The sequence below is a fragment of the Helobdella robusta genome (genome assembly GCF_000326865.2).
Source record: "Helobdella robusta unplaced genomic scaffold HELROscaffold_8, whole genome shotgun sequence".
Classification (NCBI taxonomy): Eukaryota; Metazoa; Annelida; class Clitellata; order Rhynchobdellida; family Glossiphoniidae; genus Helobdella; species Helobdella robusta.
The window spans coordinates 119612-191700 of record NW_008705459.1 but is presented as its reverse complement, the minus strand read 5'-3'; the positions used below and the strand labels follow the sequence as shown (position 1 = coordinate 191700).

At 32.2% G+C, this 72089-nt stretch overlaps 8 protein-coding genes across 8 annotated transcripts; 1 reads left to right on the top strand and 7 right to left on the bottom strand.

The window, feature by feature from the left end:
• Positions 1 to 821: 821 nt before the first annotated feature.
• HELRODRAFT_151217 (hypothetical protein) lies at positions 822 to 1616 on the bottom strand (the record flags this gene model as incomplete). The annotated part of the gene is made up of 2 exons (XM_009031920.1): positions 822 to 940; positions 1082 to 1616. Coding segments are annotated over 2 exons (654 nt in total), but the record flags the coding sequence as incomplete, so codon positions are not given.
• Positions 1617 to 4234: 2618 nt separating this feature from the next.
• HELRODRAFT_70342 (hypothetical protein) lies at positions 4235 to 4507 on the bottom strand (the record flags this gene model as incomplete). The annotated part of the gene is made up of 1 exon (XM_009031872.1): positions 4235 to 4507. A coding segment is annotated over one exon (273 nt), but the record flags the coding sequence as incomplete, so codon positions are not given.
• A 4813-nt stretch (positions 4508 to 9320) lies between these two features.
• HELRODRAFT_70514 (hypothetical protein) lies at positions 9321 to 9557 on the bottom strand (the record flags this gene model as incomplete). Its single annotated transcript, XM_009031896.1, has 1 exon — positions 9321 to 9557. A coding segment is annotated over one exon (237 nt), but the record flags the coding sequence as incomplete, so codon positions are not given.
• Positions 9558 to 37535: 27978 nt separating this feature from the next.
• On the bottom strand, positions 37536 to 38375 carry HELRODRAFT_165288 (hypothetical protein; the record flags this gene model as incomplete). Its single annotated transcript, XM_009031919.1, has 3 exons — positions 37536 to 37635; positions 37830 to 37926; positions 38021 to 38375. 3 exons carry the CDS (start codon positions 38373 to 38375, stop codon positions 37536 to 37538), a joined length of 552 nt encoding a protein of 183 aa, XP_009030167.1.
• Positions 38376 to 45055: 6680 nt separating this feature from the next.
• On the bottom strand, positions 45056 to 48110 carry HELRODRAFT_165287 (hypothetical protein; the record flags this gene model as incomplete). The annotated part of the gene is made up of 6 exons (XM_009031918.1): positions 45056 to 45118; positions 45229 to 45401; positions 45478 to 45539; positions 45600 to 46290; positions 46365 to 46607; positions 48092 to 48110. 6 exons carry the CDS (start codon positions 48108 to 48110, stop codon positions 45056 to 45058), a joined length of 1251 nt encoding a protein of 416 aa, XP_009030166.1.
• Positions 48111 to 59423: 11313 nt separating this feature from the next.
• On the top strand, positions 59424 to 59849 carry HELRODRAFT_165286 (hypothetical protein; the record flags this gene model as incomplete). Its single annotated transcript, XM_009031917.1, has 1 exon — positions 59424 to 59849. The coding sequence occupies one exon, from the start codon at positions 59424 to 59426 to the stop codon at positions 59847 to 59849; it is 426 nt and encodes a 141-aa protein (XP_009030165.1).
• A 3765-nt stretch (positions 59850 to 63614) lies between these two features.
• HELRODRAFT_70002 (hypothetical protein) lies at positions 63615 to 63950 on the bottom strand (the record flags this gene model as incomplete). Its single annotated transcript, XM_009031834.1, has 1 exon — positions 63615 to 63950. One exon carries the CDS (start codon positions 63948 to 63950, stop codon positions 63615 to 63617), a length of 336 nt encoding a protein of 111 aa, XP_009030082.1.
• Positions 63951 to 64817: 867 nt separating this feature from the next.
• Positions 64818 to 68809, bottom strand: HELRODRAFT_165284 (hypothetical protein; the record flags this gene model as incomplete). The annotated part of the gene is made up of 5 exons (XM_009031916.1): positions 64818 to 64894; positions 65041 to 65137; positions 65517 to 65969; positions 66767 to 66846; positions 68698 to 68809. 5 exons carry the CDS (start codon positions 68807 to 68809, stop codon positions 64818 to 64820), a joined length of 819 nt encoding a protein of 272 aa, XP_009030164.1.
• Positions 68810 to 72089: the final 3280 nt, after the last annotated feature.

Here is a 72089-nt window from a genome sequence, read left to right as displayed (position 1 = left end):
AGGGAGTGTTCTAACAGACGTATACCCCGATATGACGAACAGTTCAGTGGATCACCTTTGCCTTTGTATAGCGGGACTGTCATGCTATAGTTCCATTCAGCCGGCATTGAGCAATTTCTCCAAATTTCACGGCAAAGTTGTAGTAACGTTTGGATACCTGCAGTACCAGATGCTTTGATAATGTCATTTGTGAGTCCAAAGGGCCCTGCTGCCTTTCCATCCTTCATAGCTTTCAGACCTTCTGTAAGCTCCTCTACAGTGATGTCTGAAATCGGACCTTCGATGGGTGGAGCGTCAAAGTTAACATTGATGGGATTTGTTTCGTTTAACAGACGGTTGAAGTATTCTCTCCACTGTAGCTTGATCTCATCTTGTTAAAGAACCATCTCATTTTTGTCATTTTTGATAGCACCAACTATGTCTTTTTTCGTACGCTTTGCTTGTTTTGCTATACGATACAGAGATTTCATTTGTTCACCTTTGCTTTTAGTGAGCCACTCTCTGCACTGATCTGTCCGAGCCAGTGCAACTTGACGTCTTACATAGTTGTTCTTCTCACTGAAAATTTTATGGTCATCAACAGACTTTGATTTTTGCCATTGCTTGTATGCAGCTTTCTTTTCAGCTATTGCATTTTGTACACTGTCATTCCACCACCAAGTGTCCCGTTCATGCTGACGTTTTGTACCAGTTTTCCCACAAACTGTAGTTGCAGCGTTTATCAAAACGGTTTTGTATTTACTCCAATCTGTACTAGCTTGCGATTGGTGGTCTAACTGTGTGGCGACAATCTGTTGAAATTTTTCTCGATGAACATTGCTTTTCAGCTTCCACGTTTTGATTCTCCGAGGCATTTGTTTAGACTTATGTTTTGACAGGTCGACAACCAGGTCTGCCACAAGAAGTCTATGTTGTGCGACACATGATTCGCCAGGTATAACTTTGACGTTTTTGAATAGCCTTTGGTGTTGTTGCTTGACAACGAAGAAATCAATTTGCGTGGCTGATGGTCCACTTTTGTATGTTATGAGATGTTCCAACCTCTTTCTAAAATATGTATTCAGTAAACAAAACCCGTGACTTTCAGCAAATTCAAGGATTCGGTTGCCATCTTCATTCCGTTTTCCATAGCCAAAACCGCCATGTACGTTGTCAAAACCATCTGTTTTCTCTCGAACGTGGCCATTGAGATCGCCTCCAATCAGGATTGTTTCAGATTTTGGTATTGTTGAGATGGTGTCAGAGAATGCAGTCCAGAAGTCATTTTTCATCTCTTCTGATTCGCCTGTCTGTGGTGCGTATGCAGAAAAAATAATCATTGTTTGCTTTTTTATGTGAAGCTTGATCCACATGAGACGTGAATTAATCCTTTTAATATTCAGTACTTCTTGGGCTAGCGGTTCTCTGACAAAAATTCCAACACCATTTTTGGCCGTCTTTTGACCATTCCAGAATTGTTTATATTTTTCTTTGTCTGAGTTGACATGACTGACACCATTCGATTTCCATCGGGTTCCCTGAAAGCAGCAGATGTCAATCCTTCTACGCTCGAGCATTTCTGCGATTTCCATGCTGCGGCCAGTCAGTGATCCAACATTGAGCGTTCCAAGTCTAAGTACCATAGAGGGGCCATTCTGAATTTTTCTGCAACATCCCTCCGCTATTGCATACTTCCCAGGGATTCTTGGCACCCCTTGACCACTTAAGGCCTGCTGGGGACTAGGGGCCGTTGTTTTTCTTTGTGATGGCATAGAAATAATTTGGGGAAAAGTTTTTACATCCGGACACCTATCCTGACGACAACCACCAGTTATAAGCGGTGGGCCTAGCCTTTCGCTCAAAAGCACGCAAGGCAGCGTGGATGCAGTTTTATGTCATACTCAGGACCATAAAATCAACAAAATAAAAAGCAAAAATCATACTAAAATATTCATTTTTTCAAGTTTTAATTATTATCATTGTTATTGTTATTATCATTATTATTTATATTATTACTATTGTTGTTGTTGCTGCTGTTGTTATTGTTGTTGTTGCTGTTGTTATTGTTGTTGTTATTAAAATGATAATGTTGTTGTTGTTAACATTAGTATTGTTTTTGTTGCTGCAATTATTAACATTATTGTTGGTGTTGTTGTCATGGTCGTTGGCATCTCTAACATGGTTAACATTGTTGTTGGTAGTAACATGGTTGTTGGTGGGGGTGGTGGTAACGTGGTTGTTATTGTTGTTATTGGTGGTGAGAGAATTATTAATTAGTTTAGATAAATGTTTGTGTATCGGAAGTACTGTTATACTATGTAGCTGAACATTTAATTTTGGATTTTTTTTTCTATCTTTAGGGTGAAAAAATCCGAGTTTTTGTAAAGAACATTTGTGTTATTGTCGAGAATTGAACGTGTTAATGTTGTATTATGTGTTGTTTCTTTATGAGATTTGATCGCACCCTCTCTTTTGTGCATGGTAAGTCGACGAGAAAGTTGTGTGGTGGTCATTCCTATATATGAAGAAGTTTGGTGCACACAATTACCAATGGGACAGGAAAATTCATATATAAGATGACTATTTTTCATGAGGGAATTGTTGTTAGGTTGACAGTTTTTTTTGATTATCATGTGTGATGTTTTGGCGTTTTTATAATTTATTCTTAACTTAACTTTGCAATTGGGATATGCATATGTATATATATACATATACATATACATATAAATAGTATATAAATATAATGGGTAAATAGATTCGTAATAATCATGGCGTCGTTAGAGGGATGGGAAATGAACAGCCGAAAGTAATGAAAATAATCGGATAAGAAAAAACTTTTTTTGTGAAAGTAAAATTTTAGAAAATTTTGTTTTTATTTTTTAATTAAATGCATATTGAAATTCGAAGAAGAAAGTACAATTTTTAAAAATAAAAAAATTAAATTAAAAAAAGATGCACTTTTAATCTACAAAGTTCTTTGCGAAAAATTCACGCTGAAATAAACAATGCAAATTTTTTAAATCATTATAATTTAATTGAATTGTTTATAAACATATTGTTAATGTTTAGAAAAAAACATTGAACATTAATTTTATTTTGATTTAATTATAAAATTAATCTTAACAATTTTTAAAAAATTAATATCCATGGGCAAGTCACTGACTTTAAAATTATGAATTTAACTACTACATTGCGAGATCAATAGTAATGAAATGAGCTTTCTATAAATTTCAAACATTTTACCAATATTTGTATGTTGTATGCAAAATTTTTTCATTTACATTACCTGTGAAACAATGTATAGCATGTTTATATTTGATGATATGTCATAATTAACATATTTTTCAATATCTAATATTTTTGAACTAAGACGAAAATAAAAAAGGTGTGACTGAATTTATGCATCCTTGGCAAGACAGTTTACATATTCTTTTTAATGAAACATTAAAATGTGATGTTTGATATAAGATGTCAATAACTGCTATAACCTTAATTTGGAGTGAAATAAGTTAAAAATATGGTTTTACATGTAACTAATGAGATGAATACATTTAAGATTGAATAAATAAAATAATAAAAATTCACACTAGTTATAAAAGAAGAAAAATGTAAGCATAGAGCTCCATCCAATCTATTCTAGTCGTTATAAATTCTTAAAAATTATAGAATTGTTCCATGTCTGTCGTTGACCTATTCTGTTATGTTCATAATTTGTCAATCTGCACACAATTATGTTATAATAAGTTTTTGCAATTAAAGAAATTAATGAATAACCATGGCTATATAACCCATGACTTGAATCAATGTTATGCTTACTTATTATTATTATTAAAAAACATTTATTAAGCGCTAATTAAACAATTTCATAAGCGTTCTCTCAAAAACAAAACAAAATGACTTCATAAAACGAAAATCAAAGAAACAAATTTTACAATTTCACAGAAACTAAAAATGTCTTTAGTTCTTTTTTAAATAAATCCAGAAAAATTCCCATCTTCTTAACATAGGTGGAAGGTTATTCCAAACAGAGGGATAAGCCACGGCAATGTCCCTAGAACCGATTTGCAAACGCGTGGCCAGTGGCGGATTTAGGTTTTGAAGCGCGGGGGAGCGGCGTAATATTTACAGGGGCGATTTTTTGAAATTTTAATGGGTAACACATTTATCGGAATAAAAATGAATTAAGTTTTTTTTATTGCTTTTTTTCAAAATAAAAACCTATATTAAGAAATAATTAATTAAAACAAAAGTCAGTTCAAATAAATGGTCTTCTTCTTGATTTTATTGTAGCAAAACGATTTATGGTTGAATCAAAGTCAATATTTTCAGCAAGTTGTCGTTCAATTGCAATTAATGATAACCCAGATAGTCTCTCATTGGTCATCGTTGATAATAAATAATTTTTAATAATTTTTAATTTACTAAAACTTCTTTCGGCTGTAGAAAATGTTACTGGCAGTGTCAAGAATATTTTATACAAAATGGAAAGATTAGGAAGAGCTGGAGCCATTTGTAGAAAAAACATCAGAAAAACAAAAGAATAGTTAGTCAACAAACTAAAAAGTCCAGCAGCTTCTGCTCGGACACTTCCTGTATAATCTTTTTCTCCATAATTAATATCTTCTAATATATTCTAGAGTTTCCAACATAGCAGAAAATGATTCCACAACTGCATCAACAGCATGTTTTCTACTTGCCCATCTGGTTTCAGAAGTCGTTTTCAAAATATTTACTGCTGATTCATATTTAACTTTTTGATTCTCTGAAAGAATAGGTAGGCGTGGTAACCTTAAGTTATAAATGTATATAACTTTTCTTGAGTCCCCGAAAACAAACTGTACATCAGGACTGCTTGCCATGGCTTCAACAGTCCTAAATTTCAAGCCATGAGCACACCATTGAAATAAATAGCACCTAGTAAAAATTGTTTTAATTCGAGTTAAAGGCCACTTTTAATTTCCGAAGCCCATTATTAACCTGTCCTCTTCCGGGATGTGATGCCTTGTTTCGGTTTTTCTAATTTCCTTAGAATTATTTCAGCAAATGTTACGGCATTATTGTTTTCAAAGCTTTGAAATCTTAAAAATCTTTCTACTACATGACCAGTTTTTTGAACAAATCGTAAAGAAACAGACATCGGATCGATTCTGGATAAATCTATAGTTGAATCAATGATTGAAGAAATTTTTTTTGCAGATTTAACTTCTTCATCAATAGCAGATAGTATTTCTGATGCAAGAGATTGAATTAGATCATTTTGTGCATTATGACTTAAGTACAGCTCATTTCTTTTTCCATTTTTCAAATGATTGTCCAAGGTAGAATCATACTTTGCTAGCAAAACCAATAATTCCCTAAAATTACCAGTGTTTGAAAAATTCTTATCATCTATACATTGTTCTCGTGTCCTCTGAATGGCAAGCATTGCTTTGATAAAAACAATGTTACATCTTTAATCCTTTTTAAAATTTTTTATATTTTTATCTATTCTTTGACGTTCCTGACTGACCAAACCAGAAATCACACTTTTGTCATTTGATATTCTAAATTTACTAGTAAATACTGTCGTACAGCAGTTTGAGGCTGATAAGAAATTTCATGTTTAATAATATTTTTTGGTCTTTTTTTCCAATTAAATGCCCCTGATTCTGGCTCTAACCATTCTTTACTATAGTTTTCTGATTTAAATTAAATCTGCATAATGACAAGACACAAGTTATAAGGATTTTTCATAAAACAAATAATGATTAAAACAAATACTGCAGGATGTTGTATCATACTCTGACTGCTCAAATGATTTTGTTTCGGTCCATCATCAATATACAGCGAAGGCATAGCATAAAAATATTTCTCATCTGGTATAACTCCTTTACCTGTATTTTAGAAGTAAGCATTGAATATCAGCCACGATATTACATACGAATCCAAGTATAAATGTTGACCTATTAAAAACCATATTTAATAACACATTATTTGGTAGGTTTAAAATATGCTAACTTTTTCGTTTGATAAAAAAGTTTTCTATCCAAGGTTTTTGCAGACAAAAGATATTGCTTCCAATAATTTAATCTTTTAATTATTTCATTTTTGTTGTTGATATTTATTGCCTGTTTCAGTCCTTTTGTATATGGATTTTTTTAATTAAATTGGTCAAAAATTTTATTGGAGGCTAGTATAAATTCCACTGTCGTATCCACATTTTGAATTTCTGTACGTCCCGCATCCTTAAAGGTCTGCAAGGCCAATGCTGCAGAGCGACTTAGGGTCTGAGTAGCTAGATTAACCTATCAAGATAATTAATTTATTACACATTAATTTTCATACATTTTATTTTTAGCCAACAAATACCATACTTTCATTTTCAGTTTATGGAAATTTATGTGCTTTCCTGTTAGTTTGAGCTTGTTAGCAAGCTTTAGGCCTGCTAGAGACTGCAGTTCATTTAACTGGCTTATGTAATTCCAATCAAAAACACCTGAATGGGTTAGTAATTTTCATTATAATATACATATATGTTTTAAAGATTATAAAGACATACAGAAACGACATAAGTGTTTTTTTTTTATCCAAGCCCTCAAGAGCTATGCATGGGGCGCTATTCAAATTAATAATAATACGCAACCAAACCTGCACAAGTTTTGAAACATTTTAAACTTTCAAAAGCATTTCTCAGCAACTTTATCATGTGGCAGGAATCAAGTGAAATAAAGATTTGTTGTCCATTAACAAAGAAAAATGGAAGTGGATAGGGTAACGTCATTATGCATCCTAACAATCGGCTCATCGAAATGTTTGTTGTCAAACCGTCCATCACCAAAGACAACACCTAAATGTCCAAAAGAATTTTGTCCATTAACATAAATTAAAACATATTTATTAACAATAAAAAAAAATCATAAACATTCTGACTTCTACGCTAATTTCTTGCAATTCTTGAACGACTGACATCACAATATTTTTTTGACAGACCTCTATCAATCAATCAATCATCGTTTAGCGTGCAGAGACCCAGTTCTCCCGAGGTAGGACGTTGTTTTCTTTGCCATCAATTTTTTTGCGCCAAATTAGGCGATCAGTTTTATCCATTTCATTTAAATTTAGAGCTATCACTACCACTACGATCAAAACTTTATAAATCTGTAATACGTCCGGTCTTGTTATATGGTGCAGAAACATGGCCAATGACAGCCAAACTGGAACAACAACTTCAACGAACCGACATGAAAATGCTCCGATGAATGCAACGAATTAGTCTGAAGGACCACATCAAATCTATCGAAATCTTGCGTCGTGCTGGTTTAGATGATATAAAAGACGAATGCCGGCAACACCGTCTGCGGTGGTTTGGTCATGTCAAACGAAGTGAAAACAGTGCTATAACTTATCTTGCAGATGTTGAAGTACCTGGCACACGTCCCAAAGGCCGTCCAAAGAAGTCCCGGTCGCAAACAATCGGGCAAGACATAAAAGCTTTAAATTTAAATGAAATAGATACAACTGATCATCTAATTTGGCGCAAAAGGTTGATGACAAAGAAAACAACTTCCTATCTCGGGAAACGGGGTCTCTGGACGCTAAACGAAGATTGATTGATTATTATTCATTGTCATATTTAATTCTACACTATTTCTCAAAATAATTCTATATATTGACTAGTATTTTCAATTTTTTAGTTTTCAACTTATGGAATTATCATTATTGTTAATAATAATTTTAGCAATGGCCATGGTAATATTTATTTTTATTTGTTTATGTTGCTAAATTTTTTGAGATCCTAAAACTGACACCAAATAATTAAGATATTATTATGTTAGAAGGAAATTTTTTGAAAATTTTAAATTGTTATTTTCACTTTGCTCACAAGTTTTTTAAATATTTTTAAAGTCATTATTTTTAACAAAATTTGCAAATTGTCAAAATTTTAATAATAAAGAATTTACAAAATACAATATTAAAAATCAAAATGATATACTAAAATCAATTTCATTTAAACAGGATACCGCGTTTTATCTCTAACTTTTTATGAAGTACTGCCGATCCAACTCTCATTGCGGCAATTATTATCTTAATAGGTGACAAATTTTTCTTTTACGAATTTTACAGTATTGAAATTTTTTGCCATGCTGGTTAATATTGTTTATACAATAATAATAATAATTAGTAAATATACTCTTCTAGTACCGTAGAGACATTAAGACCAAAGATTCTTGAGGTCTTTGGTCTTCTGACGCGGTGATAGAAGCCAATTATAGTTACAACGCTTGCCCAGAATCTAATGGAAAGCCATTGCCATAAGTGCACCAACCGTTATTGGCCTGTAATCGCGCGGACCTTCGGCAGGAATGTAGTGATTCCAGATCTAAACGAGCTAGTAGGTGGTACCAGTTTACAAACTTTAGTTAAAGTGAGAGGCTAAGTCATTTGCAGGGATTTTAGCATGTGAAACTTTGCATATACCATCTTTGCCCGGGCCCTATATTTGATGTTTATCACTGACCACTCTCTAGGACTAGTTCTTTCCGACCAGGGAGCGAGATTCCAAAGATAGATCTTTTATCGAAGGTTTAGAACCTAAATTCATTACCTTGCGTGGCTGCGTAGTTTGTTTGGATTTTCCACTCACCTGATAGCACAAGTTGTTCTATCTAGCTTATCTAGCTACGCTTTTTCTATAAGCCATCTAGATATCTCGATACTGTTTTTTTCTTGTCTCTTTTTTCTCATTTCCCCTTCTCAGTAAGGAACCAATCATGTCCTTTTTCTGAAACCACTTACTGGTTTCTCTTGACTTATTTTTAGAGTCGGAGAGTCTATTAATCCTGAAAGCAGTCTTGTATAGCAACGTGTAAGAATTACAACCAATCATTGTGCTCTATCGATAGTTTTCTGTGTTTTGTTGATGCCAAGAGGGGGTGAACCCAGGTCCATCAATATGAACCGTTAATCGATTGATTCAAACAATATCTAATGATTTTTTGATTGGTGCTCCGTGGACCATCTCAATCCACCTTAGCTGCATCATTGGCAACGGTTTGTCCAAAAGCACGCAAGGCAGCGTGGATGCAGTTTAGTGGCACTCGACAAAAGTTTGAAGAGTGTGCCTCAAGAAGGGTGTTGTGCACCGAGGCCTTAGGCCCTGGAAAAGTCCTAAATGGGGAGTGACTCCTGTAAACGCTGATGATGGTGATGATATACATATTGAATTATTTTTACAAATGTTCAATGGCCAAAAATATTTATAAATTTTAAAGTTTTTACAATTAAATGTTCGGCAATAATAAAATTAAAAAAGGAGATTACAAGAAATCATTTAAAAATAATATCCGACAAACAAATTTTTTTCAAATAAATTTCTTTCTTGTTTTACTTATTGCGAATTCATCAATAATTATTGCAGTGTCGACACGATTCAATGTTTCTTGTTCTATGTACATAATTGCTAAATTACTTAATTTTTGATCTCCCATTGTACTCTTGGAATAATTTTTAATTCTCTTCAAAACAGAAAAATAACTTTCACCAGATGCATTAGATAAAGGAATAGTTAGAAAAATTTTCAATAATATTTCAATATTTGGAAGTATTTCTTTGGCGGCTTTATAGATATTTTTAAATGCTAAATCTTTGAATTATCTGGCTCGTTCTTTAATGGCGTCCTCATTTTTCTTAAAAAAAATGATTTAGTTCATCTTCGAAATTACAAACATTGATCAATGTCATTTCTTAACATATACATGTACATATTTTTTAATTCTTTCAATGATTCAACTTATTTTTCTTCCGACAAATTCCATTCAAGAAAAATGCGAAAAGTTTCCAAAACAACTTCATATTTTTGTACTCTCTGTAACGAATGTGTTTTAATGCTATCGCTTATGACATAAAATGTATTGATATTAAAATTCTCTCTAGTTGTAAATTTATATTCTTTTTTATTTTCATAAATAAACGAAATTCTCTTTCTTCTGTTGAAAGTTATTTCATCTTCCTCACTAAAAGATTGTTATCCTGATAGTTCAGTTACCTCTTTCAATACTTTTTCATAATCATTTCTGAAATTATCGATAAAACTGCCTAATGATTATATTTGGATTGTTCCTTTAAATAATTCACATTCTATTGATTGCAGTGATTTACTGGAAGAATTTATTTTTTGCAGAATACAATTGCAAATAATAGTCACAAGTGCGGTTTCGTATTTATTCACTTTTTAAGTAGTGATGTTGCTTCAACTATTGTGATAGGTTACTAAACGTTTTCTTTATTATTGTATATTTTAGTTTTAAAGCAAAAACAGCGTCAGCTCTTGCTGACCATTTTATATCAGACACCCTTGTTAACGAAATAGACTGTTTATCCTCTACAATATCTATTTTGTTATTTAGCAAATTCCAGCGATGAGTTGATAATGAGAAAACGTAAATAGCTTCTGCAGAAACATAAAATATTGAGCAGGAGTGTTACAGCGCTCTGCAGCAAAATTTCCAACTAAATTCAATGAATGGTTAGGTTAGTACAAGGAATAACAACCGCACTTGGACTATGCTCTTTAATAAATGCTTGTAAACCTGAGCACTTTCCTGACATATTTGAAGCTGTTGTCAAAAGATTGACCTCGAAAGTTTTTAATATCCAGGTCTGATTTTGTTAGGGTTTCCAAAATTTTTCATTCCATGTACGAAGGAACGAACTCCAAAAACTCCATTTATGTCACCGGTTAATATCAATAAAACATATCTAATCATAAAAGTTGCTCAATATGAGCAATATCCGGAGTGGAGTCAATAATAATACGGTAGTAAGTTGCAGGTTTAATTTCTTCAGTTATATCAGCCCTTACTTGATTGCCGATGAAGCATACAAATTCGTCACAAATATGACAAAGATAAATAATTTGCATGACCCAGACCTTGGTTTGCATATTTTTGTAAATGTAATTTTTAAAATTTATCATATTCACTTAAATATTCCAGACAGGTCAAATAATTTCATTTTCTACTAGAATTTTTTATTGGACCGCGAAATCCTAGTCCTAAGCGGTTTAATGACTGTACTGTTGAAACAATTATTTTTAAAACTTCTCTCTAATTCTCTTCTTTCTCTTTTTCCTATAAAAGCTGAGCATCAATTCTACTCAATGCAGTCGATCTTTTGTACAGAGTGCACATGGATGACGTGTGTTCTTTTGAAATTTCATGGTCTGATAAAATAACTGCCACTGATCTCAAATTTTGAAAGCCAGTAATTCATTTAGCCTTTTTTTGGAAAGATTGCTAGGGTAACAATAAGCACACTTACTAGTTTCGAAAAATACCAACCATGTTTTCTAAAATTCAATTTCCTATAAAAGAGGAGAGAGCCCTCTGCCGTAATAGACATCATCCTTTTCTTTAAATACCAATTTTAAATTTTCTATATTTTTTATATTTTCTGGATTATTCTTTACAATGTACTCAATAAATGAATCTGACAAATTGGTCGGCCGTAAAGCTGTATCATTAATTTCTTCAATTTTTTATTAAACAATTTATCCGTATTATCTCTATCTTCTGTTTTCTCACTTTTTTTTCTTCAACCTGATGTTCAATTCTACTTCATTATATTCAACATTGATTTATTTAAATCATCTTCAATTAAAAATTCTATAGAGCTTTTAATAAAGACCGCCACACCTCCTCCGATTTTTTCAGCTCTATTTCTGTTGACAAAATCATAACCATCAAAGAATACAGCTGATTCATTTTTGTCATTTTACCAAATGTCACACAGTCACAACATCAAAAAAACTTCAGTGTCATCTTTAAGCATATCAGCTCATTTAATTTTTTTATAAGGCCGCGACAATTAAGATTCAAAATTTTGAAGAAAGAAAATTTCAATGATTCCGATATTTTAAGTCATGTGGATCAAAAAGTTTGCAATTAAATCAACAAAAACATTTCAGAGTCTTTAAAAATATCTGACATAAAAGATTTTATGAATAAATTATTTGTATATTTGTATTTGCAATTATAATAATCTTCACTTACAGATATTTTTTCTGTTTGCTAATTTCGTGAATTAAGGGTGACGACGTGTGATCTGGTTGATCTTCATTCGAAATGATTACTGTTGATGATGTTCTGACTACGTTGATTGGTTGGCCCGATTGTACATTGTTAGCGAACCTGGACGTTGGATTGTAACATGGACTGATTAAACAGCAATCTCTTATGACCGTCTCTTCTGACAAGAGCATTTGATCGCCAGTAACTTTGTTATGGTCCGTATTTTTAATGATGTTTCTAAATGATTTTGATTTAAGATTATTATAAGTTTCATTAATTGTTGGATAAGGCACGAGAAAGTGAAAATAAAAACATATATATATTAGGCTTGTTCTAACATACAATAGTAGTTTGTCCCATTTTAAATTCTATGAAAACAAATATTTACATTAAATATTGTATTTATAAATAATTTGCTTTTTAATAAAAAATCTGCGAAAGAATTGGTGGTAGGTATGAGCTTTTTTCGGTAGTATATATTTTGTGTAAAGATTTCTATAAAATAAATAAAAGCATAATTAAAAGATAATAAAATTTTATCTGTTAACTGATATTAATTTTGTTAATTATTCTAATTTTTAGTTTATTTAAAAAAAACTTCAAAGTTTTTAAAGTCATTTATAACCAATAACCATTCCCAGTAACTAAAATTCAAGTATTTTAAATGTTTTGTCACCAATTTCAATGGTGAATTCATGTAAAAAGATTGATTCAATAGATCATTATCATCTTTCGAATCTAAAATCGTTTCTATTTCCAGACCTAAATCATTAATTTTGTTATCGCAACTTTCTAACAAAGTGGTGAGATGATGTTGTCGGTTAACTTTGGTAGTGAAGTGATGATGACGGCAATGATGAGGAAAGAAATTATATTTGTTGTTTCCCGCTACCCACTTATGCCTATAACTGTTAATATGCTTTGCCATAAAATTATTTTTACGTTCAATTAAAAATGTTTAGTGTTTGTTTGCTTGTTTCATTTAACTTAGGAAGAATGATGTGTTCAATTGGAAACGTGTTTGTATGTGGTTTTATAATTACTTTCCAATTTGAAACATTAATAAACAATACAATATGATGAACAATAAGAAACAACAATAAATTGAAGTTTTTGTTTTTTTTATTCTTTAAAAATCATGATCTGACAGACGCAGAAACTGCTACAGCATGCAAGGCAGTAGTACGAAATTAAACAAATAAGTAAATAAATAAACGGAGAAAGAAAAATGTTTAAACATAAAAAATAAAATAGAATAAAATTAATAATAAATAAATAAAAGAAAATAAATTGGCAATAAAATGAAGTAATGGCATAAAAAGGCAAATTTATAGACTAGATGATAACTTAATGAGTTAGTGAGGTGATCAATAAATAAAATCTAGTTGTGTGAATGATAAAGTTTTATTGAGTGTGAATATGTTTGAGGTGTCTTGTGATGAAGGTCTTTTCCTGATATGTAGATTGGGTGGCGACTTGATAGTTATGTTTGATTAATATGAGATGCTATATTAAGTGTGGAGGTGCCTAATATTTTTAATTGACTTGTGCGAGTGATTGATGGGTGTTCTGGAAGTAATGTTATTTTCTTACGGCTGTTGTGAATGATGAGTTCGAATGATTTATTGAGATTAAGTGACAGATTGCATTGTTCTGACCATGTAGTTAATGAGTCGAGTTCTGATTGGATGGTGTTTGAGTTAGATGATGGCATAATAAAGTAGGTGTCATCAGCGTATTTGATGATGTGATTAGAGCTATGAAAAAATTTTGAGTGTAAAAACATTGATGATAAAGATAGATAGTCGGAGGACAGAAGCTTGAACTACGTTATTAGGTAGAGTAGATGAAAAAGTAGAGCTTAAGAAAGTAGAATGACTCCTATTAGAAAGAAAATTTATTATATTGTAAATGTTGTCAGGTAGAGAAAGAGAGGTTAGCTTATTTGAAAGTGAGAAGTGATTGAGAGTGTCAAAAGCTTTAGAAAAGTCAAGAGCAATGAGATGAGCATAATTATTATTTTTAAGGAAAGATGTTTTTGTGGAAGTAAGAAAAATGATGGCGGATGTAGATGAACGTGTAGGGCGAAATGCAAACTGATCTTGTAATAGTGGTTTGATGGATGGGTAGTTGAAACATGGATAGATGAATGACCTAACGATAAATTTTTTAAAAGTAAGAGTATGTTTTAAGAGTATGTTTTTTAATAATTTATTAATAATTCGTGATTGCTGATTTGACATTATAAGTTATTCAAGAATGCATGTTTGATTGTTTTTAAATGGCTTTAATGATTGTGAGTAAAAAGTGGTTTCCATGTGTCGTGGAATGGATATTTGTTGTGTTGTGTAGAGGTAGATGTTGCGATGTCGTTTGTGTTGTGTTGAATAGAATGAATAATTATCTTTAATGTGCAATGTGGCATTATAGTCAGTAAGAAAATTTATGCCTAAAATAATGCTGTGACTAAGATATTTAATAATGTGCAACTTAACCCTTAAATGCCAACATGGGTCTTTTAGGAATTTTCAAAAGATTGTGTTTTGTTTATTTTTCAACATAAAATTTTGAAATTTTTTGACTTTGACTAATTTTTTATCGGCTTTATATCAGGTAAACTGTTTTGAAAAATTTACATGTTTTGTATATAAAAAATTTTTTTAAAACACGTATACGACGTTCACGACAACATGGGTCTAATTGACCCATGTGATTTTGAATTGAAAAACTTCAATAATATTGAACAGTTTATTGATTTTAAAAGTCAAATTTGCATAGAAATTAACATTCATAGCATGAGTAATTAACTTACATAACGGGCTAGTACCCGCATGTCAATCATCAGCTTTGGCTGATGATTGACATGCGGGTACTGGCTGAGATTGTATTAACTTGGTGTTTCTATTGCTATCAATTTCTTCGCAGCATAATTCTGCCCCCAAACTTTTAAAAAACTGCCTTCTATTATGGTTTTTGTATCCAGTAACTTCTTGCCACAGGATGAATGAGTTATGGGCAGTAACATTCACCAGGTGTTGAAAAACACATTTTGGCCAACGAAGGGTTCGTTTTTTGTGGTATACATTGAACACATTTGATCTAAATGATCAACACCTCTTTTGGCTTTGTTGTACACTAAAATTATTTATTTCAGGTTTTTTACTTTGTTCATCTATTTCAATCGTGCTGTGTTCACTTGACAACAGAACTAATCTCTTATTTTTTTGTGCATAAGAAACCAGGGTTGCTTCTTGTAAAAAGCCAAAAAATGGGGTGCCGCTTTGAGCTTTTTCATTCAATAAATTCTTGTGGTAGTTCTTTTCGATTTTTACGAATAGTTCCAATAAATCCCTGTTTACGATTTTGCATTTCACGCAGTAGGTCCAAAGACGTGAAAAAGTAATCCATAACAACGGTTTTACCAAAGTCTAAATTTTCTGTCAAATCTACTGCTTTCCTAATTTTTTGACTTAAATTCCCATGATCTGTGTCTAAATGTGGTTTCATTTTCAAACAATAACCGGTACTGGCATAACATAAACACCAAAATTTCAAGCCATGTTTTGCCGGTTCTGAAGGCATATATTGTTTTAAGCTAAAACAACCTCTGAATGGTACAAAAGTTTCATCAACAGTTACATACTCGTATGGAATAAATGGTTTTGCAAGGTTTTGTTGCCACATGCCAAAGACCACTCCCATTGGTGAAAATTTTGTATGTTTATGCCTAGCACTTCGGCTGCTAATGATGTCAAATCTTACAAATTTTGTTATTTCTTCAAATATGGTCCTCGACATAAATTGTGATATCTCATCTTGTATCATTTTTCAATCTTCCAATTACGGTTCCAAAATAATGGTTATCATTTTTTTCAAAGTCTGCTATCAAAGCTAACGAATTCATTTGATAAAAATAATCATCAACTGATAGGAAAATACCTTTTTTTGTTGACCAAATGTTTTTTAAATACTTCTATTTAAGGTTGCTAGGGTTGTATCGTTCATGGAAACTTCGTTTCAAATCTCGATATAAGTTCTTCACATGAGGTGGAAGTGAGTTTTATCAATAAAGAACTGGATTCTCAAAAAAATAAATTTAAAAGTGCAACAGTGGTTTTTATATTTCCCGCATAGTACGTGTTGTTCATATATTCATCACTGCTAGTTATCCAATTTTTGAACTTTAACCAATTTTCGAAATACTGCCATCATGATAATGCACTTGCTTTTGACCGTCAAATGGTTATGGATATCATTGATCATTGATGGATGGTACTTGAAACATCGCTTGTCATGCCGGTTGCATTGCTGGTGTTGACGTGTAGTTTGTATCTGGTGGTAACTGCTGTACGTGTTCCACGATCAACTGAATCAATTCGTGTGCGTTGCGTTCATGGTGTGATAACGAAGAAAAACGTTTGGCCACACTCTCGCAAAATTCTCAAAAACGCGGTGATATTTTTTAATATATATATATGTATATATATATATGTATGTATGTATATATATATATATATATATATATATATATAAATCTTTTAGCGTCCAGATATCCAGTTCCCCGAGGTAGGACGTTGCCATCAATTTTTTGCGCATAATTAGACGATAAGTTGTATCCATTTCATTTAAATTTAGATTTAAGACTGTCAGAAATGCAATTATTGATCAAAATCACAGCATGTTCGGCGTTAGTTAACTTCCAATTTAACTTTTTGATTTTTCTAATAGTATAGAAATACACCGAAGATGGTATAGGAATACCGATAAAAAGCTTTTCTGTTCTATCATGCATAAAACAAACAAAAATTTTGGTTTTTAACTATAGAAACTTGAAAATGATTTATGATCAACCCTCAGAAAATCGAAAAGTTAAGTTGGATGTTAACTAACATATATATATATATGTATATATATATATATATATATATATATATATATATATATATATATATATATATATATATATATCTTGGTAATAGACCATAATTTTTACAATATTCTATAAATTCTACCGAATGTTTATATATATTAACGCCAAGCATTCGGTAGAATTTATAGAATATATATATATATAATATATATATATATATATATATATATATATATATATATATATGAAACTTTGTTGAGTAAAGTTGTTTGGAAGGCTGCGCTTGTTATCAAAAGTGTTCTAATAAGTGTTAAAAAACAATAATTGGAAGAATTTGGTTGAGAGTAATAAAGGACAAGCTAAAAAAATTATGGAGTGTTGTAAACAAAGTACTCGGAAGAGTATCTTCGTTGGATTCACCAGGCTCATTTTTTCAACATAGTCCTACTAATTTTGCTAAATACTTTAAACAAAAGATTGAAGAAGTTATAAAGGAAACAAATAAATTTTATTAACTAGAACAGCCCTTTCATGATGTAAAAAATTGTTGGATAATTTTTCATATTGTTCAACTGATGGTATCAAAAGGATCATTTTGGAATTACTAACAACATGTCGTTTGGATTGTATACCAACCAGATTAATTAAGACACATGTGTATCTGTTTTTGCCATTTCTAACCGATTTTGTTAATTTAAGTACTGGCATTTTGCCTTCTTCATATAAACATGCTTTGGCTAAACCAATTTAAAAAAAAACAGTTTCTTGATAAAGATGAAAAAAAATAATTATCGCCCCGTATTTCAAAATTGATTGAACGTGTGGTTGCAATGCAGTTTGTTCAATATTTGAATGTACATAATTTTTGCCACCTTTACAATATAGTTATCGTAAATTTTATTCCACCGAAACAGCACTTATTGATGTGACGTCTTGTTTGAATTCTTGGAATATCATAATGTTTCACTTCTTGCTCTTCCTCATATGAGCGCAGCATTTGATTGTTTTTATCACAAATTACTTGTTTATAAACTTAACTGCTGTGGTATTACAGGAACTGGAAATCTGCCGTGAAATCTGGAGAAATTGCTCAATGCCGACTGAATGGAACTATAGCATGACAGTCCCGCTATACAAAGGCAAAGGTTATCCATTGAACTGTTCATCATATCGGGGTATACGTCTGTTAGAACACTCCCTGAAAATTGTCGAAAAAATCATTGAGAGAAGATTAACTGGGAAATCAACAATTGATGCAATTCACATCCTTCGGCAACTGCAAGAGAAGTACCTCGCAAAGCATCAACAACTATCACACATTTTTGTAGAACTTGAAAAAGCATCTGATCGAGTTCCCGTGAAGCAATCAGGTGGAGTCTACGTCGACAACTCATTCCAGAATATCTTGTTCGACTTGTGATGGAAATGTATACGAATACAATGACTCTTGTCAGCACAACGGTTGGAAACACAGATGCATTTGACATCGGCGTTGGAGTTCACCAAGGCTCGATTCTCAGTCCACTTTTATTTATAACTGTGATGGAAGAAATCACAAAACCGATACGCACTGGTGACATTTGGTGACATCTAGTATATGCTGATGATATCGTTTTAACAGCCACGTCTGAGCAGAATGCAGCACAGATGTTTGAAGATTGGAACACCAGACTCGCCGATCATGGATTCAAAGTCAACATCAGCAAAACCAAAGCAATGAACACTGGTGAACCCATCCAATCCACAGCTACTGGACGATGGCCCTGTTCAGTTTGTAAAGCTGGTGTAGGTAACAATTCAATCAAGTGTCAGCAGTGTAACCAGTGGTGTAACAAACGTTGTTCAAAAATAGTTGGTACTTTATCCAAAGTGTCCAATTTTGTTTGTCCTGCTTGCATCAATCCACAACAACAAATTCAAAATAGCACTGTTTTTGAAGCCATTAAAATAGAGAAAGTCACATCGTTTCAATATCTAGGGGATGTTCTGGATTGTACTGGAACAGCTGAAGCTGCCGTTCGAGCACGCATACGTGCAGCCTGGAATAAATGGCATCTCCTTGCCTCTATATTGATGCGGCGTGACATCCCACTACTACTACGATCAAGACTTTATTAATCTGTGATACGTCCGGTGTTGTTATGTGGTGCAGAAACATGGCCAATGACAACCAAACTGGAACAACAACTTCAACGAACCGACATGAAAATGCTCCGATGGATGCAACGAATTAGTCTGAAGGACCACATCAAATCTACCGAAATTCTGCGTCGTGCTGGTTTAGATGATATAAAGGACGAATGCCGGCAACACCGTCTGCGGTGGTTTGGTCATGCCAAACGAAGTGGAAACAGTGCCATAACCACTCCTGCAGATGTTGAAGTACCTGGCACACGTCCCAAAAGCCGTCCAAAGAATCTGGTCACAAACAATCGAGCAAGACATGAAAGCTCTAAATTTAAATGAAATGGATACAACTGATCGTCTGGATCAGTTGTATCCAGCTATTGTATCCAGATCAGCTATTGCTGGATCGATGATTTGGAATAGTCTGCCACAACATTTACGTGACCCTTGTTATGTTTCAAAAAGTATTAAAAACTTATTTATTTTCTCTGGGCAATTTATGATTTATGATTTGCGTTGTTGAGCAGATTTGAAAACGCGCCATACGAACACCCATAATAATAATAATACCTATATGTGCTGGTAGAAGACCGAATTCTTGACAATATGTAATAAATTCCACCGATTTATTAGTGTTTATCAACTTACATTCGAATTTTTAAATTTGTCTTAGTAAATTTTTATCGAAAAAATTAAATCTTACCATTTTTACGCTGTTGTGTACACCTTGACAACTATTGTTCAAATTTTTAAAATTTTTCAAGTTTTTCGTTGTTTAAATTTTTCATTAGATTTCATGTTCCTTTTTTGAATGTATTTGTTTATATTTTTAATAATATTAAAACTTTAATTCTAAATCAATAAATAATGCACTGACAGTTTGACGTCGAAATAGATCTATCTGCAATAATTTTAATAAAATATTTGTTAATAGAAATAAAGTTTCAATTTTGTACAGACTTATTTTTATCGATAAAAATTCACTAAAACGAATTGAAAAATGTGAATATAAGTTGAAAAGCGATAAAAAAATTGGTGGAATTAATTGGGATAAGAATAATTTTATCGACAAAATTAAGTCAAAATTGAAAGCTTTCAAAATTGAAGCTTTATTTCTACTAAAAAACATTTTATTAAAATTTTTGCAGATAGATCTATTTCGATGTTAAACCGTCTTCGTCAGTGCATTATTTATTGATTTAGAATTATAGTTTTAATATTGTTAAAAATATATACAATAAATTCTAAAATGGAACATAACATTTTGATGAAATTCTAATGAAAAATATATGAATTTTGAGATTCGTGCCTAAATCTGATATTATTGATTTTATCGCTCCCTACCTTGGAATATACTCATTATACTCTTGTGCTGTTTGCGTTCTAAGTGGGTACACTTTAGGAAAGCGACTCAGTGATCCAACATATATCAACGAATACTTGTAACTTTTTGGTAATAGTCCAATGATATCGATGTGTACCCGTTCGAATGGTTCTACAACTTCAAGAGGTTCCAAAGTTGACTACGGTTGTCTTAGAATGGTCTTTGTCTCTTGACATGTTATAAAGTTGCGGACGGACGTAACTGTGACAATTTGTGTGCATGCCTGGCCAATAATATTGCTGTTTCAATGTGAAGTACAATCTGTCTAAACTTGGGTGGTTATTGTAATCATAATAATCTAATAATGAATTGTTTTGCATATTAGCAGGTAAGCATAATTGTTTTGTAGCAGGTTGAATGGCTGCCAAGCGTTTGGAACGTACAGGTTGGAGATGATATTACTTTTCTTCAAGTATTGTGTATTGATCTGGTAATGCAAAGATTTTCTTCATTAACCTGTCATCATCTGGAAATAGGTTGCTCTCAAGATACTCTAAGGTGAATTTAAAATCACCCAAACATGATCTTTGTGAAATCAACATCAAGTTGAATGATGTTGACAGCATCTTTTGTGTGTTCACTTGGAATCGGTTTGCGTGATAAAGTGTCTGCATCGATGTTCTGCTTGACCTTAACATGCTCAATGTCAAATGAAAAATTTTGCAAAAATATCGCCCATCAAAGTAATCTGCTATTTGAAAATTTCAAACTGTTAATGTATTTCAAGAAAATGTGATCAGTGTAAACAGTAAAATGATTGTTTGGCTAATATCATAATTAGAATATGCTCTTCATCCTTCTAATACTCCAAAGCATTTAATTCTGTGGTCGGATGATACTTTAAGAATTTTTAGTTATTTATTTAAAACCAAAAATACTCCACAGTAAAAATAGCAATTAATGGTCTTCTGAGACCAAATAAAAAAAACTTGTATAGGCTTTCTGTTGGAGTATAAGCAAAACGATGTCCAATCAAATGTTTGATCTTCCTTCTGCAAATTTAAAAGTGACGTTGCTTTGATGGAAAAATTCTGAATAAAGCGTCTGATTTAAAATTGCTGGGTACTGGAACATTTTGAATAAGTTTAACTTTATCAGGATCACTTTCTAAACCTTTGTCAGAAGTAAAGTACCTAAGTAAGGTACTTTGTTCTTTGCAAATTGACATTTTTTTGGGTGCAACTTCAAATTAGCGTCGCGAAAACATTCAAAAATTTCATTCCAATGCTTAACACGGTCATTCATTCTGTTAGAAAAACAAATGATATCATTAACATATATGTTGGCTGAATTGTTTGCTTGTGATCTTGCTTTGCTACACCCATCGTTTGTATTAGTGTGTTTTCAATGTGTTCAGTTGTTGCAATGCTCGTGTATGGCTTGACTGTAATTGGTTTGTTTGTTTGTGGATATGTGATTATGCGTGCTACTAAAATTTTGCTTTATGAAGTTCAAAACGTGGTTCGGCAATGAACGTGTTATTATGCCCAGTTGGTTTGTTTGAATGTGCCTTAAATAAATCTTTCACTGCATGGTGGGATATACTTTGAGGATATAAATAATTGTTATTATAATGTTGGTGTGGGCTCAAATTTGAAACAATAAAATCATCATAAAACGAAATAGTATTGTTTTTAATGCTTACTGTAGCTTGATGATCAGTTAAAAAACTGATGCCCAAAATATTATTATGGCTTAAATTTCTAATAACATATAATTTAACGTGTAATTTTAAATGCTGATTTTCTACATATGTTTCTACAATGCCTAACACTGGTTGGCCATCTGTTGCGTTTGAATATGAATGCTGTGAATGAACATATGTTTGAATAAATTTCATCGTTTGCTACGTTTTCATTAACGCATGATACCTGAGCGCCTGTGTCAATTAATGCTTTGAAATTGTGCTGGCGTACACGAAAGTTACCTAATCTTATTGCTGTTATGCGTGTCAAATGATGAACTGTTGTGTGTGTTGCGTCGCGTGTTGAGTGATGTCAAGTTCTGTTGATGTTTGATGCGGGTAACAGCGTAACGTCATTCTGATTTAATCGATCTACACATTGCGGAAAAATGATTCATCTTGTTACATCTAAAGCACTGCTTGTTGTGAGCTGGACATTTTTCTAATGCATGTTTCGTTCCACAGCTGTTACATTTATAGAATGTTTGCCGTTTAGCTGTTTCGTTGTATCTAACACTTCTCTCATTACTCTTGTTTCGTGGAATAAACTGTTGCTGTTTGTTACTATCTCTAGGAGAATTTGAACGTGATCTACTTGATCGCGATCTACTATTACTTAATCTGTTATAACTACGAATTCTTGATTCTTCATCATTATAATGATCTGAGTTGTGGTCTTTGTCGTAATCATGATTGCACCTCATGTTAAACAAGCTTCAACATCATAACCAGCTTCGTGGTCTAGCAAGGGAGTTGATGTCGAATCTATCTAAATAATCGTCACCAATATGTAATCAACAAACATGTTAAATCTAATTTGATACCAATAGGATCCATTTTTATCCACTATTTTTCAACATATTCGTTAATGATCTAGCAAATGTTAGCTCTTCTTTTAAATTCGCTACGTATGCGGACGGAACTACAATAATTGCTAGTAGCAGCTCGATGCAAGAAGTCAAAACTCTTGTGAATAGTGAATATCTTCGTTTGTCTAGCTCTAGGAATTACGAATATTTACGAATTAATTTATCTAACACTAATTCCAAGTTCTTACACGAATTGCATAGTGGTGAAGTTTCTTCAACAAAGAGTCATAAATAAAAAAAAAATCAACTGAATCGAATGCTTTGGAGATATCTATAAATACTCCTTTAGTGGATAACCTTGAATCTAGAATTTGACTGAAATATATAAACATTAGCAATATTTTGGTTTAAGATAAATAAGCTTAGTAAAAACGCCTGCCAAATATCTATGTAGGCACATACGAATGAGTATCTGCAAATGTATATATATTTTTGTGTTCGTTTGTGTATGATTGTATATATGTCTATGTACCTATGTTTAATGTGTATATATGTGTAATGTTTATGCGTTAATGTAATGTGTAATGTAATATACGTAAATATGTGTAAAAGTGAATTTTTATTAATAACGCTAAATAAGTTAGAGTGAATTTTATACTGATAACGCTAAATAAACTAATTGTTCTTTATGTTCAACTTTTTTTATTAATTATTGTTTTAGATAAATATATAAAATAAATAAGAATTTTTTGTTTCAAAAATGTAATGTTAGAACATAACTTTTCAAAATTGATTGGCTTGTTTAATTGATTATATAATAAAATTTTAAAATTTAAATTCAAATTTTAACAATTTCTAAAAAAAATGTTTATAAAAATATAATAACCAAAATAATTTTATCGAACAAAAATGTATTTTTTAAAATATTTGAATTTTCGTCTTTCTAAGATCTATATCGCGACTTCCGAGTCATTTGATTTGGCGCTTTACCTATCATGAATCAAATTGACAGGGTTAATGCGTTGACGGTGGCAGATCTGGTCATGAAGAACGAACGAGAGACAAGGCAATGAACTAAGAACGACGTTGTTGGTTGGGTGCCATTTTGAGCGTATTTCAATTGTTCTGTCTGGTGGTATCAAATTACGTATTGAAAAATAATTAAATATATTATTATGTAACTGTATTAGTTATAAAATAGTTTTAAGATGAAAAAATAAAATAAAAATTAAACTCGAAAAAAAATGACCAATAATGAATTGAACCTAATCAATAAAATTGAAATATTTTGTAGCATGTAACTTTATCGTTTGGGGCACTTGTTATTTCAACAAATTTTGAAACAATTTGCTTTAAGATAAACTGTGTGTCTGTCAGTGGGGCCAAAATTTTCTAAACTTTGTGTGGGAATGTGACGTCCCATATCAGCAAACGGTCTTGTGTTGTACAGTATATATATATTATATATATATTATATATATATTTTATATGTATATATGACGTCATTTGTTTATAAACGGTAATTTTCGTTATAATTTAAAATATTTTGCACTGACGATGATATATTTTATATCGAAAAAGCTTTCTGCAATTATTTATTTTAATAAACATGAACAATAATAATTTTAGTTTTTTACTTAATAAATTAAATATCTATAATAAAATTTTATTTAGAAAACTTGAAAAATTAATGTATAAATATAATAATTGTATTAACGCGGTTGATTTTCTTAAAAATTATATATATATATATATATATATATATATATATTCAAAAATCAATAAATTCATAGATATACTTTATAAAATCAAAAATAAGATTAATTCCACAATATTAAAAGATTTGTATTATAGCTTTATATACCCTTATATTCATTATTGCGTGATCATATGGGGAAATAGTCCTGCTTATCAGCTAGATCCCCTGTTAAAAGTCAAAAACGTTTTATAAGAATTTTGTTCGATTTAAAATTCAATGACCACACCTCTAATTATTTTCAGATTGCAAAACTACTTTCAATAAAACAAATTTATTACACATGTATCTCAATATTTATATTTAAATTTATTAACAACTTAATTCCAAAAAATTTTAATAATTTGTTTATTTATAGTAACGCAATCCAGTTAAAACACACAAGACATACCTCAACATTTTATATTGAAAAAAACAGATTGAAACTTATCAATAGTAGCTTGAGAGTCGTCGGACCTAAGACGTGGAACAAATTACCTGAATATTTGAAAGAAGCAAAATCCGTTGTAAAATTTAAAAAAGACATCAAATCCTACTTTTTAACATTTAAACCCCCTTAACTTTTTGTGTGGGTTTATGTACGTGTGTGTGCGTATATGTGTGTGCGTGTGTGTGTGTGTGTATATATGTGTGTGTGTGTGAATAAGTATGTTTTACGTGGGTCTATATATATATTTGTGTTTCAATAATTACAAACGACATTCTGATAAAAATGTAAGAGTTGATTACTTAATAATTATGATTCCATTATTGGTTTTTTAGGATTTGTAATATGAATGTGAGTTTACATGCACTAAAATATTTAAAATATGCTCTCATTTTTACAATTGTCACTGGTAATCATTACAAGAAAACCATATTTTCTTTCCGATTTCCAGATCATTTCTTTTCATTGATATCATTTCTTTGATTTCTTTGTTTTGATTTGATGAAATAAAAAATGTCAAATGAATATATATGCAATTATTTATGAAAATCACACCATGTTCAGCGTTAGTTTACTTCCAATTTAACTTTTTGATTTTTCTAAAGGTTGATCGTAAATCATTTTCAAGTTTCTTTAGTTCAAAACCAAAATTTTTGTTTATTTCATGCATAATAGAACAGAAAAGCTTTTTTCGGTATTCCTATACCATCTTCCGTGTTCAAATTGATATTATGTGTTTATGCCCAGATGCTCAAATATGTGCCTTTACTCTACTTTGTTGATTTCTTGTTTGTTTAAAGTGAATACTTAGTTTTAAAATTTTCAAAATCGTTAAATTAACACTTTTACGTGTTTTCATTATCGATGATTCCTCTAAATTTATTGGTAGAAAGAATTCCAATTGCCCGTTGTTGAATATTTATTATCGGACGTCTTTGTTCTATGAATATTGTTTTGGCTAGTCGTAAATTATAATGGTTGTTATTATAATGTAAGAATTCAACATTTTGAACCAAGATTTGTCTAGTAATTTTAGTTTTGTGTTTCCTTATAGCGCTAGTGATATTTCTCGATAACTTGGTCGTCGTCATACTAATATATTCAGAATTATGGTGCCCACACTCACCAATATTACATTTGTACAAATATATTAGATGGCTATGATCTATTATCGATTCTGGTTTACTAGTGCAGTTGTTTTTCATCACAAGAGATGACGTTCTTTGGTTGGTGTAGTATATTCGTAGTTTAATATCATTAATATAGTATTTAATACTATAGTATTTTATACTTTTATAATATTAAGACTAGTATTTTCTTTTTTTCTAATTTTTTTGAAAAAATGGCTGTATGGTCGATAAGACTTATTTGACTCTTCATGGTCATCCTTAGTTTTGTTCTTTTTTTAAGAGGTTCTAATAAAAAATTGTATTGCATTATATTGTAATGAGTCGTTCTTTAATCGCCACTTCTGGCGTTGTTTAAAAGTTACTTCGAATTTTAACGGTAACATTGCAGGTTTTACAGTAAAGCCTAACGATAGCATTTTGCCAAATATATTCAACTCAAATTCATTAAATAATTTTTCAATTGATTTCGACAATAATAGTTCAATAACTTGTTGTTGCGGTAAACAACGTAAGAATAGAAAGACCTCAAATTACATCAACCAACTGGCATATTAAGCCTACCCATAAATAAGCTTACCACGACCTTCAATCATTTAACAACAACAATATAAACACTTCCAACAACAGTAACACCACGACGAAAACATCAATTGTTTATGGAGTGCGTCATACAACCGCTACATTAAAATTGACAACATGCTTTTTGATTCCAAAGATGTGAAATTGATACTCCAAGCGTCAAAGAATCGCCAACTGGAATCTGGTTTTATCTAACTCTCACAGCTACCTTGCCAGGAGAGAATAATTCAAGCAGTAGAAGAACATATTCCTGCAAGCCAAGTTGTCTGTTTGTCAAAATTCACTACCAAACTTCCAGGGGTTTTATTCAAATTTTTAGGTAAGGCTTTAATACAACAACTTCCTACAAATGCAAACCTATCCAGATGGGTTAAGTCTTCGTACGCGTTGTGTCCGCTTTGTAACGCGCTCCAAACAAACAAGCAAGTTCTGTCAAATTTCGATTCAGTAGTGACGAATAGTCATGATAAAATATTTTATGATTTGACTACAAACTATCCAAATAATCTCAGAACCTCAATAATAACTTGATTGACAATTTTATTCACTTAAAGAAAATAATTAAAACTTTTGAAATCTTTCCTCTAGGTTTTTTCAAACATTTTCATTTATCAATTTAAATTGGTCGGATCAATACAAAAATTTAATCAACTCGCAATATTTTCGAGCAATATTGACCATAACTGCAACGTAAACTGGCTTTATTTATTCTTGTACTCATTCATTTCAAATTTTATAAATGACGATAATCTCCATTTTATTTGGTATACAATTTAATTGTCATATACCGTGCTCCATGCTCTATTATATTATTTTATATCTTTCTTTGTCTTTTGATCAATGTTCCCTCCACCGCGCAGTAGTTTGAGCACGCTGGCGCAGCTAATTTTCCTTCCGCGCAGTAAATCTAACAACTAACTCGATATTGTAAAAATAAAAGTTTACATATTTTTTTCAATTTTATATCACCAAATTTCGTATTTTCAAATTATTTTAAATTATGCGCTACATCGTTAGTCATATTTCGCTGCATTTATCAATGTGAAAGCTTTATTCCTTTATCAATTGATAATAACGTAAAATATTTTTGTAGAAAGTTCTGATAAATACCGATTAACATTAAACGGTTGTTTTTGCGATCTTATTTAAGTTTTCGTTATGAAGCGACAACGTGAAGATACCGATGGCTCATCAAAAGCTAGCAAGGCTGCAAATGTTTTCAAAAAAGCTTGGTTAATAAAAGAAATGGTAAAAACTGAGACTATTGATTCAAAAGATTTGAAAAACGTGCACTTAGAAAATTTTTTGATTTTTCAGATGTTGGTTTGATTTGCAAAATATGCTCTAAAGCCAAAGGATGCAATGAATTTTCAAGTGGCAAAAATTGGGAAATGTGGAAATTAGATTATTTGAAAAATACCTTATGCATAGAACTCATTTTGAGTCAATTGCAAAATTGTAAAGAACTAAAATTTAGTTAGGTTAATCTTTCTGTTTTGCGTTTGCTTCAGAAGTTTCAACGACAAACACAGCGTATTGAATACGCGTGCAAACCACGCATCATACACATTGCATATGATAGGCGGGGATCTCTTTGCTTTTGAACCCAGTCATTGCAATAGCAAGACCAGGCGCCTTTAACCATTGAGCTATCACGCCGCCCATTTTGCAGTTGTTGGTGTTGTTGCCCCTTCCGGGGGGTCCTCAAGATTCCAATCGAGGTCGGAGCCAATCTGCCACTGCAACAGGGTTGCTCCAGAGGTCTATTGGTTGAAGATCCGTGGCGTTTTGGCACGGATGGCTTGGGTTATGGCATAGGAGGAGGAATTGTGAGGCTATTAGCTTTGATCTTTGCTATCGGATCATTCTCTGTCTCCATTTGATTTTTAAAATATTCGACTGCAACTGTGTAATTTTTGACAAGTGCAAAATCTCGGAATGACATTTTGCAGTATAATGCAGAGAATGATCCGATAGCAAAATATTGCCTAAAAAAATTGCAAAAATCCCAGGTTCATGTTGCTTTATTTATACTTATTATCTGAGCTATCTGATTTATGTGATACATTTCAAAGAAGTCGTATATCAACTATAGAAGCTGTTCAATTTTCTAAGCAAAGATTTTCAAAATAAAATCACAATATTTAGAAAAAAACAAAGCTTCGTGGAGTGATGCAGTTTTAACACTTTTATCAACTACAGGCTACGAAGATACAGATTTGATAGCAATTTTTAGGTTTACTGTATCAGCTTTTGCAGGAAAGGTTTCCATCTGATGAATTAAAAGAATGGGTGGCGTTTGATACTCAAGCAGTCAAAAATCAAAATGATTATGATTTTGGAAAAAGAGAATTAAATGTATTATTTGAGAGATATAAACATTTGCTTTCAGAGATCTCATTTGCAGAAATTCTGTCTGAATATAATGATTTTAAATTTTTTTTTAAAGAGAAACTTGAATTTGGAAATGTGAAAGCATTCAATGATGTGATTGATTTTGTGCTAATGGAAGAAAAGTTTACTACTATGAAAACTTTTATTTATATATGTCGTACTTTTCAAGCTTCAAGTGCTGATGCTGAACGTGGTTTTAGTTTGATGAATTCTATTAAAACTAAATCACGGAACAGACTTGAAATAAATCATCTGGACATGTAAATTCGAATGAAGTTTTATTGATTGAGTGGGCATCAAGTTGACATTGATGAAGTTTATAAATTCTTGATAACCAATAAGTGTTGAAGAGAAACTAGTGAACAACATTGATTTAAAGTAATTTTTGTATATTTTTTGAATTTTAACACTTTTAACTGAATTATACATCTATTTTAATAAATATATAAATAAACCTTATTTATGTGTTCTCATATTTATGTATTTGGTAGCGTTTTGGTACGAATAAAGTTTTTCGACTATCGCAAATTTGCTCAAACTGTTGAATTACTTGCTTAGTGAATTTAATTTTTGAACACAGCTTGTTCTTCTTTAGATGGAACATTGCTTTTGATAGTTTCCATATTTTTGGAAATGAATGGAATAAAGTCCGAAAGCGCTAATTCAGTGGAATAATTTTTTTTTGAAACCCTATTGACCAGGAAAAGTAATGCCACATTCCTCAAAAAGTTTAGTTATCTTAGAATGAATAATTTTTTCAATGATTTTTGAGATTGAGGCGATAATTCAAAACCAGGTCAGTTTATCCACTTTTATGGACAGACAGTTAGAATGTTGGGTGTGGGAGAAATTTCGTAATATTTATTGAAGCTTTCAGCAATTTCAAACAATCCGAAATTTTATTGTCCCCATTTATAATAACATTCATTGATATCTTTTTCCGGTTGTTATTTAATAATTGATTGAATATTTTTCATGTTTATTCTGTGTCACTTCCGTTATTGTTGATATTTTTTTATAATATTTATGTTTTGCTTTACGCTGCCTAGAAAATAAATTTTTTTATTTCACATATTTCATTTTATTCTCTTCACTGAAGATGCAATTGCATTTTTTATATAAGTTGTTTTTATGCTAAAAGATACTTATTAATCCTGTAGAAAATCAAGTTTTGTTTCGTTTAGCTGATAGTTGCTTTACGCTGCCTAGAAAATAAATTTATAAATTTATTTACTGTCCTGGTTATGACCCTCCCTGCCTTGTGAGTGATGTTGGATCATCAAAGGCTAGGCCTACCGCTTATAACTGTGGTTGCGTAAGGAAGGGCGTCCTGCGTAAAAATTAGCCAAATAAATTATTTATGATGACAGAAGTGACAATGGTTTCATCATAGGTAGCCAAACGGCAACCCCCGATCTCGGGGAAAATGTCGTCTAAACGTGTGTTGTTGTGTTGTTAGCTGATAGTTGGCTGATTGAAGTATGGATATAATTTCATTAATAGGATCCATAGGAGCGTTGAAAGCATCATCTACATTTGTTGAGTCATAAATTCCAAGTTGATGTTGAAAAATTCATTTATAGTTAACCAAAACAATTTTGATGTGAACAGGTGTATGACGTAATTTTTTTTTAAATATTTGTTCACTTTTTTTACAGCTGCATCGCTGCTGACTAACACTACATCATTTTATTTTTATTTATGAGATTATTGACTATTTTCCTTTTTTTTTAGTAATATCTAAATTATTAAACTTATTGTGATAGTAATTTTGAAAATTTTAATTTCTCTAGAAGTATATGGAAATAAATTTTTCATCAAATGAATAAGATCATTTTAGAATTGACAAGGCAACAATGTGTCTAATCAAAATTTGTACGGTATTGATAGTTTTTGATTTCCTATTTTCGTAGGTATTCTTTTGCTAAGGTGTGAAGACTAATTGAAGGAGATGTTCTACCATATATGCCCCTAGACGTCTTTTTAAAGACAAACTGATTATCGGTTCTGTTATTCTTAAAGAAGAACCTCTTGTTGCACCATATATCTGACTGCAATATTTTAAGATTGGTCTTAACATTGCTCAATATATTTTTAATTAACATTGTTCATCTGCTCTCTTTTACATGTTTTTAAAAATGTTATATAGTTGACATGCCTTTTATTGTTTGTGCTTTGGATATCATGTTATTAACTTTTAAATAACAAATTAGTCTGTAACTGATGATTTTTTTAAATAATTTGTAAATTTTACGTCTTTATGGAATAATTGTTTGTTGTCTGCGAATGACGTGGATATATAACTTTTGTTATTTTAGTTATTCGTTGATTTTACTATTTTTTATATTATTGCGGCAGATGCCTTTTAAAAGACAAATCGTTTGTTGGTTCTGCTATTCTTAAATAATATCTGTATTGTTGGCTTTTTTCTTTGCTTGTTACTTTTCTAGTTTTAGCTTCATATTTTTTATAATTAACTAGATTGGGTTTCCAGAGATTGTTTTTGAATGTTTTAAGAGCAACCATTTTATCTTAACGTGCTGACTTTCGTTTTCATTGTTCCATTGATTTCGAGGTTTGTAGTTGTTTAAAGATTCCAACATGATTTCAATCTATTTGTTTATGGAATGTTCGTTTGTGATTGCGAGTTCACTCCTTTCGTTGTTGCAAATGTTATTGAATGCATGTTTTCCAATTCGTTTTCTGTAACAGTTGAGTGTTGTTTGTAATAAATAAAAAAAAAATTGATTAATTATCAACCTTTTTTCTTATTTATTCTATTTTTTATTTATTTTTGTTGAAAAATTAACAACCATCCAAAAATTTAAAAATTCAGTTGTCATCGTATAATCAAGTTTCTGATACATAAATAATATCAAAATATATCAATAACTTAAATTATTATTTTAAGTTGATCTAGCTTGATACTGTCACAGTTCAGATGCAACTTGGCATAAGGTTGAACGGGTATTGGTTTAATCAATCAATCTTCGTTTTGCGTCCAGAGACCCGGTTCCCCGAAGTAGAACGTTGTTTTCTTTGCCATCAACTTTTTGCGCCAAATTAGGCGATCAGTTGTATCCATTTCATTTAAATTTAAAGCTTTCATGTCTTGCTCGATTGTTTGTGACCAGATTCTTTGGACGGCTTTTGGGACGTGTGCCAGGTACTTCAACATCTGCAGGAGTGGTTATGGCACTGTTTCCACTTCGTTTGGCATGACCAAACCACCGCAGACGGTGTTGCCGGCATTCGTCCTTTATATCATCTAAACCAGCACGACGCAGGATTTCGGTAGATTTGATGTGGTCCTTCAGACTAATTCGTTGCATCCATCGGAGCATTTTCATGTCGGTTCGTTGAAGTTGTTGTTCCAGTTTGGTTGTCATTGGCCATGTTTCTGCACCACATAACAACACCGGACGTATCACAGATTAATAAAGTCTTGATCGTAGTAGTAGTGGGATGTCACGCCGCATCAATATAGAGGCAAGGAGATGCCATTTATTCCAGGCTGCACGTATGCGTGCTCGAACGGCAGCTTCAGCTGTTCCAGTACAATCCAGAACATCCCCTAGATATTGAAACGATGTGACTTTCTCTATTTTAATGGCTTCAAAAACAGTGCTATTTTGAATTTGTTGTTGTGGATTGATGCAAGCAGGACAAACAAAATTGGACACTTTAGATAAAGTACCAACTATTTTTGAACAACGTTTGTGACACCACTGGTTACACTGCTGACACTTGATTGAATTGTTACCTACACCAGCTTTACAAACTGAACAGGGCCATCGTCCAGTAGCTGTGGATTGGATGGGTTCACCAGTGTTCATTGCTTTGGTTTTGCTGATGTTGACTTTGAATCCATGATCGGCGAGTCTGGTGTTCCAATCTTCAAACATCTGTGCTGCATTCTGCTCAGACGTGGCTGTTAAAACGATATCATCAGCATATATTAGATTTCAAATGTCACCAGTGCGTATTGGCTTTGTGATTTCTTCCATCACAGTTATAAATAACAGTGGATCGAGCCTTGGTGAACTACAACGCCGATGTCAAATGCATCTGTGTCTCCAACCGTTGTGCTGACGAGAGTCTCAGTATTCGTATACATTTCCATCACAAGTCGAACAAGATATTCTGGAATGAGTTGTCGACGTAGACTCCACCTGATTGCTTCACGGGGAACGATCAAATGCTTTTTCAAGGTCTACAAATATGTGTCATAGATATACTTCTATTGCAGTTGCCGAAGGATGTGAATTGCTTCAATTGTTGATTTCTCCGCTAGGAAACCAAATTGATAATTTCCGATTGTGATGCATGACGTTAATCTTTTCTCAATGATTTTCTCGACAATTTTTAGGGAGTGTTCTAACAGATGCATACCCCGATATGATAAACAGTTCAATAGATCACCTTTGCCTTTTTATAGCGGGACTGTCATGCTATAGTTCCATTCAGTCGGCATTGAGCAATTTCTCCAGATTTCACGGCAAAGTTGTAGTAACGTTTGGATACCTGCAGTACCAGATGCTTTGATAATGTCATTTGTGAGTCCCGAGGGCCCTACTGCCTTTCCATCCTTCGTAGCTTCCAGAGCTTCTGTAAGCTCCTCTACAGGGATGTCTGAAATCGGACCTTCGATGGGTGGAGGTTCAAAGTTGACATTGATGGGATTTGTTTCATTTAACAGACGGTTGAAATATTCTTTCCCCTAGCTTGATCTCGTCTTGTTCAAGAACCATCTCATTTTTGTCGTCTTTGATACATGAGGCACCAACTATGTCTTTTTTCGTACGCTTTGCTTGTTTTGCTATACGATACAGAGATTTCATTTGTTCACCTCTGCTTTTAGTGAGCCACTCTCTGCACTGATCTGTCCGAGTCAGTGTGACTCGACGTCTTGCATAGCTGTTCTTTTCACGGAAAATTTGATGGTCATCAACAGACTTTGATTTTTGCCATTGCTTGTATACAGCTTTCTTTTCAGCTATTGCATTTTCACTGTCATTCCACCATCACGTGTCCCGTTCATGCTGACGTTTTGTACGAGTTTTTTTACAAACTGTAGTTGCAACGTTTATCAAAACGGTTTTGTATGTACTCTAATCTGGATTGGTTTGCGATTGGTGGTCTAACTGTGTGGCGACAATCTGTTGAAATTTTTCTCGATGAATATTGTTCATCATATCTTCATGCATCGATTTGAAGCAGCCATCTTTGCCACAAAGGCTTTTTATCCTTTTTACACAATGTACACATGCAAGCACCGCATCCTATAAGCTGAGTATATGATAACCATTGAAATGTTTGATTCTGCGTCTATTTGAACCACTGAGCCATCTCGCCGGCCAGCATTTTAAAGTGATTATCTCAAGAACACGTTCATTCCAACACTCACAAAGCTATTTTTTGTTTAGTTTCTTTTTGTTTGCCATATTTCAAACACCAGAGTTGATCAAGATGTTTGTTATAAAGAGCTTCGAGCAAGTCGGTATTTGTGTTGATAAAATTTTGAAGGGTAATAACATAAGACAGGCTAACACAATATTATTATATATCATAATTTTTTCCCCTTACTTTTTCAAACAAACTTCTGTTATATGCAGGGCATCGAACCGTAATTGTTCCTAATATTTCATTCATAATTTTCCATTTTTCTCTGGTATTGGTACATTTTTCAAATTTATTTGAATAAAACTTTTTTATTGCAATTCTTTTCAATTTAATAAAATCATTTCTGGATCTAGCATACAAAGTTTTATTGCATGACGTTGGGTTTTGAAGGTAATTGAGGTAGAGTTTATTTTTATCCATATAACTATTGTAGAGATTGATGTTCATCCAATTTTTTCTAAAACGATTTTTCGTGCATATAACAGGACAATTGAAATTTATAACATCCATGTATTTCGTGAAGAAACCATCGTATTCAGAATCAAGATCAACTCCATACTGAGGTTCCCATTTAATTACAGCTAAATTCTCATTAACTAGGGCGATTTTGTGGGGGTCGATTAGCCTAGTTTTTAAGCAATTGCGTTTAAAATTGAAAGAAATAGATGTAAACTTATCAGGTAAGCCAAGGAAAATTGGAAGGTGATCAGAGATATCTACCAATAGTATACCCTTTGTAAAGACATTGCTTTTATGATTTGTAAAAATATTATCAATGATGGATGAGGTTGAGTCAGTGATTCTGGTAGATTGATTTATGATAGGGTATAGATCAAAACCAGCCAGAATGTCTAAAAACGTCTGAGAAGCATTATTGTTAACAGCCAAGTTAATATTGAAATCTCCTATTATATAACATTCAGTTTTAAAATTAGTAGAAAGAAGGTTATTTAAAAATTCCTGCAATCTATTAAAAAAGTCGTCTAACTTACCACTAGGCGGGCGATAAATGCATATGTAATAACAGGGTTTGGAATTGCAAACTAATTTGATACCACTCCATTCAAAATCATTGAAATTATGACTAATTTTCTCTACAATTTCATAATTTAAACTATTTCTAATCAAAAAACCAGTTCCGCCACCTTTCTTATATATCCTATTGTTATTAACTAAATTGTGACAAGGAAAAGTTGTTTTTAGTGAGCTATAATCCTCACCATCACTCAACCAAGTTTCACTCAGACATACTATGTGATTAAATGAATTAAGAATATTTACAAATTGAGTTATATCAAATATATGAGCAAATAAGCTCCTACAATTTATATGAACGATGAAAAAATTGTTATTGTTATTTAATTTAGCGAACAACGTTGATTTAAACTGTTCAATAGTAAAGTACATGGAAACTTGATTATACAGAATGCAGTCATAATTTAAATCAATATCAAAATTAAAAATATATTTTAGAGAATTATTATTTCTATCCAATGTAGAATTATTTAAAAAAATGTTACTTTCATCAAATATCTTATCACTTTTCTTTACATTTGGTTCACATAGTCAGCTTTCTGGATTGGCAATGTTGTTGTTTGCGGAGCCCTCGGGGAGGTTTGTATCATTTTTTGTTGAAACTGTTGAAGCACTGGATAAAACGTTATCAGACTTGGTGTTGTTTCTGTTAAATATCCATTCTCGTATGATAACTGAACTGGGCCAGTTTGACGTGGACATGACTTTGTTGTATTCAACGGCTGGAACACATAACCTAAACGAAGTATGATTTATTTGAACTTCATCAGGTCCAAGAGGCTTGGTAGTTGGATTACATGAGATCAACTTTATTCCCCTACTTTCACAATGTTTAATTATAACGCTACTATCAGGCAAGTTCACATTACCAATGTAGAAGATTTTTTTTCTAATGATAGATTTAGATGCCGTGAAGAGTGGATTGGTTGTCATTGATCCCACAATCTTAGTAGGTTTTGCTATATTGAGTTGGTTTGTTGTTACAAAAGCTTCAGACTTGGTAGGTTTTGCTAGTGAGTCCTTGTCGTTTTTTACAGCAAGTTGGACAGGTTTTGCAGGTGTCGGTAATGCTCTTGATTTAGACCTTTTCTTAATTTTCTGAACTAGTGTAAATCGGTCGTCAGTGGCGTTGTCGTCAGATTGTAAATCACAGCTTGTTTTTGCAGCAGCTAGCACACCAACATTTGTCCATGGTGTAGAAGTCGTTTCTACACTATTACTAAAAACACTTGTGTCATTTATATCCTTTAAATTGTCGTTAGATTGTTGACGATATGCCGGTAATAGCTCCCGGTTATTGCTGTTATTTACTTTATCAACATTTTCAAGATTATTGAACTTAGTTTTCAAATTTTCAATATCAAGATGAAACGACAGTAACATTTTATTAATCTGAGTTTGCTGACTAGATAACAGTTGTTTTATTTCATTTTTTATATATTCAAAATTTAGTTTCAACCATTTTTCCATGCTAGGAATTTTATCCATATTAATACTACAAAAATCAGGCAATTTATCCAACAAATTGTTCGCTTTAAAATATTTAAACAAATTTAGACATTCAACTAACTTTTCACGTTTATTACCGCCACTGCCACGTGATGGAAATTTTTCAGTTTTATCTAATTTTAACAGTTCAAATTCAGTTTTTAACAATTTAATAGCAACATTTATATCCTCACTATTGTAAAATTCACTTGTATTGTAAATAAACGTATCTTCGTCAATCAATTCCGAATTATTATTAATAAAATATAACAATTCGCAAACTTTAACCGATTTCGACGACGCCATAATAATCAAAAATTAATGTAATACTTCCAACTCTGCAAGTGTAGTGTGATGATCTTTCATCAGATGGTTGAATGAAAACAAATCTTGTGAAGATAGTGAAGTTCTCACAGAAGACAATCATGGAGTTTCCTGTATCGCTTTTTCTGGTCCGAACCTGCACAAGTTGACTTTGTCTCTGATGTCTTCTCTATTGCTCACGTCGAACGTTTCGTTCGACCTAACAACAAACCGGTCCATTCTATTTATCTATTTAAGCCACTAATTTATTTTGTTGTATGCTCTGGCGAATCCTACGCAATATAAACTGAGCAGGTCGACAGCCATCCAGGCTGGCATGGCATCAAATATGTGAGATATGTGGTAGCCGTCATAGTTGCCGTCTGTTAAATGTATTTTGTAATGAGCACCCACCTCATGGTTGTCGTGTTCAATAATGTGTGAACTGTAATAAGGTGGTTTATGCAAGGCCAAATTCTTCCTGAAAACCTCACATTGGTACCATTTGTTTCTGACATTACCGGGTTGACAGATACATTCAACGTACTTATTACCAGTCACCGTGGACTCAATTCATTCCATTTCAACGGGACAATCTCCTCCACCTGATGAGCAATCTCTTTCTCTGCATGAATCACCTCTCCATCCCGGATCGCATCCATCAGGACAGTTTGCAGTTATTTTGTAACTTTCTTTGTTTCTGTTTCTGCAGTGAGAATAAGTCGATACTCCTCGTTGGAAGTCGTATTGGAAGCGTGTTGCGAATATCGTTGTTTTTGTCTCATGACCTTGGTGATAACATCCGCAAACTTCGGATCCGTCACTTGAGCATGGATCACAAATTAATGCTGCGAAGGAGCTATTTCCTGTACCATGTTCTTGAAAGCAACTGCATCTGTTCGACGTGTCGATCTTCTGGAAAAACGTATAATTTGTCTCAAAACAGAAATACGAGCACATTTCAAATGTGTAAGTGTTTGGTAATGTCATCAAAATAACATCTGTCTGACGTGTTTGAAAACTGGCGTAGTCATCGTGCGTCATTTTTATAAAATAAATTGTGCTTGCTTTTATAAAATAAATGTTAATCACTTCCACCACAAGCATCTTTATTGTCGCAAGGAACATCACACTGGGATGAAGCTACTGCTGAATCTAACCTTCCAATACAGTTGCATTTATTCCACTCTTCAAAGCGATCATATTGTTAATTTCCAACTTGCACTTCAGTGAACATTCATCCACTGAGCCAATTGATGCAACTGTTTTCGTTGAGCTGTTTCAATAGCATCCTATGTAACATCCTATTCTTTCAAGTCGATCGCTGCATGGGCTACTGAGGGTAAGTTGATGGAGTCAATTACAAATGCCCAAAAGATAATTAACATTAAAAAATATTGAAAACGAGCTTTGAAAATGAAATTTGCATACGTTACAACTGTTTACATGTTCGATTGTATGACGTCCCTCAAGCTTATCTAATGTTTGAATCAATAACAAAAATACGATGGGTCTTGTGTTCTATTTTTATTTTTCACTATTTGTTTTCTAAATTTTTTTATTCAATTGCTTTGTGTCTGTTTAAAATTATAAACAGAAACGTTTTCAAATTTTAAAATTTGTGCTAAATATCAGCTTGTCTGTTTTGTTTCATTTGATTAATAGAATAATTAAGTGATAACGATTATTAATGTAAGCTGGCTAACTGGCTGGTTAGCTAGTTGATCAATTAGCCGTTGGGTTTCAAATTGTGGAAGTATTTTTGTTTATATTTGAAGATCATAAATACACACATGCACGAAAATATATACATGCATGCATAAATACACATGGAGTACATCGTCGAATCGACGAATTGGGTCATCTTTGAGTTCTAAAATGAGCGAAAAGTCCTATGTTTGGTGAACATTTCCGTGCACAAGTTTCACAAATCCATACACCTGTACTATCGCCGCTTTGGGTCGTTTGTTTTCGTCGAGTCTTTTTTTCAGCGAGAGCAGTTGTGCGTGCCAGTTCAAAAGTTAAAACCGCCGACTTGGTAGACCTCCATTCCGAGCGTCGCAGAGCATCAACACAAAGAGCCTTTGAGTCTAGACTACATTTTTTCATATTTTCTTTAAGGCTGTTTTTGTATCTGCGTACAAGGCCACTTGCCAGTCTATTTCCCGAGCTAGCTGACCAAAAAAGACCTGCTTGGGGATTCTTGTATCTGGCATACGCATAACGTGCCCTATCCAGCGAAACTGAGCCTGAAGCAGCAGCGATTCCACACCCATTATACCGCACATTGTTAGAACCACTGTGTTTGGGACCTTGTCTTCCCACCGGATACCTGCAATCATGCGCAGGCATCTCATATGAAACTAATCAAGCCTACGAATGTGGCGACGGTAGAACGTCCAGGTTTCGCTACCATAAAGCAGTGAAGTATCATCATCGATAGTTGCTTTATTGAAGATATATCCGCCTAGATAACAAAATTTATCAACAGAATTGAGACGCGAGTCGTCCGCCATTCCGCCATCACATGGCCCATTGCCCCCAACGAAACTGGGTAGCTCTGATTTAAGACCTTAGTTTTCTTCAGACTGACTGTAAGTCTAAATCTCTTAGCTGTTATATAGAAGCGGTAGAGCAGCGTCTGAATCTCGGCCTGTGTGTGTGCAACCAGTGCACAATCATCAGCAAATAACAGGTCCCGGACAACAGAGATCTGTGTCTTGGACTTGGCTTGCAATCGTCTAATATTAAAATCATCCCCATCCATACGATAGCAGATTAGTATCTCCTCACTACCGTGATGAAAAGCAACTCGGAGCATCAATGAAAAGTAGATGTTGAACAGCAATGGAGCCATAACGCATCCTTACTTGGTTCCGTTTGTAACCTCAAAATCCTGTGTCCGTTCACCATTTTCAACCATACTCGTTTTCATACCTTTATGGAAGGAACGAACAACGGCAACAAAAACAGAGGGGCAACCAATTTTTGACAAGCAGCGCCAGAGTGCTGACCTATCAACCGAATCAAATGCCTTGGTCAGGTCAACAAAAACCATATACAGTTCCCGTTGCTGCTCGCGACATTTTTCTTGCAGTTGCCTTGCAGGGAACACCATATCAATTGTGCTGCGTCCAGCTCTGAATCCACACTGACCCTCCGGAAAGATATCTAGATTGTTGACATGTTTTGCCAGGCGTTGAGCAATCACTCTGGCTAGTATCTTCCCAGGTATGGAGAGCAGAGAGATTCCTCTGTGGTCGTCGCAGTTTGATCGATCACCTTTTTTTTTAAATATGTGAACGATCAGAGCATCTTTGAATTCCTGAGAAACCGACCGCTCTGCCCACGTGCGTTCAAAAAGCTCCACCAATCTCTTTCTGGGATGCAGACCACCGTGTTTAAACAGCTCTGCAATCAACCCATCCAAACCCGGCGCCTTACCAGATGACAACCGAGATATTGCTTTATCCACTTTCTCCAAAATAGGGGAAACTTCAAGATCATAATTAGGCTCCCAATTTGGCAGCTCAAACAGGACCGAGTCATCAAAGAAGGTCTTTTGATTTAGCACCCCCTAGAAGTGCTCTGCCCAGCGAGCTAAGATGCCAGGCCCATCCTTAATCAACGACGTACCATCACGTGAACGCACTGGTATACCCCCGAGTCACGTAGACCATATACCATCTTAAGGCCTTTATAGAATAGCTTCAGATCACCACGGTTAGCAGACCAAGACTCCTTCATTCTGCGCAGACCTTTCACGTTTGTAGCATCCAAATTAAGTGCTTCATTGCAGTGACTGACTACTTCACTGTAAGCTTGTTCCTTTAAATAGGCTGCTGCAAGGTTTAAATGACACTGAAGTTTCAACAGTTTTGCTTGCTTAAATTGACTGTTGGTTAAATGTTTTATTTCAATGTCATCTAAATAACGTAAGGAGTTTTTAAATCTCAAAAAACTAAATTTTAATTTATTGATAAAAATTAATGTCTCTTGATTCTTAAGGTGTTCAGCTCTTTTTAATTTTTCATCAGCAAGCAATTCACTCATTTCAGCAGCTCTTTCTTCATAGTTATATATACGAAAATATATACATGCATGCATAAATACACACACACACACATACATACATACATACATGAATGCGGTTTGGCCGCGGCCAGGGCAGCGGACGAGAAAATGAAAAAATATGGGAACGCCCTCCCCTCGATGGAATTCTTGCCAATATGTATCGAGGTTCTCGGCCCGATGGACCCCAACATCCTTAAATTTCTTAAGGCAGTATGTAAAATGATCAGCGTCAGATCAGGCGACAGCAAGGAACTGTTTTTCGCAACTAACCACATTTCGTGCTTGTTGCAGCGGTTCCTGCGTGTCTGTGTGCTTGAAAATATCCAACTGAATGCCGACATGTGCAATTAACGACAAATCAAAGTGTTAATCCATTTGTTACTTGATGTTTGACGGTTCAGTGTCACTCATCAGGTTTTGGTTTTAACATACATACATACATACATACATACATACATACATACATACATACATACATACATACATACATACATACATACATACATACATACATACATACATACATACATACATACATACATACATACATACATACACACACGCATACATACATACATACATACATACATATATACATACATACATACATACATACATACATACATACATACATACATACATACATACATACAAAAACATACATACAAAATCATACACAATTGCGTACATACAAAAATATAAAAAAACAAACATAGGCACTTGTGTAATTGATTTACAAAAACAGACTATTAAAAATATCAACAATTTGTATAACTATATTGAAAGTTTGAATGAGATAACAACTACTACAACTAGTGCAACAATAACAACAACAACTACTACAATGAGAACATCCTCTTTTTCATTTTAAAACAAACATTGTAATTATAAAGTTAAAATAAAACTTATAATGTAAATTATATAGATATTCTACAATGCTCGCCATACATTTTAAATGGGCACAATGAAAAATTGAATCAGCATTAAATTATGTTCAAATCGTGTTCCTACCGCAGTAATTTGCGTAAGATGACGATACTACGGAATTAATTAAACTTCTATGAAAAGGGTCAGACTAAATAAAATTAATTAATGATAGTTTAATATATTTAAAAAAACCTAGCGGGGAAATTTCAATTGAATTTATTATAATATTTTATTTTTTCAATTCGTCTATCAAATTGTTATTAAGATTTTGAAAGTATTTTGATGTTTTATATTCCTTAAATTTAGAGAAGTTAGGTTCGTGGCAAAATCTTAATTCCAGTATTTCGATAGTTTCTCCTCGTCGAATGCAATATGCGGACGAAGTGATTTGAAGAGATATGATATTGGAAGGTATTTGTTGCAGTAGAAATCTCCGTAGATCAATACATCCGCACCTGCAAATGATTGAATTTTTTCTAAAATTAATATCGATAGTATATTGTTGTGACGTGTTGTATTTCTTTTCTGGAACGAAATCGAACTACAGTTTGACAGCACATGCTTATTAGTTTGACGAGCCTGACGTAGTGGACACATCATTTGTCAACATATGTTTATTAGTTTGACGAGCCTGACATAGCATGCATCTTGCCCCAGCGATAGAGGTTGGCGTTTGTTGGAAGTTGTTGAATGAGAGCCTTCCTGACAAATTTGAACAAAACTCCTTGTAGGCCTTTTGTGAACTTCGACCATTAAATTATGTGGATTTCTGGAATATGATCTTTAATCGCTTTAACTAACATCCCTTGACATTGAAGTGATGATAGATGAACATAATCTGACTATTATTGACCTGCCAATAGTGCTTTAGGCGTTGGTTTTATTTCAGCTGATTCAGAAAGGATGTTGTCTATTTTGATATAACTGTTGAAAAATGATTTATGTAGACAAATTATTTCTTTATCGGCATGCGTTTTGAGGTAACTTCGAAGTTTGACTCTTAACGCTTTTGTGTAACTCTTCAATGATCTGATATTCAATCTTTCTGATTTAAAAGGGAGTGATAGATACTCCGACACGCAGCTGCTAATTGGCAGGGCCAACCAGTTTTTAATCGATTCATCAATCAATGGATCCAGATTGTTGCCTATCCAAGTCAACGGAATGTCTTAAATGCGAAGTTCGAATGCTAACTGGGATGAGATGTATTGCTTTAATTGCAATTTCCATTGTGGCGTTGTGTCCAACCCGTTTATAACCGACAACATGTGTTGGAGTTTATCGATAAGTAACTTTTTGCCCTTGAGTCGCGTCCTACAAAATCGTAAACTTTTCCCGCGTATTCGAAACGACCATTAAGTTCAACGTCAGGTATTGCTTTATCATCGATGGTCAACCTTGGGAGAAACTGTTCGTATATGCCTTTTTTTTCTCACGCCAAAGGCGAGGCATTTGTCAATCCTCATACTCATTCCGGGTTAGTGGGTCCCCATATATATCCACACTGTTGAAATTCTTTTTTCAATTAGTTTCATCAACGGATTGAAACACAGATTAAACAGAAGAGGGAAAACGGATTACTTTGCAGAACCCCATGTTTAACCGGATTGGGAGAAGTTAAGCTTTCGCAACCAGAGACAGAAATTGAATAATCGGCATAAAAATTATTTATTAAATTTTTCATCTGAAGAGGAATGTGATGATAGTTTAGCGTTGAAGAGATAAGGTTATGGCTGACTTCTCCTAATGCGTTACGAAGATCTTAGATTGTGACGATGATGGTACGTTTGTGTCTCTCAGCATTGTTCATCATGTGCGTTAACATCTGGGTGTGTTCAGCCAATCTATCAACTCTAGGATAGGACTTTTTTTGAATGTTTTTGTTTATCAATTTATTTGTTTCAAGAAAGCTAAACATTCTATTGTTGATGAGCGATAAAAATATTTCGTATAGTGTTGGTTGCAGTGTTATTGGGCGGAAGTTCAAAGGGTTGTTGGTATCACCTTTTTTGTGGATTTTTATCGTAAACTCTTTTTTTCAGCATGAAGGAATTGAAGAAGATGACCAACATTGGATTAATAGCCGATGAAGAATAGTTCTGAGAGTTGGGCATTTTTGACTGGTATTATTGAGATTTGATCTAGTGGACATGAGGATGATCTTGATTTATATTTTCGAATAATTTTTGAGATTTTTCATAATAATAATAATAACAATAGCACCAACATATAGACAATAATATGATAAGAATAGCTATAAATTGCAAGTGGGGTTGCTACAAAGACCACGTGAACCAAATTACCACTTAATTATCTATGCTCTCGTAGTCATCATCACCATCGTCATCATTATCATCAGCAGCAACGTCAACAATGTAATCGTCACAACCATTATGACCATCATTATTAAAAATAGCAAACAGTTTTGTATGATATCATTACTCTAATAATGTGGATTTTAAACAATTTTTATGCAATGTAAAACATTATTCTTAAGAAAGAAATTTAGCAATAAAAGAAAGATAAAAAAAATACATTAAAACAATGTTGTCTTTAAAGAAATTTTTTTCATCGTTTCAATTTATAAGCATATCATCATTTTATTGTGAATGAAGTTGATTACGAAACATTTTATCCATCTACAATTCATCTTCTTCAGACGAAACTTCCGACTGCTTGTCTTCCTCTTCTTCCTCTCCTTTCTTTTTTTAAAAAACAAAGCCGCCAAAACAGACGTAGCTAAAGCAGCTAGCATGGCACCTATGATTCCTACAATTAAAAATCTATTACTAGACGAATGTGTTGCATATACTTTCTCAAATGAACAATGGATGGTGACTGCCCCTTCTTTCTTCTCTTCTCTGCACGGTTCCACACCATACCTCCCGTTGAAAAGATCGCATCCAGCCTCGAATACTTCCAACTCTGCAAGTGCAGTGTGATGATCTTTCATTCTTTCATCAGATGGTTGAATGAAAACAAAATCTTGTGAAGATAGTGAAGTTCTCACAGAAGACAATAATGGGGTTTCCGCCCTGTATCGCTTTTTCTGGTCCGAAACCGCACAAGTTGACTTTGTCCCTGATGTCTTCTCTATTGCTCACGTCGAACGTTTCGTTCAACCTAACAACAAACCAGTTCATTCTATTTATCATTTTAAGCCATTAATTTATTCTGTTGTACGCTCTGATGAATCCTACGCAATATAAACTGAGCAGGTCGACAGCCATCCAGGCTGGCATGGCATCAAATATGTGAGATATGTGGTAGCCGTCATAGTTGCCGTCTGTTAAATGTATTTTGTAATGAGCACCCACCTCGTGATTGTCGTATTCGATAATGTGTGAACTGTAATAAGGTGGTTTATGCAAGGCTAAATTTTTCCTGAAAACCTCACATTGGTTCCATTTGTTTCTGACATTACCGGGTGGACAAATACATTCAACGTACTTATTACCATTCACCGTGGACTCAATACATTCCATTCCAACAGGACAATCTCCTCCACCTGATGAGCAATCTCTTTCTCTGCATGAATCACCTCTCCATCCCGGATCACATCCATCAGGACAGTTTGCAGTTATTTTGTAACTTTCTTTGTTTCTGTTTCTGCAGTGAGAATAAGTCGATACTCCTCGTTGGAAGTCGTATTGGAAGCGTGTTGCGAATATCGTTGTTTTTGTCTCATGACCTTGGTGATAACATCCGCAAACTTCGGATCCGTCACTTGAGCACGGATCACAAATTAATGCTGTGAAGGAGCTATTTCCTGTACCATGTTCTTGAAAGCAACCACATCTGTTCGACGTGTCGATCTTCTGGAAAAACGTATAATTTGTCTCAAAACAGATATCAAAATCAAAATAACATCTGTCTGACGTGTTTGAAAACTGGCGTAGTCATCGTGCGTCACTCGTGGCTTGCTTTTATAAACGGAATATGAATCACTTCCACCACAAGCATCTTTATTGTCGCAAGGAACATCACACTGGGATGAAGCTACTGCTGAATCTAACCTTCCAGTACAGTTGCATTCTTTTCCACTCTTCAAAACAATCATATTGTTAATTTCCAACTTGCCCTTTATTGAACATTCATCCACTGAGCCAACTGATGCAACTGTTTTCGTTGAGCTGATGTTTAGGTAGCATCCTATGTAAGATTCTTTCAAGTCGATCGTTGCATGGACTACTGAGAGTAAGTTGATGGAGACAATTACAAATGCATAAACAATAATTAACATTAAAAAATATTGAAAACGAGCTTTGAAAATGAAATTTGCATACGTTACAGCTGTTTACATGTTTGATTGTATGACGTCCTTAGGTTTATCTAATGTTTGAATCAGGGCATCGAACCTAATTATTTTCTTTTCGGTTTACGGTTTCGGTTCAATCAGCCAAACGAATTTTGGTTAGGTCCCGGTTTTCGTTCCTGAAATAATATCGTTTTTTAGTTTCGGTTTCGCTCTGAAACTTAATTTTTTCACGCATAGTTCCTCATACGCATGTTACGGACATCCAACTACTAAAACAACGTCAATTTGAATCAAATTTAAGATTGTTAATAATAAGAAATCAATAACAAAAATGATTTTTAAATGTTTTCATTTCAAAAAGGAACGTTTCTAATTTTTTTTTCTAAAAATTAAAACAATCATTACAAAGATATTTTGAAATCACTCATATAGATATAAGATTGTTTTAAAAAAGTTGAAAATTTCCTCTTTTCCAAAATGTTTTTATTGAAACTACTTCTGCAGTCTTTGAGGATAAATTTTAATCTAAAACCAGATTTTTCCAGGTTCACTTGTGTAGCTGGTACTTCAAAATTTTGAAGATGATCTCACTTGATCTCTAATTTCTCCGATTATATTGGATTTCTCTTCACGTGTCAACTCTTACTCAAATTATTGGCGAACTCAGTCGGAAAAACATGCGAAAAGAGATAACAAATTTTCAAAAACAATAAAAATAAACATAAAATTTCAAAAGACGAAATATTATCTAAATATTTTTTTCTTAATTTGACAAAAATGTTTTCTTTTAAAATTTTAGCATCGAACCGTTATTTATTTCGTTACGATTTTTGGTTTTGGTTAAACTAGCAAACAATATTTCGGTTCGGTTACGGTTTTTGTTCTGAGCAAAATTTCGGTTTTTAACTGTTTTCGGTTACGGTTCAGTTCCGGTTCGATGCCCTGGTTATATGCGTAGGATCGTAAGATATGTGTCTAGATATATGTATATGTATGTTTCTAGTATGATGTTGCTGTGTATGTTAATGAGTACATTTATTTATTTGAACACTCCTATGTAGTTTCATTATATGTATATACGTATATGTATGTGAATGTATGCAGTGAAAATAATATATATACATATATTAATATAGTAATAATAATAATAAAATATATATATATATGTATATATATATTTACATATATGTATGTATGTATATATATATATACATCTATGTATATGTATATATCTGTATGTATATATATATACATCTAGATTAAATTTGGGCAACAATTGTATATCTCATACTGCCCCTAAATTATGGAACAGTGTGATTTCTTTCAACATTAAAAACATCGATAATCTGGCATCATTTTAAAAAAATCTCAAAATTTTGGTTTGTACTTATAAACCTCCATGAATCCTTGTGCTAACGGACTATCCTAATGGGCATTTTTCGTTACTCTGACTATTTACGTTTTGTATGCACATTCTTCATCAATTTGCCATCTACGTTCATATCTTGAAAAAATGTTGTTTATATTTTTGTAACTGTGCAGATGGTGTTTATGAAAATGTGTTTGTATACTTCTGCTTAAGTTTGATCATTGTTGTTTTCTCATTGAATCATTGTAGAACATTTTTAGTTATTAGAACTATTACTATTAATTGTAAAACTATTACGAGTTTTTTTTGTTTATTTTGTATCTTTGAAGAAAACAAACAATGAACAATATATATGTATGTATGTATATATGTGGTTGTATGTATGTATGTACGTATGTATTTTTCATTGCTCTGTCTTTTACGTCATGTATATATATATATATATATTTTTTTATAAATTGTCATCTATTATCATAACTTAGAATAATGTTTTATATATATTTATATAATTTATATATATATTTGTGTAACTATGCAATGTGTCTTGCAAAAATTTAGTCATTTTAGTTTTCTCATAGAAATATTTTTGACAATTTTTAGTTAAGGCATTATTACAAGTATCTTTTTGTTTACTTTTTGTGTCTTTGAAGAAATAAATAAATAAATATATATAAATATATATATATATATATATATATATATATATATATTGTGCCTAAGGCAATTGTCGTTAATGAATTATTGTATGTTTTAAGCAATAATCTCGGTTTATTGGGTAATGAGGATTTCGTTTACAACGTTTCTGATTTTTATTCTTGGAAAGGGTTTGTTTGTAGCTTAGAACGTTTGAAAAATGTAGTTGAATTGTATAAAAGCGAAATTGAAAATGACACTGATGAATTAATTTTGCATGAGACAACTAATAAAGACAAATGGTTGGATGCATGATTAAATTCTCTAGTTCTGAATTTTAATAGAACATTTATACGTCTGTTAGAACATAGTATACGTCAGTTAGAATACTCCCTAAAAATTGTCGAGAAAATCATTGAGAAAAGATTAACGTCATGCATCACAATCGGAAATTATCAATTTGGTTTCCTAGCGGAGAAATCAACAATTGAAGCAATTCACATCCTTCGGCAACTGCAATAGAAGTATCTCGCAAAGCATCAACAACTATGACACATATTTGTAGACCTTGAAAAAGCATTTGATCGTTCCCCGTGAAGCAATCAGGTGGAGTCTACGTCGACAACTCATTCCAGAATATCTTGTTCGACTTGTGATGGAAATGTATACGAATACTGAGACTCTCGTCAGCACAACGGTTGGAGACACAGATGCATTTGACATCGGCGTTGTAGTTCACCAAGGCTCGATCCACTGTTATTTATAACTGTGATGGAAGAAATCACAAAGCCAATACGCACTGGTGACATTTGAAATCTAATATATGCTGATGATATCGTTTTAACAGCCACGTCTGAGCAGAATGCAGCACAGATGTTTGAAGATTGGAACACCAGACTCGCCGATCATGGATTCAAAGTCAACATCAGCAAAACCATAACAATGAACAATGGTGAACCCATTCTATGCACAGCTACAGGACGATGGCCCTGTTCAGTTTGTAAAGCTGGTGTAGGTAACAATTCAATCAAGTGTCAGCAGTGTAGCCAGTGATGTCACAAACGTTGTTCAAAAATAATTGGTAATTTATCTAAAGTGTCCAATTTTGTTTGTCCTGCTTGCATCAATCCACAACAACAAATTCGAAATAGCAATGTTTTTGAAGCCATTAAGATAGAAAAAGTCACATCGTTTCAATATCTAGTGGATGTTCTGGATTGAACTGGAACAGCTGAAGCTGTCGTTCGAGCACGTATACGTGCAGCCTGGAATAAATGGCATCTCCTTGCCTCTATATTGATGCGGCGTGACATCCCACTACCACTACGATCAAGACTTTATAAATCTGTGATACGTCCGGTCTTGTTATTGTTCAATTTCTTGTCACGTAGATCGTTTTAATTAATTGATATAATACTGAAGGACATTAAAAAAAGCGAAAATGAACTTAGAAACGTTCTTGACTTGTTTATTATCAACTGGAACAACAGAAAAGGAAGAAGTGAAATTACATTCAAAGCAAAGAACATTTGGTCCAAAGAAAATAAATGTATATAATAGACCATGATGTTTTAAAATGAAACATTCAACTTAACACCTTCTCATTTTATTTAAAATGATTACCTTAACATAAACGTTCTGAAAACCCATCACACACATCAGATTCTTTAATCTTGGTTCTACCATTGGTTTTGTCAGGGCATCAGCAATTTGAAGTTTTGTCGCAACTCGTTCAACAGAATCTTCCTCTTCTGCAACCTTTTCTCTGACAAAAAAATGTCTAATGTGGATATGCTTTGTTTTTCTGTGAAGTTCTGGATTGTGTGCTAAACGAATCGCTGCTTCATGGTCGACAAAGTTTTCTGGTTTTTTCTTCAGATCTACAATGTCGTTCAACAATCGTTTGAGCCATATCACTTCACGAGCTGCTTCACTTGCGGCAACAATTTCTGCTTCGGTAGTTGAACTCGCAACTGAGGATTGACGTTAGCTAAACCAACAGATCACGCTTCCTCTAAACATACAGATTACTCCTGATGTCGATCTTCCTCTAGATTTATCTCCTCCGTGATCTGCATCATCCTAGGCTATAAGTGTATTGTTTTGGCCAGACTTGTAAACAATACCGACATCAGCTGTGCCTTGCAAATGGCTGAAAATTTGCTTGACTTGTGTTACATTAAACTTGCTGGGGTTTTTCAAACTTTTGGATGCTACTCCAACTGCATATTCAATATCTGGTTTTGTTCTTGTCATCAAGTACATCAATGCACCAACTGCTGATCTGTAAGAAAATTTCACTTCCTCGTGTTCATTTTTGTTTTCATCGAATTCCTCAAATTTTGTAATCGGAGTTGTACAGGGTTTACACTGGCTCATCCCAAACTTTTCAAGAATCATTCTTGTATACGATGACTGACTGACTTTAATATTTCCCTTCTCATCTTGATTAATTTCTAATCCAAGAAAATATGTTGCAGGTTTAGATGTTATCTTGAACTCTGACTTTAATTGTTTTTCAAAATTTTTTAGTTTTTTTTATCGGTTCCTGCAACTAGCCCATCATCAACGTACATTGCAAATATGAAATTCTTTCCTTCCTGTATTCTAATGAACAAACAAGTATCTGCATCGCTTTGTTTGAAATTTCTTTTTTACAAAAACTCAGCAAAGCGTTTGTTCCAACATCTTGGAGCTTAAGTCCATAGAGACTTCGCTTGAGTTTACAGACTCTTCCTGAATTATCTTTAAAACCTTCAGGTTGCTCCATGTAGATATTTTCTTCTAGTTTACAGAAATGCTGTGGACACATCAAACTGCATGAGTGACATCTTTTCATTTGCAGCAACACTTAATAGTGTTCTTATAGTTGAACTTCTGACCACAGGACTATAGGTTTCTTCATAGTCAATTTCCTTTTTTTGCGAAAAACCTTTTACCACTAGCCTGGCTTTAAAACGTTCAAAAGAACCATTTAGATTGTGTTTTACCTTGTAAACCCAGTATTGCCTTATGACCTTTTGAAAGACTTAGCAAATCCTACGTTTGATTTACCTCTGATGACTGCATTTCACTGTTCATGGCATTAAACCATTGATCTTTTTCATCACTTTGAATGGCATTTTTGTAACTTTCTGGTTCAAGTACTTCACATAATGCAGACATAACAAAAGGATCATAATGAGTTGGCTTTTTGATATTATTCCTGTCACGCAAAACCATACCTTAGTCTTTATCAGATGAAACTGGACTACGGTCGTGAACATCTTCATCAGTTGAAATACTTTCTTTAATCAAAGTTTCTTTATTATCATTTTTGATTTCAACATCAATCGAAACTGTATCATCTAAACAACTTTCTTCTCGCAAAATCACTGAATTTGGTTTGACAACCTTCTCATCAAAAACAACATCTCTTGATCAAAGCATTTTATTTCCTGGTTGAACAAAAACTCTGTAGCCATCGTCACCTTCATATCCAACGAAGATACCATTCACAGCTTTAGTATCCATTTTTCGTCGTTTCTGCATAGGAATATGAACATAGGCTTTGCTACTAATTATTCGTAGATCTTAGGTTTCTCGTTAAACCACACTTCATACGGTGATTTTACTTCTACAGAAGATGGTCCTGTTTGGTTGAGTATTAATTAGTTCAGCCCAAAAGACCTGAAACAGTTCTTTATAAGCCAGTCTCATGGTTTTTGCTACTTCAACTAGCGTTCGATTATCACGCTCACTGCAACCATTCTGCTGAGGTGTATAAGGCATAGTTAGGCGTTGTCTAACTCCTTCTTTTGTAAAATTGATCTGACATCTTTGTTGTCAAATTCACCTTCATTGTCACTTAATACTTTTGAGACTTTATGAGCAGCTGATCTTGACTCTGCAAGCATTTGTCTGAGTCTTTCTGGTACATCTGATTTTTGTTTAACAAAGTATCTTTAATTTGGAAATGAGAAGCAAAAAAGACCATATACATCAGTGTGAATTAATTCTCCTGGTCTTGATGCTCTTACTCGAGTTCCAAATTTCAATCGACGTAACTTTTCGTAGACACATCTTTCACATAATTCACTGTCTACAGGTATATCGATGTTTAGTTCACGTTTCATGTCAATTTTAACATGTTTCTTATTCTGGTGTCCCATTTTTTCATGGTATAACTGCATTGCATCTTGATCATTGACAAAGTTAACTTCAACTTCAGAATTCAACGGTCTAACATTTTTTGCAACAAGTTTGAACAAACCTCCATTGTTGTTTCTTATTCCAACAACATTTATCACATTGTCAATAAGTAGATGACAACTGCTTGAGGTTGAAATAAAAGAGCTATTTCTGTTCTTATCTTGAGTTGCTAGTACTGAGAACAGATTTTTTTTTACTTTGGCACATACCAGATATCTGTGAGTTTAACAGTTTGCCATTTATTATTCACTTTCACTTGAAGATGAATAATTCCTTTTCCAAAAGCTTTTACAGCATCACCATTTGCAACCTATAATTTACTTGGTTGAGAAAATTTTTCAAAAACTTTGAAATATGTCTCTTTGAAAAGTTAGATGACATGTTGCACCATTGTCAAAAAACCATTCATCAGTGTACGCTGACTCATCAATTGCAAAAACACTTGATTCCATAACAACTAGTGACTTCTTATTGTCATCACGTAGATTGTTATTTATTGGTTTTGCTGGTTTACCATCAGAATGCCATTTTTCACAATTTCTTACGATGTGACCTGGCAATTTGCAGTAATGACATATCAGCCGCTTTGATTTGCTGACAAATTTATCTTGTTTCTGACCTTTCATGTTTTGAGATTACTTTTCACTTGTTGCTTTGACAAATAATATTTTATTACTTTTAGTTTTGCCTTCCAAGGATCTCTCATAGCTACGCAATTGATCTGTGAGTGTTTCAACTGTTCTTTCAGTTTTGTTTAACAATCTCCAACTTGCAGCAAATACAAAATATTTTTCTGGCAAAGTTTCGATTATTTGACACCTCAACAATAAGTCACTGTTTTCATCTTTTCCTAACTCGACCTTTAAATCTTTCCAAAGATTTTTGAGTTTTGTAACATGAGTGACAACATCATCATTTTCAGCAATTTTATAACTGAAGAACTTCATGCATAAGTTGTATTCTTTATCTTCATTAACTTCATCATACGATCTATGAAGTTCTAACCAAACATCTCTGGCATTACTGAATGAACGAACTTTTTCATACGTTTCATCGGTCATGTTGGTTGACCGAATAATCATAGCATTATTGAATCTGCTTTATTGAATCTGTCCAAAGCAGTTTGATATTTTGCTATCTCATCTTTATTTGAGTCATCGTTTAATTTATCTGGACTTTTTAATTTGCCATTTACAAAGTCCATTGCATCAGGAATGCCGCGTAGTATTATACAAACTTTCGATTTCCAGTTCAACCAATTAATTTTGCCTCCTAGGTGTTTGATTTGCACTTTTGTTAGATCCATTTCTTCCTTGTTTTTCAATTTGATTTTTTAATTAAAAGCAAAATATCGATTTCAAAAGAATGAAAAAGCACGTGTTTTCTTTTCACTTCAGTCTTTAAAAAAAAATCTTCCGATATTTCTTCATTCTAATTTTTCTTTGTCAAATCAATTAATTAAGAAAAACGTTATCTGGGCCCATAACCTGTTAAATTTCTTGTCACGTAGATCGTTTTAATTAATTGATATAATACATAAATACATTAACAGAAGCGAAAATGAACTTAGAAACGTTCTTGACTTGTTTATTATCAACCGGAACAACAGAAAAGGAAAAAGTGAAGTTACATACAAAGCAAAGAACATTTGGTCTAAAGAAAATAAATGTATATCATAAATCATAATGTTTTAAAATAAAACATAAAATTTAACAGTTATATGGTGCAGAAACATGGCCAATGACAACCAAACTAGAGCAACAACTTCACCAAACCAATATGAAAATGCTCCAATGGATACAACGAATTAGTCTGAAGGACCACATCAAATCAACCGGAATCCTGCGTCGTTCTGGTTTAAATGATATAAAGGACGAATGCCGACAACACCGCCTGAGGTGGTTTGGTCATGTCAAACAAAGTGGAAACAGTGCCATAACTTCTCTTGCAGATGTTGAAGTACCTGGCACACGTCCCAAAGACCGTCCAAAAAAGTCCTGGTCGCAAACAATCGAGCAAGACATGAAAGCTCTGAATTTAAATGAAATGGATACAACTGATCGCCTAATTTGGCGCAAAAAATTGATGGCAAAAAAAAACAACGTCCTACCTCGAGAGAACTGGGTCTCTGGACGCTAAACGATGATTGATTTGAATTTTAATAGACCAGTTGCTGCAGCAGAAAGTATTAAATTTGATGCAAATTTAACTCAACCTTCAAATAACGCGATTTCAAACAGTGCACGTCGTATCAACAAGAATATTAATTCGAATAGGGAAGCAATAAAAACACCTACGTTTAATATCAAATTACCGTGAGCAGATGGAGATACTAATGATGCACAAAGTGATGACAATCAGACTGACGATAACCTCACGTTAGTTCAACGTAGTAAAAATAAAATAAAACCCAGAACCTTACCTCCAGTCGTGGTTAAATCAGAGACTCCTCTATTTGTAAAACGCAAACAGAAAATTGATCAGACTTAAAAAGTGATTGGTAAAAAACCAACTGTTCATCAACATTAAGACCAATTAAGATTGAGCCGCGTAACAAAATGGTCTATGTCGGTAAATTAGATAATGTACTTCAGAAGACGTTTTCAATTATTTCAAGTTTTTTAATGTAAATGCTTTACCTTGTATTCCTTTAACCAAATCTGTTTTTAATAAAAAAAAGTTCAAATAATAATATCAACTCTCAAACCAGTGTCGCAAAAACCAGCGCTGCCATCAGAATCTTGTTCCTAGAAGCACATTTTGATAAGGTAATGAATGAAGAAAACTGGCCAAATGATGTCATTCTTCACGAATGGTGTTTCTTCAACAATCAAGCTCAGCAAACATATTCAAACACTATCGCACCATCATCTCATCATGGCTAATTCCAATTTAACAACTTCATTTGACTCTGATCTGAATGACAATTTCTCCAATGATATAAACACCACTTTAAATTCAATAGATCTTGATATCAATGTCTTCAACAATATCTTCAACCAGCCTGTTTTTTAACTACCAGAAAAAGTTAATCAGTTTATCAATCTACAGCATTCTTTCACAATAATGCATATTAACAGCAGAAGTCTTGATAATAAAATGTCTGAACTTGCTATTCTCATCAATATATGCAATGATTGTTTTTCATTAATCTGTATTACCGAAACTTGGCTTAACGACTTAAATGCTAATTTAATTAAGTTACCTGAATTTAATTTTGTTTCAAAAAACTGTGTTTCCTCCACAGGAGGTGGTGTCGGTATATTTCTTTCAAGTTTTCTAAAATATATTACTCGTGACGACCTTTTATATTTTCTCTGTTTTTTGAATTGCTAATCATTGAATTGCTAAATATTGATTATTCTAATTATTTAGTTTATGTTATCTATCGGCCTCCCAACACTGACTTGAATTGTTTTATAAATGATTTAATATGTTTACTTTTAAAAATTCCAAAATCAAGTAAATCTGTATATATATTAGGTGACTTTAACATTAATTTAATTAGTAGTGAATGCAATAACATTGGTAAGGAATTTTTGTATTTAATGTATTTGTTCAATTTTCATTCTTTAATCACCATTCCTACTTGTGTCACTACTACCCTGTCATCATTAATTGATAACATTTTTACGACCAATTTAACTCCACATAAATCTGGTGTCATCTGTTCATTTTTATCCGACCATTTTCCAATTTTTACATCATTTAAAATTACAATTCCCTTAATATCATCGAATTCAATAATTTCATCCTTCAAATTTTGTTTTAATAATATTTGCAAATTAAATTTGTTTCTTAAAATTTTTGACTGGGGTTCTTTCTTTAATTATTGTAATATTGATGAGGCATTTTCTTTCTTCATCAAGGCTTTTAAAAATGCTGTTGTGCAACGTTGACATTCAGCAAAGCCTGCAATTAAAAGAAAAAAGCAACCATGGATTACCAATGGTTTAATTGTATCATCAAAAAAGAAAAATATTTTGTGTAGGAAGTTTTTAAAATCAACGTCATTCATCGATCGTCTGAATTACATTAAGTATAAAAATTTATTTTCAAAGTCGTGTAAGGTTTCGAAAATCTGCATTATTATTTTTGGTTTAGTAAAGTAAAGAAAATGGTAAAAAAACTTGGTCCATTTTGAAATCGTGTTAAAAATAAACCACCATCTTTTGTTATTAATTTTGGCAACGAAATGATTAAAGATGATTTGAGTTTTTGTAACTGTTTTAATAATAAATTTTTTCTAATGCTGCTTCTGCATGTAATCACAAAAGTACCTTATTCACAAAATTTAAACAATTGTTTCGTGTTAATATGATAAATTCATTTGTTTTGTTTGATTGCTCTGAATTTGACATTCTTAATACTGTGACTAATTTTAATAACTCTTCTTCTGGTGACGATTTAATTTCAAATTTTCTCTTAAAATCAACCATAACAAATATCATTTCACCTCTTTGTCATTTAATTAATTTATCATTTAATGGCGGTTATTTCCCAAAATGTTTAAAAATTTCTAAAGTCATACCTTTGTTTAAATCGGGTGACCCTCATGATGTTACTAACTATCGCCCTATTTCTATAATCTCTAGCCTAGCTAAACTTATTGAAAAAAATTATTTTTATCAGACTTACTAATTATTTTAACTCAAATAATTTATTAATCTCTAATCAATCTGGTCTTCGGGCCAAACACTCCACCGAGTTTGCTATAGCCGATGTAGTTAACTTTATTTTAAATGCTTTAGAATCTATAAAAAAATTTGTATCAGTGTCTTTCTTGACTTATCTAAAGCTTTCGTTTCTCTCGACCATACTATCTTGTTGTATAAATTATTTAAGTACGGTGTTAGAGGCATTGCTTATAATTGGTTTGTTCCATATTTAAAAGAAATATCAATATGTTCAGATTAATAACTCAAAATCTTCTCTTTCTCCTATTTCTACCGGTGTTCCCCAAGGCTCCATTTTTGGTCCTCTACTCTTTAATATTTTTATTAATGATTTTATTATTTATCAAAAATTTTAAAATTCATTTTATTTGCTGATGATTCTACATTGTTATTATCTAATTCTAATGTTAATCAGCTTGTTTCAATTTTCAATGATGAGTTGATTAATGTATATAACTGGGTCCTATCCAATTACTTACGAATAAAAATCGCTAAAACTAACTTTATTCTATTTCGTCCAAAAATTCGTACTGGTGTTGTTAATATTAAAATTTTACTAAATAATGTTTGCATTAATAGGGTTGAATCAACAAAATTTTTAGGGGTTATTATTTCTAGGAATTTATCCTGGTCTAGTCACAATCAATTCATTTCACAAAAAATTTAGGCATAATTTATCGACTGAAATCTAAGTTTTTTCAAAATATTCTACTCACATTATATAATTCACTTGTTTTGCCATTTTTTAGTTATTGTATTTCTATTTTGGGTTTCACTACAAAACCTAATATTCGAATTTTACATCTCCTTCAAAACTTTTCTATTCGTATTTTGTTTGGTTTATTTAAATCTGATCAGGTAAGTCATTTGTTTCTTTCATCCACAATTTTAAAAGTTCATCAACAACATATTCTACACACTTTAATGTTTTTTTTTATAAAATGTTTAAATTAAATTACTGTTCCTCTATGCTTAGTTAATTAAACCATTTAATCAATGATCGTTTAATACTTTTGAGACATAACACCGATTTATATTTTCGTAAACCTCGTACAAACTTTTATAACTATTCAGTTTTACACGTTTTTTGTAGATTATGGGACTTATTACCAATCCAGGTAAAAAACTCAAACACGCTTGGATTATTTAAGAAATCAATCTTGCAATTGATTTTGACGAACTATATTTCTTCATTCATTAATGTTAATTAAAAATTTTTGTTGTAAAATTATGTTATTTAGTTTTATAATCTTATTTATTAGAAGTTGGCAATTTAGTTTATGTTTATTAATTATTGAAAATTTTACTTGTTTACATTAATCTTTTTTATATTTTTTGTTGTATTTGGTAAATTGCTCGGTTTAAACTTTTATTTCGGTGACCCAACAAGTGGAAACTTTGGGTTTCCTAGTGATGAAATTTTTCAAAATACTTTATACTATATATATATATATATATATATATATATATACATATATATTTTTTGGCTTTTGACTCAGCAACAGTATTTTCGATTTTCTCCGTATTTTTCTAAAGTTTCATAGGATATTATAGTGTTCGACTTAATTTTGATTTCGTTTTATAGTATAAATTTAGAAGAATAAGAGGATATAAATTTTGTTCAGTTGGTTGTTTGCAATTTAATTTTGTTTTATTTTTCACTATTTTTTGGTTTAAATTTTGAATTTGCGGTAATAAAGTTAAAGTTGTAAACAATAAAGGATAGTTTATAGAAGTTGCACTGTTTTGAAAGTTGAAGTGTTTTGCTGTTTTTTATTTTTTGTTTTTTTCTTGTTTATTCTTGCGGACTGCTAACTTTCTAAAGACATTTGAAATATAATTTTATAAGTTGACTTGCAAACATTCTTTTTGAAATAATAATGTCGATCAAAGGATGTCAATGTGCTAGAAATATGGAAGATAAAGACGCAATTCAGTGCTTTCAATGTCAACTTGCTTTTCACCAAGACTGTGTCGGAATAAGTAAATCAGCTTTCAAGGTTATCAGTTCCGTGTCCAATATTAAGTGGTATTGTGATGAATGCATGAAACTACTTCCTGATGTAAAGTCATTAAATAAAGCTGTGCGTGATAGCAATGATGCGCTCAACACTAAAATTGACAAAATTGATGAATCGAACAATTTGTTGAGGAGCGAACTTGAAGCTATCAAAAGTTTAATTCAGAGAAATGTTGATGGGGCGGAAAGATTCGATGGCACAGTTTTGAGTACTGAGCTGTGTAACCTTAATAACGATTTGAACAAAAGTTTTGCTGATGCTGTCCGATGCGAAGTGACTAGTTAATGAACTAGTTAATGATGAGGTAAAAAGCGTTCAAAAAACTTTAACCAATGTAAATGACATGAAAGAAAGAGAGAATAACATAATGATGTTCAATTTGCAAGAAACTGATGATGATAAAGATAGAGTCAAAGGAATTATTAAAAAGTTATCCAGTGAAGTCAAGGATCAGGATATTAAAAGAATTGTTAGACTGGGTCCAAAAGCTGAAACTAAAATTAGACCGGTGCTGATTGAAATGAGGAGTTGTGCAATTAAAGATTTAGTCTTAAAAAATTCCTTTAAATTAAAAACTATGCATGAAGATCTTGATAAAGTATGGATCAGTCATGATTTAACAGTTGATCAGCGTGCCGAGTTAAAAAAACTAATTGATGAAGCCAAATCAAGAAAAATCTCGTGTCCGGGTTTTTTATTCAAGGTGAGGGGAACGGTGGGAAGGTGGCGGATCGTCAAACTCAGAGAGCATCCGGTGAAGTGATTTCTGGTGAAGGTATTGCTGATGGTGCTGGAAGTTTGTTCAGCTGTGGTGATTATGATAGTTGTGGTTGTGGTATTTGCAGTGGTGGAGTTGGTTGTGGTGGTAATGTTAACGGTGGTGGTAATGATGGTGGTATTTGCGATTGTGATGATGGTTGTAATGGTAACGATAAAAGTGATAGTAATGATCGTGAAGTTACCAAAAAAGACACAGAACTAAAATTGCAATTAGGTTTGTTGAACATTAGGTCAATTATGAATAAGATCAAAACTGTTCGCGATTTATTTTCTAATAATTTTGATATTTTTGTTGTTACGGAATCCTGGCATGGGTCGTCTGATAATTTATCACTTAGACTCACTCTGCCACCTGATTTTGTGTTCATAGATTTTTTGAGGCCGGCCGACCCTAACCATGGTGGAATAATTGTATTTTTTAAAAATTATTTTAAATTTTATAGAATTCCGCTGCCTTTATTTAAGACGTTTGAGGCTATAGTTGTGAAATTTTATTTCAACAAAGTAACTATTGTTGTTTTTGCAATTTATCGTCCTGGGTCTTCTATTCCATCACCATTGTTTTTTGATGAGTTATCATCTGTTTTTGATCAAATTATAGCAAATTAGCAAATTATGTTATTTTTATTGGAGATGTGAATATTCATGTTGAACTTTTGAACGACCTTAATGCATTGAAATTGTTTGAAATTTTTGATTTATATCAATTGATAAATAGAATAAATGAACCAATCCACGTTCATGGTGGAACATTAGATTTAATTGCCTCTAGTTCTGACCTTCCCTCACAATTTTTTTCCGTTGAGCCACCAGATGTGTATTCAGACCACAGTTTAATTAAAATAAATTTGTTTCCCTATTTCTGTTCCCACACCTCAGAAAAAATGGAAACTTACTCGTTCATGGAATCAAATTGACGAAAATCAATTTTCTTCACTAGTTCTCGAATCACCTATTTCAGGGCCGTTCAATTCATCTTCCGCTGATACCCTGTTGGATTTGTTTAATTTTGAAATCGTGAGGATTGTGGATATAGTTGCTCCTTGTCGTTATGTCAAATCTACTCATGTACTATCTGCCCCTTGGTTTGACTCTGAATGTCGTTCATTAAAACGCAATTGTCGAAAACTGGAACGATTGTATAGGAAAATGAAAAATGATATTAATCGAAATGCATGGCGCTTAGCGTTAAAAGAAAAAATACAACAATCTTCCCAAAAAAAAAACAAATTTTGGTCAAATCAAGTTGATTCGTTTAAAAAACAACCAAAAAAATTGTGGAACATCCTCGAAAAAATTTTATCTAAAAATCACAATAATAACCATTCAAATGATTTCTCCCCCAATGATTTTATGACATTTTTTGTCAATAAAATCAATAATATTCGTAGCACGACTATAGAAAATACTAACAAACCAATCCAGTTTGAGTATGTCTCTAGGGTTGTCTTGCCTGAAGCATTTGTTAATCTTTCAAATTTTCAAATGTGCACGCCAGATGAATTGCGTAAAATAGTTTGTGACTCCCCTGGCAGTTCTTGTTCTTTTGATCTGATTCCAACATACATATTTAAAAAATTTATAGATCTTTTTTTGCCATTTTTGACATTTTTTGTCAACCAATGTTTATCAACTGGCAGTTTTCCCAACCCTTTGAAACATGCTATTGTAACCCCACTTCTAAAAAAATCAAATTTGGACGACAACGTTTTATCAAATTACCGTCCTATCTCTAATCTTTCATTCATTTCTAAAGTCATTGAACGAGTTGTTATCAAACAATTGTTACAGCATTTAAACAAAAACAATTTGTTGCCAAAGAATCAATCCGGCTATCGTCAATATTTTTCCACAGAAACTGCACTCATTGATATTTTCTCCCAGCTGTTCTCTTCAGTTGACAGTCAATGCGTTTCTTTTTTAGCATTACTTGATATGAGTGCTGCATTTGATTGTGTCGATCATACTCGTCTCATGTATAAACTCTCCACAAACTTTTTTCTCTCTGATTTAGTCTTATCGTGGTTCGCTTCCTATCTTTTAGGCCGCACCCAGCAGGTTTCTTACAACAACACCCTCTCTGACATAAACAAACTATCGTTTGGTGTCCCCCAGGGATCTGTGTTGGGACCTCTGTTGTTTCTTATGTACACTGCTGATGTTTTTGATATCATTCAAAAATATGAGTTCAGCTCCCACGCCTTTGCTGATGATATTCAGTTATTGGTTTCTTGTCCTGTTGATTCGATTGATGTTTCTCTGAATGAACTGACTGATTGTCTCATCGAAATTGGATCTTGGATGAGTATGAATCAGTTAAAGTTAAATCAATCTAAAACACAAATATTACCGGTTGGTTCTTGGCAGCAACTGTCGAAGGTCAAAATTTCATCGATCAGTGTCGGCAATGACATCATTGAATTTTCCACATCTGTCCGTAGTCTTGGAGTTATTATTGACTCAAACCTAAAGATGGATTTACATATTAATAATTGAGCTCCAACCAACTCCGTTTATTACGCAATGTCAAAAAATCACTAAACACGTCTGTTCTTCAAAGCTTGGTTTCCTCTTTCGTCTTTTCCAGACTAGACTACTGCAATGGCTTTTTTTATGGTGTCACCAAAAGGTCTTTTTCAAAGCTTCAGTCAATACAGAATCGTGCGGCCAAGTTGGTTTTGGGTGGTTCGTGGTTCGATCATGTTACGCCTATTTTGAATAGGTTGCACTGGTTGAGGGTTGAAAAACGTGTTTCCTTCAAGTTGGCAGTTTTGATGTTTAAATGTGTCAATAATACAGCACCTCCCTACCTCATCGATAGATTGGAATCATACAAATCTCATTTTTCAAAATATTCCTTCCGATCAACCGAGCGCAATTTATTTTTTATCCCGACCACAAAGTTGGTGACGGGTTCCCGCAACTTTGCTGTTCTTGGCCCGATTGTTTGGAATGGTTTACCTCCATACTTACGTGACCTTAACCTATCATATTTACAATTTCGAAGTCAACTTAAAACTTATTTATTTGCACAATGAATGTCCGTCTTATTTGTCTATGATTTAGTAGCGCTTTTGAGATTCAACAATAAAAAAGCGCTGTATATAAATTTCCGTAATAATAATATATATATATATATATGTATATATATATATATATATATATATATATATATATATATATATATATATATATATGTTTCAAACATATATAAATATAGAAGGTAATGAAATAAAACATTCAAACAAAATTAAAACAATGCAGATGTTTTTAATCGTAAATCATTTCGTTTAAAAAATCATTGCATAATTGTTTAATGTCAATTGACTCAGTTAAGGTTCGGTAGCAATGTAGTATCGCTACATGGTTCAGCCTCTCCTGTCCCATTGTGGATCGCAGATACGTTTTTAGACATCTTAAGGCTGAGAAACTTCTCTCTGCTGTGCAAGTTTTTACAGGTAATGTCAAAAAAAGCATTAACACATTGAAAATTTCCGAAAACATTTTCTGCCTAGATTTGCATTTCATTAGATCAATAACATCTTGTATACTTTGGATTTCCTTTTTTGAATTACTACAATCATGGGAGATGAGGTCTCGAAACATTTTTAGGTGTAGAATAAGACGATCTTCATTTATATCATTTCTGTAATATTCTAAAAGCTTTGAAACTTTTATATTCTGATCCTGCAAATTTAAAGCACTTAGAACTGAGTTATTAATGTTTTGTGCAATAAAAAATCCTTCGGACTTGAATCTAATTTTCAGACATTCAAATGCGGCATCCACGGCTTGAATATAAATTCTTTTAAAATACTCCTTTGGATCAGAAGGTTTATAAGGTTGTGCATCTTCGTCCATTTTTTGGAGGCACGTCTTATGCGCAGCAGTGATGGTGCTTCTATATTATTTTTTGCAGCTTTCAAAGTTACTTCATGCCAAAAGTCATTGAATTTTGTGTCTTCACGTTGGCTTTTCCAAATTAGCATGAGATCGTCTATCTGCTTTTGAGCTAATGAAAGATTGATTGAAGAAGATTGTAATGACGAGGCCACTGTTTCACTTGAATTAAAAATAAAACTTGTCAGCTTCAAGGCAAAGAAAGCATCAAAAGATTCCTAACTTCTTAGAAATCCACTGCTTTTAGCACCAATTTCTCCTAAATCAAAAAAATTTGTTTATTGAATTCACAAAATGTCTTTTATAAGCAAAAAATCAAGTTATCAATAATTAATAATAAAATATTATTATGAAGATTATAGATTAACATTAACATAATTTAACATAACATAATTAACATAAATTACAGATATTGGACTAGTTGTAAACTAAACTAAAAATAATTTAAATAAATTTTGAAAAAAATTGATTTATTACCCGTATTTTGTTCTGACACCTCTTCAAAAAACAAAATCAATGCTGGATAATTATCTAGTAGTGATGAAATGCTATATGCTCTCATTGTCCATCTAGTTAGACACAGAGGTCTGAGAGAAGTGCTATCTTTAGCTTGTAATGTAGAAAACCATGACAGCCGTTTTGGCGACTCTCTGATAAAATTGTTAAGATCTTTAACAAGATTTATTGCATCTCTTCATTCCTTAATTTGATTCAAGGCATCTTGAAATGATAAATTTAAAGAATGAGCCAAACAATGAATATGAAAAGCCTTTGGCTCGAATTTGCTTTTATAAACCTTTTATTTTCCCACCCATATTAGCAGCTCCATAAAAACACTGTCCACGGCACTTGTGAAAACTTATATTGAATCTGGAAAGAACATCTTTTATGATCTGTAAAAGAGTTTCAGCAGTAGTCGATACAGTTTTATAAAATCCCCAATAGTTCTCATGAATAGTAAAATCATCTGATACATGACGAAAACATAGGCTTATTTGTTCTTTTATACTGGCATCTGTTGATTCATCAATCATTATTGAGTAAAATGGAGCAGAAGACAGTTCAGATATAAATAATCTTAAAACTGAAAATGCTAACATTTCAATGATTTCATTCTGGATTTCATGTGAATTCCATTTGTATCCGCTTCTTTTCAGCCAAGAGCTCAATTTTTTGCTATCTTCACAACGTATTTCTAACAAATTATTAAAGTTGGCATAAGTACTGCAAAGATGTAACAATTTTGAAAAAAAAAACATTTCTAGCTGTTACCATATCTTTCTGTATAAAAGAGTTCTGTTGACTTAGAGCATTTGTGCCTTGATTTACATTATTTATTTTCAAAACTGCTTCCTGGTGGCTGAGTGATTTTTCGTGAGCTTTAAATTTTTCTAAGGCATGTTTCCAGTTGTTGAATCCATTTCTGGCAAATGCATGATTCTGTTTACTTAAAAATTGAAAGAGATTAAGGTCATCACATTGTTGACATATTTCACAAAATATCTTATCTTCAACAGGCTCATATTTTAACCAAGTATGTTTCTTCTTCTTTTTCTCTGATTCCAAACTAAAAATTTCTAAAGGTTTTTGTATTGTTTTATTACTGGTTTCGTCAATTATCCCTTCTGTGATGTCGTTGTCATCTATATTTCTTGAAGAACTTGCAAACTCGATGATGTCATGGATATTTCTGGAAGAACTTGCAACCTCCAATTCAACTGTCTGCTAAAATTTATTAAGTCATTAGTCATTGTTTTAATAAATTTTACATTTGATAAATTTTAGCAATTAAAACATAATAATACTCCATTGATTATCAAAATAATTTATTCACAATTAATTTAATACCAACTAAGCTAAATTCAAAGTCAGTAATGAATTTATTTATCTTAATATTTTTTGCAACAAACTTAGAAAAATCAATTGTAGGTTGTCGATGTTTCATTTTGAACCAATTTATAAATGATTTTAATCTATTTTTAAAATGATTTTAAATTTTAGTCCGCTGATCAAACACACAATTGTTTTAATAAATTTTACATTTGATAAATTTTAGCAATTAAAACATAATAATACTCCATTGATTATCAAAATAATTTATTCACAATTAATTTAATACCAACTAAGTTAAATTCAAAGTCAGTAAAAAATTTATTTATCTTAATATTTTTTGCAACAAACTTAGAAAAATCAATTGTAGGTTGTCGATGTTTCATTTTAAACCAATTTATAAATGATTTTAATCTATTTTTTAAATGATTTTAAATTTTAGTCCGCTGATCAAACACACAATGAAAAGTTAACTTAAATCAAAGATGGAAGAAAGATAGCAGAGATACTTCACTATTTTTGCTTAACTTACGGTATACAAATCTCAAGAACTAAATATGAAAATTAGCATGGAAAGTTTAGAAAATATTTAAAATTATATCTAAAATAATATTAAATTTCTATGACAAAATATTGGGGGGGACTCAGCATTGTTGCAGGCCCAAGGGAATAAATATTGGGGGGGCTCGAACATCTCCAAGCCCCATGGAATCGGCGCCTTTGATAACGAGCTTGTACGACCACCCAATCCAAACCAAATAAAAACATATACCTACATGAAAATAACAACATAAATTAAAATAATTTGTTAATTTCCGTTATATATATATATATATATATATATATATATATATATCATGATTTAAATTATGATTAGATAAATTATATAATAAAATATATATTTATATATGTTTGAAATATATATATATTTATATATATATATATATTGTCGATAATATACATATTATAATATTATTTATGAAAATCACAGCATGTTCCGCGTTAATTAGCTTCTTGTTTAGTTTTTCGAATTTTCTAACGGGTGATCGTAAATCATTCTCAATTTTCTTCAGTTCAATACCAAAATTTTTAGATATTATAAGTATGATAAAGTCAAAAAGCTTTTTTCGGCATTCCTAAACCCTTTTCGGTGATCGAATTGATACGTTGTGTATGTGCCCAGATGCTAATATATATATATATATATGTATGTATATATATATATATATATATATATATATATATATAGTAATAACTAAATAATTGTATATATTTATATATAAAGAAAAACACTTTTCGGCATCAACTGCCATCATCAGTGTAGTTATATAGCATTGTTCCGTCTTTGTGTCTTTGTTTTCACAGCGACTTGAATTAAAGTTAATCATTCTTTGTTGGAAGAATATTGGTATTATTTAGTTCTAATATAGTATTATTGGTATTAAATAAATAATACCAATATTCTTCCAACAAAGAAACACATGATTAACTTTAATTCTAATTAAGTTAGAATCAAAGTCGCTGTGAAAACAAAAACACAAAGACGGAACAATACTATATATATATATATATATATACATATATATATATATATACAGTGTTGTATAGATTACTTTTGAAAAGTAATCTGATTACAAATTACAGATTACTTTGCAATGAGGTGTCCGATTAGAGATTACATCATCAAACTTTTTGAAATTACAGATTACATCATAAGAATTTTATTTAATAAATGTCACATAGTCTTATGAATACATATGTTTACATTTTATAATACTTAATATAATAATACATCAATACTAAGATGACAAAATATTTTGGTTATGTGAAAAATGATAGTTTTTTTTATAATGTATTTTATTATGAGCACAAGCAAATTTTAAGCAATTAATAAAAATACAAAGAAATCCAAATTAAAAGTTTTAATGCAAATAATAGCATAATACTTAATATACAGGGTGAGCCAAAAGTAGGTGGACAGTAAAAAATATTTATTTAGAGATTAATAAGAAATTAAATTAAATTAAAATAATTGTAGATATATAATTTTAATTATATAACACAAATAACAAAGTTGTAACATTAGTTATAATAGATAATTGTATTAATATAAATAATGCATAAATTTATTCCAGTGGCTGTCCACCTACTTTTAGTTTACTCTGTATAAAAATAGCAAAGAATACCAAATATATAAACAAAAGATAGTTTTTAATACAAAAAATAAAACATATATATGTTTATATATATTTTACATAATATACTTGTAGTCTAAAGTTAATAAACATGATATTAATATTTTAGTTCAATTATCTTTCCATTAAAATAATAATAGACATGGTATTAATTCCTTCATTTAAATTAATATTTCAATCATCTTTTTCAAGAAAATCAGCATTAGCCTTCAACAATATTAGATTTTCGAATACAGCATCCCCAAGTCTGGTACGTTTCTTTGTGTGTATCAAACCACCATGTGAAAAAAGTCTCTCAACTGGTGCTGATGAAGGTACTGGTGTATTGAACTTAGTAAAAACTTCTTTTATAATAGAAAATCTGTCCAGCAAAATCAAATCTGTTGCTGCTTCTTCCAAATAAAGAGCACATTGTACTTGAACCTTACTGCTACTGGACTGATCAACAACCTTAACAAATTCAAAAAAATCATCATTATTTGATGATTGTGTGGCTGTATCTATTGAAATTTGGTTTATATTTTTCACATCTCTTTCCATTTGGATACATGCATTAATAAACAATGTACGGCGTTTTTCAACATGTTGTTGTGGTATCCAACGTAGTTTAAAATAAGGGTGTGCTATTCTTTTTATATTTCCCTTTAAATCAAGTAAACATTTTTCTTTGTATATTTTGTATTCTAATACCGAATTTTTGTGAACTCGTTTCATGTGAGTAACAAATTTGACGTTGTGCTGCCCGTTACACATTTATTTACAGCTGGCAAGCACATGAGACATTTCGCAGTCACGCTGTTACCTCGTTGAGACTCAATTTTAAAATATTTTCCATTCAAAATCAGAGGAACGTGATCCTGTCCATCATCGCTAATTTTTTCAATTTCAATACTTTCGCCATTTTGCTTTAAGCGGACGATAAAAAATGTTAATTGATGGGCATGTTTAAATATCTAATTGAATGGGTGCGTTTAAATTTCACTTGAAGTAGACAGGAAGGTACCAATGATTATACATGATACGCGAACATCAGCACTTATTTCTCTGCCATCCATATTTGTTTTTGGCATTTTTGTTTGCGTTTGTTTCTTCTTATATAATCTTCTTGGAAGGTACCTACGAGTTTTGTTTTTGATGCATTTAAAAATAAAGTCCTATGTAAATTTAACACCTTAAATTTAAATTTTACAGGGTTAGTATTATATCTTTTAATTATTAGATAAATTAAAATATAATCTAGTTATTAGTGAATTAACAGAAGATTTCGTTTTTAAATATACAGTCCATAGGAAAAACACCTGTAAGCAAACACATGATGACTTTTTGCGTTATTATAGGCATACTGATATGATCGAATAAGAGTTTTAAAGCATTGATTTATCGATTCTTGTTTTGTTAACATAGAAAAATTCAACAAGGTCGGACAGCATTTCTCACTACTATGTTTAGAACGATCACATGTTTTAAAAAATTGGCTCAAAATTGAAGTACCCTAATTTTGAATATCCTCAATAAATCAATGGTCTTTGAATAACATAAGGATAAGCAAGCAATAGTTCATACTTTTTGCATTCAAATTTTGAATAAATAAATTAATTAATTAATAGGTTTTAATTTTATCTTAAACTTTTATTAAATTATTAAATTGTAATTATTCATAAAATAATTTTAAAAATTACAAGTTTGAACCAGAAGCGACTTTGCTTATCCTACTTCATAACGTTCTTGAGCAGACCAACTTTTAAACATTACGTGAGCGGTCTAACTAAAAAGCATACGACGTCAATGGATAAACTATTGCTTGTTGAATAAGTCATTTTTTTAGTTTTTTAACTTCAAATTTTAAAAATCTTAGGTATTTTAAAAAATGTATTGTTGTCGTTGATTAAAGTAATCTAAAATAAAGTAATTGTGACACCTGTTTAGATTACAGATTACACAAAAAATGTAATTTGATTACAGATTACTTTTATAAATGATGCGATTACAGATTCAAAAAAATGTAATCGATTACGTAATCAGATTACTTGTAATCCGATTACTATACAACACTATATATATATATATATATATATATATATATATATATATATATATATATATATATACGAGGTTCTAACTGGGCGGATGATGTAGCTTTAAAAACGCCAATAGAAAGTCAAGATAGTTTTATATTGGTCGAGCACAGAAAGAAGCGTGCTAATCCACCTTCATATAATATGTCGAATGTGTAAAATTTGGTTGGGTGTAGACTGCCTCAAAACTCAAAAATTGCAGCTAATAGTAGAAAATTCTATCATATCAGCAACGTTGCTAGAGGTGCTTGTGAAGACCTGATTGAACATTTGCGACACATAGGAGTGGAGGCTATTTCTTGCTATTTAGCGTTCAAAAAGTCCATTGAACCCAATCCTAAAGACACGAATCACTCCTTATCCTTCAGGTTATGTGTCGACAGCAAATTTACTGATATAGTTGAAAACATCGACTCATGGCCAATTCAGGTCAAGATACGAGAATGGATCTTCCCAAAAAAGCCTCAGTCAAACAGTCCAAACACCGCAGTTTACAATGGCTAGTGATATAGGTCCCGATCTCTAATGATAAGGCTTCTCTAGTAGCAATTCCAAATTATAAATTTTTACAATAACCGAATTATTCAGCGAGGTGGTGGGGTTGGTTTATTTGTGTACCAAGATCTTGCTGTCCAAGAGCTTGTTGATTTACGATCCTCATCGCAGAGTTATGAATCTATGGCAATTGAAATTTCAGTAAAAAACAATCAAAAAGTCGTAATTATTGTTTTTTATATGCCTCCTGACTGATCCATTTGTTGTTACAGACCAACTTTCTAATGTCTTAAGAATAAATAAGGCTTTACGTAAAAGAAAGATCTGTTTGTAGGTGATTTTAATATTAACTTAATTGGGTCTGACAATTATAATTCTGTTTCGTATTTTGCAAATACCTTATATTCATTGCATTATCGTCCGTTGATTTCTAAAGCCATTAGAATTACCGACCATAGTTAATCTCTCATTGACAACATATATACAAACAATTTAGTATCCCATGTCTCTGGAATCATTTTCAGTGATATATCGGATCACCTACCTATATTTACAACAGCTGAAGAAAAAGTATCAGATGTTGAAGTTGAGGTGGTAGATAAGTTATGTTTTTCTAGGCGAAACCTGGAAGAGGTTAATAACCAGTAGTTAGCCCTTGATTGGTTGGCTGTCTTTGCTTCAGCTGACGTCAATATTGCTGTTAATATTTTTTTGAAATATGCTACCTCCACCATTTCTAAATTCTGTCTTAAAACTCAAATTACTAAGAAAAAATTCAAAAAACTATGGTTCGCAAATGAGCTACTGAAATTGTCTAAACTTAAAAATAATCTTTAAAAGAAATTTTTAAAAAATCCAACTGATTATAATAAGTAATATTATTTAATTCATAAAAACAAATTTCTAAAAGTCAAAAGACAATCAATTGCTTTATTTAAAAAAATGAATTTAAAACTTTCCATAATAACATAAAAAAAATTTAGAAAATAATAAAAGGTTTACCAACATCTCTAAACCAGTACCTAATTTAAATCATAATGGTGATATTTTTCATTCGGGTAAATTGATCGCCAACACATTTAATAATTATTTTATCAATTCCGGAGTTGTACTGGCTGTAGAAATCAACATTGTAATTTTCTTAGCTTTATGCCACCTTCCACATGTTCGTCCATCTTTTTCTGTAAAACCAATGAGCTTGAAGTGTTAAAAATTGTTTCTAAATTAAAAAATTTACATTCGTCTGGCCA